The 68,607-nt window shown below is 62.5% G+C and overlaps 2 protein-coding genes across 2 annotated transcripts; one reads left to right on the top strand and one right to left on the bottom strand.

Moving 5' to 3' along the window:
• Positions 1 to 3,416: 3,416 nt before the first annotated feature.
• LAMB3 (laminin subunit beta 3) lies at positions 3,417 to 17,924 on the top strand. Its single transcript, XM_056125817.1, has 23 exons — positions 3,417 to 3,521; positions 4,369 to 4,422; positions 4,732 to 4,886; positions 8,198 to 8,312; positions 8,431 to 8,504; positions 8,717 to 8,908; positions 9,545 to 9,608; positions 9,712 to 9,905; positions 10,177 to 10,297; positions 10,664 to 10,852; positions 11,026 to 11,181; positions 11,310 to 11,506; positions 11,640 to 11,751; positions 12,067 to 12,445; positions 13,516 to 13,676; positions 13,828 to 14,048; positions 14,281 to 14,478; positions 14,872 to 15,016; positions 15,581 to 15,788; positions 15,946 to 16,087; positions 16,208 to 16,384; positions 16,710 to 16,863; positions 17,721 to 17,924. The coding sequence occupies exons 2-23, from the start codon at positions 4,383 to 4,385 to the stop codon at positions 17,855 to 17,857; spliced, it is 3,531 nt and encodes a 1,176-aa protein (XP_055981792.1). The 5' UTR covers positions 3,417 to 3,521; positions 4,369 to 4,382; the 3' UTR covers positions 17,858 to 17,924.
• Positions 17,925 to 19,439: 1,515 nt separating this feature from the next.
• On the bottom strand, positions 19,440 to 25,923 carry CAMK1G (calcium/calmodulin dependent protein kinase IG). The gene is made up of 12 exons (XM_056125479.1): positions 25,809 to 25,923; positions 24,564 to 24,693; positions 24,315 to 24,443; positions 23,608 to 23,682; positions 23,399 to 23,537; positions 23,069 to 23,192; positions 22,625 to 22,700; positions 21,878 to 21,990; positions 21,478 to 21,556; positions 20,694 to 20,781; positions 19,754 to 20,214; positions 19,440 to 19,538 (listed from the first exon to the last, which is right to left on the bottom strand). The coding sequence occupies exons 1-12, from the start codon at positions 25,858 to 25,860 to the stop codon at positions 19,454 to 19,456; spliced, it is 1,551 nt and encodes a 516-aa protein (XP_055981454.1). The 5' UTR covers positions 25,861 to 25,923; the 3' UTR covers positions 19,440 to 19,453.
• Positions 25,924 to 68,607: the final 42,684 nt, after the last annotated feature.

Below are 68,607 nucleotides of genomic sequence, written 5' to 3' on the forward strand. Positions count from 1 at the left end.
ATCCAAAGTCCCACAGTCACACAGTCCTACAGACCCACAGTCTCACAGACCCACAGACCAAGAAACCCAGAGTCACACAGTGCTGAAGTCCCCACAGACCCACAGTCCCACAGTCCCACAGTCCTACAGACCCACAGACCCACAGTTTCACAGTCTTACAGACCCACTGACCCACAGTCCCACAGTCCCAGAGACCCACAGTCCCAAAGTTCCAGAGACCCAGAGTCCCACAGTCACACAGTCCTACAGACCCATAGTCCTACAGACCCACAGTTCCACAGTCCTACAGACCCACAGACCCAAAGTCCCACAGTCACACACAGTCCCCACAGACCCACAGTTTCACAGTCTTACAGACCCACTGACCCACAGTCCCACAGACCCACAGTCCCAAAGTCCCAGAGATCCAAAGTCCCACAAACCCAAAGACCCACACTTCCATAGTCCCACAGTCCTACAGACCCACAGACCCACAGTCCCACAGTCCCACAGACCCACAGTCCCAAAGTCCCAGAGACCCAAAGTCTCACAGTCACACAGTCCCACAGACCCACAGTCCTACAGACCCACAGTCCCACAGTCCTACAGAACCACAGACCCACAGTCCCACAGTCACACAGTCACACAGACCCAGAGTCCCAAAGTCCCAGAGACCCACAGTCCCACAGACCCACATTCCCACAAACCCACAGTCCCACAGTCTCACAGTCCAACAGACCCACAGCTCCAAAGTCCCACAGACACACAGACCCACAGTTCCATATACCTACAGTCTCACAGTCCCACAGAACCAGAGACCCACAGTCCACTTATCCACAGTCCCACATACCCATAGTCTCACAGTGCCACATAACCACAGACCCACAGTCCCACAGTCCCATAATCCACAATCCCGCAGTCCCACAGTCGCACCGTCCCACAGTCCCACAGACCCACAGTGAAAAAGTCCCACATTCCACAATCTCATATACCCACAGTCCTACAGTCCCACAGTCCCACAGACCCACAGACCCTCATCGCCCCCACAGGCCCTTGCAAGTCCCCACAAGCCCCATCCGTCTCCCTAACCTGTCTGGTTTCTTTGGGGAGTGGGGTGAGATGGGGTGGGTCTGCAGCTCTGAGGGGCTGGGTCGAGGCCAGCCTGTGCCTGAGGTTCCTGTCTGACCTCAGACCCCTTCCTGGCACTGCTGTCTGCCCTCTGGGTCCTCCAGAGGTGCAGTAAGTGGACCTGGTTCCCAGAACCTGACCCAGGAGCCCGTGGCTACGGCAGGGTTGCTGAGGTGGTGGCGGGGCGTGGCCAGCCCGTCTGGCCAAGCCGGGTGAAGGTTGGGGATGGGGGAAGGCATGCCAAATGTTTTCTGTTGGAGCCAGTAGACTGTGCTGACACCCTCAGCAGGACAGGGGACACTTGGGTCCCCCGTGAGCGGAGCTGCTGCCTGGGTCTGCTCCTCCCATAGAGCTGTGGGCTCCACTGCTTCTGGGGCCTTCTGGGAAGGGAAATCTGGGTGATGCCTCCCAGTCTGGGGCGTTCCAGATGCTGCCACTGCAGAGGAGGGGGTGGGACGCCTCCTGCTGTGCTCCGGCAGCCTCCAGGGCCCCAGTTTCTACCAGGAGTCTCCAAGCAGGGATCTCAGCTCAGGGTCTGTGGAGGTCCAAGCAGGCGGATGGAGGCCTGAGGAGATGCCCCCCAGGATGGGAGGGCCTGGCAGCCCCAGTTCCCTCACTGGGTCCCCTCCCCGACTGGGGCCCAGAGGCAGGAGCCCCCAAGACTGACAGCAGGTGTGTGTGTGTGTGTGTGTGTGTGTGTGTGTGTGTGTGTGTTTGTGTGTGAGTGTTAGGATCTGCTGTCCCAGCAGCGGGTGAGAGGGGTGGTCCTGCTGCCCCTGCTTTCTGGGCCTTGGGGAGACTCTAACTGACCGTGTCTGCAACGCCACGCCAGCCTGAGTCACGCACACACCCCACTTCTGGGGCCCCCGACAGGACTCAGTGTGCGTCAAGCGCCCAGGATGTGTCCCTGACTCACCAGGAAACCTACAGGGCCCTTGGAGCTGGCACCTGCGGCTGCCACACGCTGGTGTCCTGACCCCCGGTCTCTGAACCCCTGGTACCCTGGTCTCTGGCCCCTTAAGCCTCGGATCCCTTTTCTCTTGATCTCTCTCTGATCCTGAACCCCTGGTCCCCAGGCTCTGGTCCCCTGGTCCTGGTCACGACAGAGCGGTCCGGGATCGGAGGGCAGAGTGGGGGCTCTGCCGAGTACCACCCAGAGGGGGGCCCATGGCTCATCTGCCAGTGTGGCCTCAAACCTAGAGCATCAGAGTGCAGACACTGCCAGGGTGTCAATGCACAACAGGACCATGAGCAGGAGCCCGGGAGATGGGCTCGAGCGAAGGGGTTTGGTGTCTCGAGGGGTGGGGGGCAAGGACTGGGGGCTAGAACACGTGTGGCTGGCGTCTGGAGGGGCGCGGCTGAGGTTCCTAATGAGTCTGGGAGAAACCTGATGGCCCTTGGCTGAGCGCCACAGTCAGTGTCGAGCTGAGGCCTGAGGGGCAGGTGGGCCCAGGGAGGGTGCAGAGCAGGGGGCTCACAGGCCCTGCCCCCCTGCCCACCTCTGTCCCTCCTGCGGGCCCCTCGTGCTCCCATCTGGGTGGGCCCCGGTTGGGTGGGGCGGGGATGCTGCCACACTGCCCTGTGCCCGGTGCTGGGGACGCCAGGGCCAGGAGGGCCAGCCTGGAGCTGGGACTGCCGCAGGGGGGACTTCCCGTTCCCTGAGGGGATTGGGGTGGTGGGCTCAGTCTGGAGTTGGGGACACCCTGGTGGGCACCACTGGGGGTCTCAGGGCCCTGGGGGGACAGCAATTAGAGGTTGATCTCGAGGGACTGTGGTGGGAACAGGCCTTCCCCACGCCCCCGTCCCCCCTCCCCCCAGATCCCCACACTGGCTCCTGAAGGTTCTTCTAGGGGTGCAGTCTCTCTCTGGATCTCTCCAGATTGTTCCGGAAGCCCAGCTCCTTGCCGGGGGTGCTGCCCTCCCCATCTGGCTGCGGTCAGGCCTTCCTCGGGCCCTGCAGACACACATTCCTGCCGGCGGGCGCTGACTCACAGGCCTTCACCTGCCCGCAGCCTCCTGACACCCCCTCCTGCCGCCCGTGGCCTCTTCCTGGTGAGGTGGCCTGGCCCCGCCTGCGCCCACAGGCCTCCACACGAGGGGCTTTCCAGCCCAGACTCCAGCTGTGTCCGCTGGACCTCGCCCTGATCCTCTTTGCTGGGGACCCCCACCCCCACTGCCAGGGCTGGCTCCAGCCTGCAGCTCTGCAGCGCCGGCCCCTCCTGCAGGCTGCCTGAGCTCACCGGGCCGGGCGGTGGGGGGGCATCCTGTCTGGGGTGGGGTGCAGTGGCGCCTTGGGTGTGCCCCTGGATTCCTGGCCCGCCCCGCCTGGGAGACGCCCAGCGGGATCCCAGGTGAGCCGTGCTTAAAGGCAGAGTGGAGCCTGCAGCCCAGGGGAGGAGCCGGGCAGGAGTCAGGTAAGGACCCGGCTGGGGCTACGTCCCGGGGGGCCCGGTCCCAGCCCTCCGCTCTCTCCCCCGGCTTTCCTCGAGTGGACTGCCGCTGAGAGGCAGTTCCCTGGGGGGAGGTGGGTTCAGGTGTGCGGCCAGCACTGCCGGGGCAGGACGGGCAGCAGGCGGGGCACAGACTGCCTACAGGGCTGCGTGTGCCCGTGGGGCAGGGCTGTGGGCCTGGGGTTGAGGAAGCTCAGGCCCGCTGTGCCCTGGCAGTGCACATGGTTGTCTTGGGCAGGGCTCCCCACAGAAGAATGTCTTTCTTCTTATTGTTGTTCGGGGGGTTCTGAGGGATGCCGAGTGGGCCCAGGGCCCTCCTGGAAGCTCAAGCTCAGGGCAGAACCTCGAATCAGGTGTCGAGCTGGGTTCGCAGTGCACAAAGCTCCGGGCCCCTGCTCGGGGCTCTCCAGCCCTGTTTGACTGTTTTGTGACGCTTTGGAGGCCCCCATGGTGTGCAGCAGGCCAGGCTCAGTCGGCCTGGTAGGTCAGTACTTGGCCCTCAGGTGCTGGGGGCTGCTAGGGCCAGTCAGGGGTGCTTGGGGCTCCCCCACTTCTGACACTTGATAACCTGGAGCTGGGTGCGACATCCACGTCACAGTCTCTGGGCTCTCTTGGGGCTGTGGCTAGTCCTAAGAGGGCCCAGGCAGGCCCGTCTCCCTCCCCTGCAGGGCTTCCCCAGTGTCCTGCAGGGATCAGAGGACAGAGCCAGCACAGCCTTTCCGGGGGTCCAGGCAGGGACCCTGGCACCTGCCGGCTGGAGCAGGGTTGGCTCCTGCATGTTTCATGTGACTGGGTCACTCTGTCCTCTTAGGTGATGTCCACCGGATGGAGCTCAGGATGAGGCCGTTTCTCCTGCTGTGCCTGTGTGAGTGTCCCCAGCCCTCCCTGGGGGACAACTGTGCAGCCCCCCAGAGGCACCAGGGGGCCCCCTGTCCCTGCCCGAACTCTGTGGCCACCTTGCCTTTGACGTGAGGTCTAGGCCCCAAGATTGGTAGGCAGGGGTGGAAATCAGTGTGGGGCCATGCCCTAGACCTGCGGACCCCTTTGCGCCCTGGTTCTCAGGGTGCACCCCCAGAACCTGCCATCCTCCCCCCCCCCCCAAGAGGGGTGACGAGGGAGTGATCGGGCCTGGCCCAAGCTCTGAGCTGTGTCCTGACTGGCCCCATGATTCCAGTGCTCCCCAGTGCCCGGGCCACGCAGCAGGCTTGCTCGCGTGGGGCCTGCTACCCACCCGCTGGGGACCTGCTGGTCGGCAGGACGCGCCTCCTCCATGCCTCGTCCACCTGCGGCCTGAGCAAGCCAGAGACCTACTGCACCCGGTACAGCGAGGTACGCCGGGCTCCCGCGAGAGAGCTCACCCCGGGCAGGCCTCTCCTGTACCCGGAGGCACGAGAGCTTCGTGGGTAAGGCTGTGGGACACAGGCCGCCGTGCTGGTTGGGGTCCAGCCTTGGTGCTATGAAGGTGCTGTACCTACTCAGGGTCTGCCCCTCTGCCGGCCGGCCACAAACAAGCTGCTGAAGGTTCCGGATCTCAGCATCGATTTCTGGGCGGCTGTGGGGCCTGAACCTGGGGTGCCTTGGGAGGTGTGTCTGTGTGAGGACCGTGGGAATTTGGGCTCCAGCAAGTCTGGCCGAGTCCTGCCTGGCACTTGGGGCGTTTCACTGCTCAGTGCGGGCAGAAGCCACCGCGGGTCAGCTGCCGGGGCAGGGGCTGGGCTCTGCAACCCTGTCTGCCCCCTAATCCTTACTGACCGTCCTCACCCTCCCTTTCTGGGGGCCTGGCATTCCCAGCCGCTCTAATGACAGCCCTGGGTACACTAGGGTGGAGCTGTGCCCGCTGAGCGGCCCCTGCCTCTGCAGTCGGGCTGATGTGCAGGGGAAGGGCACCGGGGCCCACCTGCCAGCAGGGGGGCGGTGCAAAACACCCAGCTGTGGAGGTTGTGCAGAGCCCCCAAGCAGACCCCGAGGGGCTGCCAGAACGAGAGGGGGCGGCGGGCGAGGTGCGGATGCGGCGGGTGGGCTTCGTGTGGGCATCCCCGGATGGGCCGGGCGTGCGGGAGGTCCGGGCGCCACTGCACGCCCCGCTGGCTGCTAGCCTGCCCGACCCTGGACGCCCCGGCGGGTCTTCAGACCTGGGGCGCCGGCTCGCCGAGGCTCGGGCTGCCCCGGGGAAGGGAGAAGCCCCGCCAAGGGCCGAGCTGTCCCACCACGACAGGACGAGGACGCGCAGGCCGAGGGGGGTGCGTGCGCAGTGCAGGGGGGGTTGCTGGGCCTCTGGGGTCCGCGAGCGGCCTCGGGGGCAGACGTGGGCGACGCGGTCGCACTCGGACCCGGGGCCTGCAGATGAGAGGGGTCTGCGGCCAGTGCCTCGGCCACCTCGGAGCGGGGCGTGCTACGGAGCCGAGCGGACCGAGGGGGACGGAGCGGGGCTGAGCCGAGCCGAACGGGGCCGAGTCTGGCCGAACGGGGCCGAGCGGGGCCGAGCCGAGCCGAACGGGGCCGAGCGGGGCCGAGCGGGGCCGAGCGGGGCGGGGCCGAGCGGGGCTGAGCGGGGCGGGGCTGAGCGGGGCGGGGCGAGGCCGAGCGGGGCGGGGCCGAGCGGGGCGGGGCCGAGTGGGACCGAGCGGGGCGGGGCCGAGCCGAGCCGAGTCGAGCGGGGCCGAGCCGAGCGGGGCCGAGCCGAGCGGGGCCGAGCCGAGCGGGGCCGAGCCGAGCGGGGCCGAGCCGAGCGGGACCGAGCCGAGCGGGGCCGAGCCGAGCCGAGCCGAGCCGAGCCGAGCCGAGCCTCTCCGCGGCCCGGCGGGGAGGGCGCGCTCCGGCCCCGCCTCGGCGCGCTGGCGGGCGCGCGGGCAGCTCTTCTCCCGGGCCTGGCCGGCAGCCACGACCTTGGCCATGGCTCCTGGCTCGACGCGGGCGTCCCGGCGCGCTCACGGAAGTAACGGGCAGCCAGGCCGGCGCCGCCTTCCCGCGTCCCCGCGATTCGCCGGGCGCCGCAGAGCGCTGGCCCCGCTCTGCTCCAGCTGCGCCGCTGCCCGCCCCGCCCCGGGAGGGCCGGAGCTTTGGAAAGCCCCGGGTCGGGGTCGGGAGCAGACTTTGGGGAGTGAGAGCAGGCCCGCCCAGCCTGCCAGAAGGGGCCCTGGGCACCGAGCTCCAGGCTCCTTCCGGCCCGGTACCGGGAGATACTCGGGTACCACCTGAGCGGATGGGCCCCTGCTGACACCACCCGTGTGGCACACACGGCACATCCATACGCATGACCCACACACTACACCCTCCATGCACGCGTGCACATGTATCCGTACACACCACCTACACATTACATACATGTGCACACAAACGCACACTGCAACCACACGGTACACACATAGGCACACCAACACACATACGTTCACACACAATGCACCCACGTGATACATGTACACAACCGACCCACAGGCATTCACATATAATGCACCCACACGGCACACGTGCGCACACAGACTCATGCATCCACATACAATGCACCCACATGGTATACACATGTACATGCTGACTCACCAGCATCCACATACAATGCACACATGGCAAACACGCACACACGGACTCACATGCATCCACATACAATGCACCCTCACGCCACACACCTATGCGCACAGACTCACATGCATTCACATGCGATGTAACCACACAGACTGCACGTGAGGCCACACACGCACACACAACACACAACACACACACGTATCCCCCAGTTCACTCAGGAGGCCAGTCCCTGTGGGTCACTGTGGCCAGGCCCCTGTCGTGCTTCCAGGAACATTTGCCGGAGTGCCGGGTGGCGCAGGCAGAGCCTGGGGCTGGCAGTGCCAGAGCCGGATCTGGAAGCAGAGCCCAGCTGCGGCGTTGCCTAAAGAGGCCACCGCAGTCTGGCACCGAGACAGCTGCAGGATCCCTGTCACAGGCGGGGAGTCAGGAAGCAGCCCTCTTCCGAGTGCTCTTGGCTCGGCCGCTCAGTCACCTGCTGGGAAAGAGTCCAGGACGTGGGGAGAGGGAGCCACACACACGCACGCGCGCACACACACACACACACACACACACAATGAAAGGGAGAGTTAGAGGGACGAAGTAACAGAGACACACAGCTGGAACAAGAGATAGAGACAGGAATAGAGTCACAAGACGGCACATGCGTTCATGCATATGCACACGCAGGCAGCACACTCATGCACTTGGGATCGTGTGTGCAACATGTCTTGTTGTGTGCATGCAGTCACACACACACCTTTCGCAGACACACTTGCATGTGCTATCTGTGCATGCGAGCAATGCAGGTGTGTGCCCTTGCACTCATGTTACCATGGAGGTGTGTGCTGCGTGCACAAGCGTGCTTTGGACCCGTCTGGGGGTGTAGCCTCTCTGTTTCGCTGGGGGTCTCCTTCGCAGACCAGGGCAGGGTGGCTTCTGGGGGGCTGGTCCTCTCCTGGTCCAGGCCCTGGGAAAGAGCTCTGGGTCCCTCCCTCCAGACTGCCCTTGTCCTGCTTATTCTGGGGTCACGGTTGCCCTCTTCGGGTGGGGTTGCTGAGTGGAGCGGGGCCCCCCTCCCCACCCCGGTCCCCCTTCCCTGCGCGCCGCCGACTGGCCCTGCCTGTCTCTCTCTTGCCCCCTAGTGGCAGATGAAATGCTGCAAGTGCGACTCCAGGCTGCCCCACGGCTACAACAGTCACCGCGTGGAGAATGTGGCTGTGTCCTCCGGCCCCGGACGCTGGTGGCAGTCCCAGAATGGTGAGGCCGGCCCCCAGGGTCTCTCGTCCAACGGGTCAGGCGGGCCCTCGGCCCCAGCACCCTGCGGAGGGGCCGAGCCAGGGCGTCCTGAATGTCACCTCTGCCTGTTCCCCCGCAGATGTGAGTCCCGTCTCGCTGCAGCTGGACCTGGGCGAGAAGCTGCAGCTGCATAACATTGGGATGCACTTCAAGGTGACGGCCAGCGGGGGGCGCCCTACCTCTGCACCCGTCCCCGCCCTTCCGCCCCGCTGGCTGGTGTGGGGACCCCTGTGGGGGCGCGCGGGGTGGGGGGGAGGCGCAGAGCCCAGGGTCCTGGAGGTCCGGAATGCAGGGCCACGCTTCCTGCCTCCTTCCTGGGACCGGGCGGGTGCCGCCTGCTCCAGCTCGCCTCCCTCTCCCCGCAGGGGCCGCGGCCAGCTGGGCTGCTGATCGAGCGCTCCTCGGACTTCGGCCGGACGTGGCGGGTGTACCAGTACCTCGCAGCCGACTGTGCCGCCGCCTTTCCGCGAGTGCGCCAGGGCCGGCCGCAGAGCTGGGGCGATGCACGGTGCCAGGCGCTGCCCCCTCTGCCCCCCGGGCGCCCCGACATGGGGCAGGTAGGTGGGTGTGGTCCTTCACACGTCTCCCACCAGATTCCCAAGGGGAGGCAGTGGGGGGGCAGCACCTGGCACCCTGGGAACGAGGGGACGAGCGCCTGTTGGTTCCCGCTCGGGACAGGGCTGCCTGCTTTCAGTGCAGGGCTGCAAAGTCCGGCACGCACAGGCACACGTATATGCACGCACACACGCGTGAACACACGCACACACGTGCACACAAGTACAACACACGTGCATGTACACATGCACTCATGTGTATACACACTACTGCCACGCACATATACCTGCACACATGAACACATAGACACACACGTGCACACAGCACAACTGTGTAGGCGTGTACGTGTGCACACATGCATACACGCTACTGCAACAGATAAGTGCACATGCATGCGTACATATGTGCAACACACAACACCCACATAATGCACACACATACACACATGAGGGCAACACACACGCGTGCAACACAGGCACACACGTGCAACCACACATGCGCACATCACAGCAGTGTCTGTGAACAGGCTCCTCTGGGCTGGGAGCGTGGGCCCACCCACCACCCACAGGCCCTCTTCCGGGGTGAGCCTGGGCCTCCTGGCTGGCTGGTGCCACACTGCGACTCCCTCTCACCCCCAGGTCCAGCTCAACCTCCTGGACTTGGCCGCTGGGATCCCTGTGACACAGAGTCAGAAGCTGCGTGGTGAGTGAGGCCGCCTGCCCACCCGACCGGGGCTCTTGCGAGGTGGCGGGGCTGGGGTGCGGGGGGCGGCCTACCACCCACTGACGCCCTCCTCTGTCCTCAGAGCTGGGTGCCATCACCAACCTGAGGGTGAACTTCACCAAGCTGGCCCCAGCGCCCCAGCACGGCTACCACCCCCCCAGCACCTACTTCGCCCTGTCCCAGCTGCGCCTGCAGGGCACCTGCTTCTGCCACGGCCACGCAGACCGCTGTGCGGCCCCGCCCGCTGCCCCTGCTGGCCCGTCCAGCGCCGTGCAGGTGACAGGCCGGGGGACACGGGGGGCAGGCTGCTGGGGGCGGGGGCAGTGCAGGGTGCTGACACACGGACGGGCCACACAGACGCAGCACAAACACAGCACACAGCACACAGACACACATGGACACTCAGACACACACAGAAACAGACACACACAGCACAGACACACAGACACACACAGAAACACAGACACTGCCCGTGATCCCCAGGACACACAGGCAGCAGCAGCTGGGGGGTGGGAGCTGGGGGACGCCTGACCCGTGGCCCTTGCAGGTGCACGGCGTGTGTGTCTGCCAGCACCACACGGCTGGGCCCCACTGTGAGCGCTGCGCACCTCTGTACAACAATCGGCCCTGGAACCCCGCTGAGGACCGGGACCCCCACGAGTGCCAGAGTGAGTCGAGCCCTGATGCAGGGCTGCCCCTGCCCGCACCTCTGTCCCCGGCCGCCCCGTCTCCGCCTCCTGTGCCCCACCCCCGTCCCGCCACTGCCCTCCCTCCTCCCTCCTCCCTCCTGTCTTCTGTTCCCTGCCCTCCACCCGTGCCCCATCGTCCTCTGTCCCCCGTCTTCCCGCGCGCCTCCCCCAGCCGTGCCCTGGACGCCCCCTGCCTGTGGGGGACTGTTTGTGCTCCCACGTTCGCAGTCCTGCCATGACTCTCGCTGTGGGGGTGGGTCCGGACCCATTGGGGCCCTCTGTGGGAGTGGGGGCCGGGGTCCCCACTGCGGACGGCGGCTGGTCCTCAGCCCCCGCCTCTCGCAGGGTGTGAGTGCCATGGGCATGCAGAGAGCTGTCACTTTGACCCGGATGTGTTCGCTGCCAGCGGCGGCACCGAGGGGGGCGTGTGCGACAACTGTGACCACCACACCGAGGGTCGCCACTGCGAGCGCTGCCAGCTGCACTTCTTCAGGAACCGGCGCCCCGGCGCACCCCCCCAGGAGGCCTGCATCCGTGAGTGGGTGCAGGGAGGGTCGGGGCCGGCACCCGTGGGCGGGCGAGGGACCTGGCACGGGGCAGCCTGGGCTCTGGGTCTCCTCCGTGGGGTGCTGGGGAAGTGTGGCCCCTCACCCGCCCCGCCTGGCAGGGAGCTCAGGCTCTGTCTTTCCTCTCCGCCCCGTCCCCAGCCTGCGAGTGTGACCCCGATGGAGCCGTGCCGGGGGCGCCCTGTGACCCCCTGACAGGCCACTGCGTGTGCAAGGAGCATGTGCAGGGAGAACGCTGCCACCAGTGCCGGCCCGGCTTCACCGGGCTCAGCGGCTCCGACCCGCGCGGCTGCCGGCGTGAGTGGGCTGGGCTGGGGGCCAGGAGGGGCTGCGGGGCCCCGGGCACGGCGCCGGGACAGTGCTGGGGTCTGGCTCCCTGGGCAGGGGCGTGGGGTCCCCTGCTCAGCAGCCCTCCCGCCCTCCAGCCTGTGACTGTGACCCCCTGGGCTCCCGGCGGGATCTGCCGTGTGACGAGGAGAGTGGGCACTGCCTGTGCCTCCCCCACGTGCTGGGCCCCCGCTGTGACCAGTGTGCCCCCAACCACTGGAAGCTGGCCAGCGGCCAGGGCTGTGAGCCATGCGCCTGTGACCCCCAGCACTCCCTGAGCGCCCAGTGCCACCAGGTCAGTGCCCCCCCGGGCCACCGCAGCCAGGCTGGTGCTCTGACTGTGCCCTCACGGGTCCCCACGTGTCCCCTCGCTGCTTCCGGGCCTTCTGGGTTGGTCTGGGCGCTGCTCAGGCGCCCTCCGGCCTCAGTTCACAGGACAGTGTCCCTGTCGCGAGGGCTTTGAGGGCCGGACGTGCAGTGCTGTGGCTGCTCGCCAGTGTCCAGACCGGACCTACGGGGATGTGGCCTCCGGGTGCCGAGGTGGGTGCTCCCCAGTGGGTGCGGGCGGGGCTGCTGGGTAGCTCGTGGTGGGGCCCAAGCTCAGCCACCCCCGGTCCAGGCTGTGGCCCCGCGTCTCTGTGCCCTGTCCCCACATGGCCACTTGCGGTCCGGACCCCCGGAGGTCTTCTCTGGTCCAGCCCGGGCATGGGAGGAGGAGGCTGAGGCCAGGGAGCCGGGATGCTGGAACACACAGTGCCGGCAGCACCTGCCCCCAGGGCGACACGGGCCCTCCCTGTGTTTGGACCTGTGTGTGCCCCGGCCACCCTGACCTAGCCCTGTCTTTTTGTCGCCCAGACTGTCAGTGTGACTTCAGGGCCACCGAGGGCCCTGGGTGTGACAAGGCCTCGGGCCGCTGCTTGTGCCGCCCGGGTGTGACTGGGCCCCGCTGTGACCAATGTGAGCGTGGCCACTGCGACGGCTTCCCGGGCTGCCCGGCCTGCCACCCCTGCTTCCACACCCACGACGCTGAGCTGCAGGCCCAGGCCTGGCGACTCGGTGGCCTCCGCAATGCCACGGCCAGCCTGGGCGCTGGCTCGGGCCCGGGGGACCGTGGCCTGGCCGCCCGCCTCCAGGCTGCCCAGAGCCAGATGGAGCAGCTGCAGATCACGCTGGGCCGCGCCAGCGTCACCGAGCAGGAGGTGACCCAGCTGGCTGGCACCGTCTTCACCCTCAGGTACCCCCGCGTGCCGGGGCTGCGGCTCAGTGCTGCGTCCTGCCAGTGGCCGTGGCTGCCCGGCAGGTGTCAGACAGGTCCCTGGGGAGGGGCCTCGCAGGCCACAGGACACCCTCTGAACTCCACGGCCCGGACCCCCACCCCCCACTCATGGGACTCCACCCAGCAGCCCAGAGGGTGGAGATGAGTCTGCACCCGGCTTTCGGGGGCCTGGGCTGGGCTGGGCCCTAGGCTCAGGGAGTCACGGGATGCAGGGGACAGGCAGTGGGGACGGACAGACAGGGGGACAGACAGTGGGGACGGGACGGACAGAGAGGGAGACAGACAGTGGGGACAGACAGACAGCTGGGATGGACAGATGGGAGGACAGACAGACGGGGAAAGACAGACAGGGGGACAGACAGTGGGGACGACAGTCAGAGGGACAGACAGGGGAACAGACAGGCAGGGGAATGGACAGACAGCTGGGATGGACAGACAGCTGGGACGGACACACAGGGGGACGGACAGATGGGAGGACAGACAGACAGGGGGACAGACAGTGGGGACGGACAGACAGGGGGACAGACAGACAGGGGGACAGACAGATAGCGGGACAGACAGACAGGGGGGATGGACAGATGGGAGGACAGACAGACGGGGAAAGACAGACAGGGGGACAGACAGTGGGGACGACAGTCAGAGGGACAGACAGGGGAACAGACAGGCGGGGGAATGGACAGACAGCTGGGATGGACAGACAGCTGGAACGGACACACAGGGGGACGGACAGATGGGAGGACAGACAGACAGGGGGACAGACAGTGGGGACGGACAGACGGGGACAGACAGACAGGGGGACAGATAGATAGCGGGACAGACAGACAGGGGGGATGGACAGATGGGAGGACAGACAGACTGTGGGACAGACAGCTGGGATGGACAGACAGGGGTACAGACAGACGGGGGCAGACTGGGGCGCAGTGGGCAGGAAGCAGCCCCCAGCCCTCAGGCGAGGCTGAGTCAGTGGGAAGTCAGGGGGCGTCCTTCTGTGTGTGGCTGACGGGGTCCCGGGCCCCCGCCTGTCTCAGGGAGACCCTGCAGGCCCTGCGGCTGGAAGCCCCCCTGGAAGAGGAGAGCCTGGGTCTGCGGGGCCGGCTGGAGGGCCTGGACGGCAGCTTCCACAGCCTCCTCCGCCTCTACCAGGACAAGCGGCAGCAGCTCGAGCGGCTCAGCAGCGGTGACCCCTCCGGTAAGGGACCACCAGCACCTGGTCCGCAGACCCCCCTCGCTTATCTGTCCCCACTGTCTGTCTGTCTGTCCCCCTGTCTGTCTGTGCCTCTGTCTCCCTGTTCCCGCGCCCCCACCTCCCATCTCCCGTGCCCCCTTCCCCTCTCTCCCAGGTGCCCTCCGTGTGCTGGCCGGGGCTCGTGCCCGCTCCGCGCAGGCCGCCGAGCGGGTGGCGGACAGCTCCCTCCAGCTGCTGCGCGTCAGGGACAGCCACCGGGAGGCGGAAGCGCTGCAGAGACGGGCGGGGGGTGCTGCCGGCCCTGGGGGTGCCCAGCTGGCTTCCCTGCAGCTGCAGATGGCGGCCCTGCCCAACCTCACCCCCACCATCAACCAGGTGAGGCCGCAGGTGCCCACCCTGCCTACCCTGTCCTCTTGCTCGCCCTCTCAGTCGCCCTCCTGTGCCCGGGCTTCTGCGGCCACTGGGGTCCAGCCCCCGCCTGACCCCCTCCCTCTGGCCCGCACTGTTGCCAAGGAGACTGGCTGCTGGGCCGGTTGCCAAGGAGACACAGGCTCAGGCCGCAGGCGTGGGGTCGGGCATGGATGCATCCTCGCCCCTCTCCTTGCAGCTCTGTGGGGGCTCGAGGCAGACGGCCTGTACCCCCGGGGCATGCCCCGGCCAGCTCTGTCCCCGGGACAACGGCACAGACTGCGGCTCCCGCTGCCAGGGTGCCCTCCCCAGGGCAGGCAGTGCCTTCAGCTCGGCGACGAAGGTGGCCGCACGGCTGCAGAACCTGGACACTCAGCTCCAGCAGACGCGGCACATGGTGGGTCGGCCCGCGGGTCTGCGGGGGCTAGGTGGGGGCCGTGTGGGCACCGGGAGCACCGGGACGGGATCACGGGGGCATTGTGGGGAGTGGGAGCACCGGGATGGGAGCACAGGGGCCATGTGGGGACCGGGAGCACCGGGATGGGAGCACAGGGGCATTGTGGGGACTGGGAGCACTGGGATGGGAGCATGGGGGCTGTGTGGGGACCGGGAGCACCAGGATGGGAGCACGGGGGCTGTGTGGGGACTGGGAGCACCAGGAAGGGAGCAGGGGGGGCCATGTGGGAATCGGGAGCATCAGGACGGGAGCACAGGGGCATTGTGGGGACTGGGAGCAGGGGGGCATTGTGGGGCTCTGACTGCCCTCATGGCTGACCGGCTCTTGGGACAGATCCGGGCCACCGAGGAGGCTGCCCTGCAGGTGCAGTCAGACGCGCGGCGCCTGGAGACGCAGGTGAGCACCAGCCGTGCGCACATGGAGGAGGACTCCCGGCGAACGCAGCTGCTCATCCAGTGGGTGAGAGACTTCCTCACAGGTACGGTGGCCCGGCCTGGTGCGGCTCTCCCTGTCTCCCGTCCCTGGTGTCTCCCAGCTCCTCCTCACACTCTCACTCCCTTTGCATCCTCGAGATCGTATCCTTGAGTACTCCCTGGTAGTGCTCCCCTAGAGTCCTAATAGTGCTCCCCAGTGAGTTCCCTCCTAGACTCTCCCGGACAGTGCTGAAAGGGCTCCCTCATCAGTGCCGTCCTGGAGGTGCTCTCTGAGGTGGGCGCCCCTCCAGGGGGAAGCTCTTCGGGACAAGCGTCCTTCCCGCCTGGCTGGGGAGGCCGGTGGTGGGCGGAGGGGTGGTGGTCTCACGGGTCCGAACACGGCGTGGCCCTTGAGCAGTGCAGGACTCGGTCCCCGTGCCTGTGGGTGGGCAGGAGGGCTGTGCTGTGGGGGCGGCCTGGGGCAGCGCCTGCTCGGAGCTTCTCACTCCCCTGCTCCGTGCGGCAGCTTCATCCCAAGTGCAGCCCACAGGGGCCCCCTCAGGCCCCCGAGGTCCGCGGGAGGGACGGGGGGTGCGGCCTGGGCTGCCCACCGTGGCTCTGCCTTCCAGACCCCGCCACGGACGCAGGCAGCATCGCGCGGGTGAGCGGGGCCGTGTTGGCTTTGCGGCTGCCACCTGCCCTGACCGCCGTGCGGCAGAAGATGGAGGAGGTGCGGGCCCTGGCGGCCCGGCTCCCCGACGTGGGCCTGGTGCTGGCGCAGACCCAGCGGGACATCGAGCGAGCGCGCAGGCTGCAGGCGGAGGCGGAGCAGGCCAGGTCGCCGCAGGGCCCGGGGTGTGGGGGGCAAACGCGGAGGGGAGGGGAGGGGGCTGCGCCATCGGGGATGGTCCTCATGCCGGGGGCGCAGCGTGGGGCGAGGAGCTGGGGCGGGGGTTCCTGTTGGGTGCTGCCCCTCACGGGCCTTTGCTCCCAGGGGCCGGGCCCAGGCCGTGGAGGGACGGGTGGCGGACGTGCAGGGCAGCCTGCGGCAGGGTGGTGTGGCGCTGCAGGAGGCGCAGGAGAGCATGCGGGGCACCAGCCGCTACCTGGGGCTCCTGCAGGAGCGAGTGGCCGAGGTGAGCGGCTGGGCGGCAGAGGGGGGTGGCGGGCCCCGCGCGGGAGCCGGCCCGTGGCCGCAGGAAGGCCCAGCTCTGGCGGACTGTGGTGCCAGGCTGGTGTCCACGGGCTCTTCCCAGGTCCAGCAGGTGCTGGGTCCAGCGGGACGGCAGGTGACAGGCATGGCGGAGCAGCTGAGAAGCTTCCGGGCACAGCTGGAGGAGCTGGGCCACCAGGCCGGGGAGCAGCGGGCCGGGGCGGCCGGGGCTCAGCAGCTTGCCGCGGAGGCCAGGCAGCGGGCCCTGGACGCCCAGGAGGTAGGGCGGTGGCAGGCCTGTGGGGGTGGGGAGGGCATGTCTGCTCCCCGAGGCGCAGGGCAGCAGGGGAGCTGGCGAGGCGCCTGCCCGGGGCCAGGCAGTGAGGACAGGGCGGGCACCAGTGCCTTCCCGGCCCGGCTCGGCCAGCTCCGCCCCTGCAGGCCCGCGATCTTGTCAGGGCCGGCCTGGGCACAGGCTCAGCGAGGTGGAGCCCAGAGGCAGGGCTGGACCCGAGATTCGCCCAGCTGCCTGCTGCTTTGGGTGAACTTGAGGTTCCTGGCACTTTCGGGCTCGATGCCGGTGACCCCAAGCGCCCCGTGCACAGGGATTCGAGAGGGTCAAGCGCAAGTATGCGGAACTGCAGGAGCGACAGGGCGGGGCCGCCCCACTGGGGGCGCAGGGAAGCCGGATCCTGAGCGTGAAGATGGAGGCTGAGGAGCTCTTCGGGGAGACGGTGGAGATGATGGAGCGGATGCGAGGTGAGGCCGGGCCTCTGGGGCTTTCGGCACGGGACCGAGCAAACGGCTGCGCTGGGCCGTCCTGCTACCCGAGTGTGGGCAGGGAGCACGGGAGACTGCTCTGGGGGTGGCCCCGGCTTGGAATTTGACGTCACAGGGTCCCTAACATCCCGGATCCCTACAGTCCTGAGGTCCTTCACACTTCGGGGTCCCCCACATCCTAGGTCCCCTAGTATCTGGGATCCCTGACATCTCAGAGCCCCTCATATCTGGTATCTCCAATGTTCTGGGGCACCTCTCATCCTGGGGTCCCTAAAGTTTGGGATCCTAAACATCCAGGGTCTCTAACACCCCAGGGTCCTCCATATCCTAGGGTCCCTAATCCCCCGGGGTCCCTAGCATCCTTGGCCCCAGACGCTAGGCCCCTCATGGCTCAGGGGCCCATGCTCTGATGCCCACACCTCTAGGTAGGGTGAGTGTCCGACAAAGTATGCAAGTGACCTGGGGTGATCCTGGGAGGCTGGAGAGTCAGGCAGGACCCAGGACAGGCCTGAGCGGCCACCATGTCCTGACAAGGCAGACATCGGGGTCTGACTCCGCAGGGACATCGTGATGGTGGGGGGGAGAGACCGCTCCCCAGAAGGAAGAGGGCCTCAGGGGACAGGCTCTGCCCCTAGAGGTGACCACAGTGACCCTGCACTGGCCGGCCCACAGGTGCACAGATCCTGTCCTGGACTCTGACTGCCAGGGGAGGACGAGGTTTTCTGAATCTTCCAGAGTCCTGTGGGTCCTGGGGCGGGGACAGGCTCGGGACAGCTCCAGGCGGGGGTGGGGAGACTCGGGGAGTCCCAGCTGCCCGTCTCTTTTGGCCCCGCCAGACATGGAGTCAGAGCTGCTGCGGGGCAGCCAGGCCGTCCTGCGGCGCTCGGCCGACCTGTCGGGGCTGGAGAGGCGTGTGGAGCAGCTCCGGGACCACATCAGCGGGCGCGTCCTCTACTATGCCAGCTGCAAGTGACCACGGGGACGGACGTGCCCGCGACCCCGTGGCCAGTCTCCCAGCCCCCAAGCAAGAGATGCTGTCCCAAAGAAAAGCCCAATAAAGCGCATCTGCTGTCTGTCCACAAGCGGCCCTTTGCGACTGAGTCTGCTTCCCACTGAGAGGCCAGCAGCGGCCTAGGGCCGCCCCTGCTCTGCCCACTGCCTGGTGACCATGTGCCACCCTCCCTCCGTCCTGGGAGGCTGGAGAGTCAGGCAGGACCCAGGGCAGGCCTGAGCGGCCACCACATCCTAACAAGGCAGACTCCGGGGTCTGGCTCTGCAGGGACATCGTGACGGTGGGCGGGAGGGATCAGCTCCAGCCTGGAGGAGTCAGAAGACAAGGAAAGAGCACCAGGGTCTGGCAGGTCTGTGTGCACGTGTGCCTACGTGTGTGAGTGTGTGTGGTTGCACGTTTGTGTACACACACATGTGTGCACATGTCCAGTCCACTCACATGCACTGTCTGTGGGCCATGGACATGCATGTGTCCACCATCTGCGCACGTGTGCAGACACTTCTGTGCAGCTGCACATTCATGTGTTCATGGGTCTGTGCACACACGTCTGTACACACATGAGCCTGTGCCCACACGTGTGTGTATGCGGACATGTGTGCACGTGGCTATGCTTGCATCTGTGCACATGCATCTGCAGGCACACAGATGAATCGGAGCCTTTACGTGTGTCCGCATGCATATATGTGCACGCATCTCTGTGTGCACACACACATCTTTGTGCCTCACAGGCATGTGTTCCTGCGTGCATGGATCTGCAGGAGTGAGCACATGTAGGACGGAGGAAGGGCACAGTCTGCTGCGCTGCCCCTTCTTCCCCGTGACCTCACGTCCTGCACTGCCTCCTGGACGCTGCTCTCCCATTCCTTGCGCTGCGGGCGGCCTGGCTGTCCCAGAGCTGAGAGGGTCAGGCCCAGGGACTGGGGCATGGGCTGTGCTCGCGCCTGCGACCCACAGTGCTGCTGAGGGCACATGGAGCCATCGAGGCTCCAGACGGCCCCAGGACCTCCTGCATGCGAGCCCGGGGCCTCAACCACAGCCAGGTCCCTCGTAGAGAAAATAAGTCCACTTTATTGACTGCAACACTGACTGCTGGAGGCGGAGGGTCTCACCCAGCGGGATGGGGGTGGTCAGGAGCTGGGGTGTCTTCTTGGCAGGAGGTGCTGCTGGGTGGGAGAGGGGGGTGGAGGGTCCCACAGTGCCAGGAGCTGACCTGGGTTGGGGCGGGGTCTGCGGGCAGTGCCCAAGGATGCCGGGCATGAGGCGGGTGGCAGGACGGGGCGGGCCTGGGCAGCGCTGGCTCCGTATGGCTTTGCCAACACCAGGGGCACACCGGGTTAGCCTGTGAGCTCCTCACAGCCAGAGACACTGACCTGGTGGCAGTGGCCTGGGCAGGGCAAGGGCGCAGAGTGGCGGGCTGCGGGCCGGGGCGCTGTGCGCCTTTGGCCCGAGGAGCCCCCCACACCCTCCTGCGAGAACGGAGAAGTGGCTGGTGGCCTGCAGAGGAGGGTCTGGGCAGCCCGGTCCTGGCCCCCTCGCCAGGGCTTGAGAGTCACTGCGTCACATGACCACACATACCCCCGCAGGTCCCACCCTGTAGTGGGCACCGGTCTTCACAGGCGCGGTGACCTCAGGCTTGAAGTTCCTGCAGTGGACACAGCCGTGGGGACCTGGGGGAGGCCTCCCGGGCAGCTCCTGCCTCCCCCCACCCCCCGTCCTGGGGCGCTCGCAGACTCCCCCAGCCCACGGCCCGCCAACGGGCCTCTGCGCGCGGCCGGAGGGTGCCCACCGCCCCCAGATCCGCGCAGTGGCCAGCCCGACCCCCACCCCCCACCCACTCCCGGCGGCCCCGCCACCTACTGTCTCTTGGTCCCCCGCAGGAGCGCGGGCTCCGAGCCGGCCGAGGGGCCTTTGCCGCCCAGGCCCAGGCAGCTGGCGCAGCAGCCGGGGGGCGCCGCGCCGGGGGGCGCCTGCCGCGCGGGCACCAGGCTGCTGCCCACGCGGAGCGCGCCGCTGACCAGGCGGCCCAGCGAGCGGCCGCGCGGGCGGCCCCGGCGCGGGCAGCGCGTCCGGGCCGGGGCCGAGGCCGGGGCCGGGGCCGGGGCCGGGCCGGGGCGGGCGGCGCTGCCGCGGGCCGGGGACGGCGCCCGCGTGACGGAGATCTCGGGGGAGCCGCGGCCCGGCGCGGGGAGGGCGGGGGGTCGCGCGTCCGGCGCGGGGAGGGCGGGGGGCCGCGCGTCCGGCGCGGGGAGCCCCGGGCTGTGCAGGGTCCGCTGCAGCTTCCGCATGTGGTGCACCACGGCCGCCGCGTTGAAGGCTTGCTGGGGGGCAGCGGCTCGGCTCAGGCCGGGACCCTCCGCCTGCGGCCCCGCCCCCGCGAGGCCCAGCCCGCCAGCCCCGCCCCAGCGTGGCCCCGCCCACAACCCCGCCCCGCGGCCCCGCCCGCAGACCACGCCCACTCGCGAGGCCCCGCCCACCAACCCTCGTCACAAGGCCCCGCTCACCAGCCCGCCCTTCGCGAGTCTCTGCCGGCCCCCGCGAGGCCCCGCCCACCCAGCCCCGCCCCCTCCGCGAGGCCCCGCCCCGCGAAGCCCCACCCACGCAGCCCCGCCCCTCTCGAGGCCCCACCCACCCCGCCTCGAGGCTCCGCCCACCAACCCGCCCCTCCGCGAGGCCCCGCCCACCCCAGGCCTGGTTCCAAGTTTCCGCCCACCTCGTCCCCGCCTCCACCACCACGCCCCGCCCACCAGCGCCCTGACCACGCCTCCCACATCCCTAGGCCCCGCCCTCTCCTACCTACCCTCCACTTGCTCTTGGCAAAGTTCTTCTGGATCTGGAGGCTGACGGAGGGGTAGATGTCCCTGAGCAGGGCTGTGTTTCCGTCAATCCTGCGGGGACAAGGGACAGTGGTGCTGGGTACTGGGCAGGTGGTTATCAGGACTTGGCAGCACCCGGGCTCCACTGTGGTGACACCCGAGAGTGGCCAGGAGTCGGGCTAGAGCGGGTGTGGCTGGTCCCACCCTCTGGTCATTCCCCTGAAGTGGACAGAGCAGAAGAGCCTAACGCTTTCAGGGACACAGGCCCTCAGGTCCAGGGCCACTGGGGCCCTTGTCCTCAGCTCAAGACTTTGCCACCACCTGGAAGGAAGCCTTCCCACATGCAAAGCCCACGCACCCCCTCTGCGTTCTCTGAACTCTGTGGGTGTAGGGCCTGCTCGGTGCACAGGACTCAAAGACACGCCAAGGGTGCCCCACCCACGCAGTGAGACAGTGGGAGTTCTGGGGAAAGAGGGGGGTCTGGGGCACAGGCACAGCCCTGGAGCCTGGCTCCCCCCCCCAAGTTGGAGCCAGGGCCCTGCGGGTGTGGAACGTGTCTGGCCCAATTGGGACAGGCCAAGGGCAGGGACCACCCAACCAGCCTCTGTTGGAGAGGACAGGACTGGACGCCTGGGGTGGCAGCTGGACCGTGGGTCAGTCCAGAGGAACTGGAGGCCACAGGGCCACAGAGATGGGAGTGGGGGTCATGGACTTGGAGCCCGGCATGTGCAGGGGGCTAGGGACCGGTCCTGTCCAATGCCTGCGTACCAGGGGTGCCGCAGGGCCTTGTCACACGTGTACCGCTCCTCCGGGTCCTTCTCCAGAAGGTGGCAGATGAAGTCCTTAGCTGCAGGAGCAGCAGAGAAACCCTCGAAACCACAACTCAGAGTCTCACGGAGACGTCAGGAGCCGGGGAGCAGTGTGGCCCAGCCTCCTACGGAAGCCTGCCCGGGAGGGGAGCCGCCAGCGGCCGTCCAGCCTGTCCCCTGTCCCTCTGCAGGCTGCCCCGGGCCTCACTGCCTCCTTCACTTGCTGGGTCTGCTGGATGTCAGTCAGGGCAGGGAATGGTGCTGGGCCTGCCCCGCCAGGGACGCTGGGTGAGCACTGCCCAGCTGAGCCCTCCCCCACGGTTACCCCCTGTGCTCTGGGTTCCCCAGGCCCAACTTGCCTGACTCAGAAATATCATCCCAGAAAGGCGACTCGAACTCGTAGTACCCCTCCTTGATCTTCTCAAAGAGCTTGGATTCCGTTTCCTCGTAGAAAGGGGGGTACCCACACAGCCTGCGGGGACGCCAGTACTGGCCATGTGGGCTGGGTGCTCCCTGCTTCCACGACTGGCCCTGTGGATGTAGGCATGCCGCCCCCACCCCGGCTGCCTCCCTGGCGCTGCTGTGGCTCGCGGGCACCTGTGGCCGAGAGGCCATGGGGGGCCCTGGGAGGGGGCCCTGGAACCTTGAGGGGTGCAGGCTCTGCTGTGGCACCTGCAGCAACACTCGGGCAGGCGGGCCAAGCCACGTGCGGGTGTCGCCCTTCCTTCTACCACGAGCCCCTCTGGCTGCCCGCCTGGCTCAGAGCCGCCTTGCACCTTCCCTTTGCCTTGGCCTTGTTTCCGGGGGCCGGCGGTGCCGTATGTACCAGCTCTGCCTCCCCTCTGGGGCTCTGCCCACAGGGGCTGCACCCCGGCCCCCGGAGCTACCCCACACTCTGCCCCCGCCGAGGGAGCTGTGCACGGGGTGTGGGAGTGGGGCGTGAGCGAGTCTGTCCAAATGCACGTGCTCGAGTGCGGGTGAGTGTGGGCCCGTGGCGGCCACAGGTGGCGTGTGGGGACAGCATGGGTCAGCGTGTGCACGGGGAGGATGTGCTTGCTCTTGGTGCTCACGCACGGGCACTCGGCAGGAGGGCCTGGAGCACTCACAGGATGTAGGTGATGACTCCGATGGACCAGCAGTCCACTGCTTTGCTGTAGGGCTTCTGGGCCAGCACTTCCGGGGCTGCAGGGAGCAGAGTCGTGCAAGGGTGTGGAGGGCCGGGGGCCCCACACCAGGAGACCACGGCCTGCACTTCCCCAGGGGGGCCTGGTCGCGGCTCGCAGGTGCCCAGTGGAGTTCCGGGGACCAAGGTCATGGCTGAAATGCCTAGCTGGGGGCTTCCTCCTGAGGGAGACCGTCTCCCCCAGTTAGGGCGCTGCACCCCACTTCTCCACCCAGCTGCTAGAGGCAGAGTTGGGGGAGAAGGAGGCTGGTGAAGCCGCATCTGCCTGCCTCCCTTGGCCGACCTGGGTGCTGGGGAGAGTCAGGGCAGACAGACCCTATGGCCCAGGTGCAGGTGGACCCACCGCATCCACCCCGGAGCCGCTCACCCACGTAGCCGGGGGTGCCACATGCGGTGGACATGACCCCGCTCTGCTCCATCTTGGACAGGCCGAAGTCCGTGATCATGATCCTGGAGTTCTCCTCGGGGGTGAGGTACAGCAGGTTCTCGGGCTGTGGGAGAGGTCCCTGGGGTGACCGCCAGCCCCCTCCCTGCCTCTCTGGCCCTCCCCGCCGAATGCTGATGCCTCCCCTGCTGGCCAGCCCTGGAGTGGGGGCGCCTGTCTATGTGCTGAGCCGGGAGCTCGTGAGAAGCTGCTGCCTGGCGGTGGGCCCGGAGACATCGAGACCGCGTGCGGGGCCCCGCCAGCCCCACTTGCCTTCAGGTCCCGGTGGACGATGCCATTCTCGTGCAGGTACTGGACGGCAGACAGCACCTGGCGGATCACCAGGCTGGCATCGTGCTCCGTGTACACGCCGCGCTCCAGGATGCGGTCGAAGAGCTCCCCGCCCGAGACCCTGTGGGCACACGCTGCTGGACACTCGCCCGGGACACTGGGTGGGCCTGGGGGCCCCCAGGGACACTCACAGCTGCATGACCAGGTAGTAGTGTGTGGAGCTCTCGTAGATGTCCTCCAGCGTCACGATGTTCTCGTGCTTGATCCTGGGGAAGCACGGGCAGGGACTCACAGCACACGTGCCCCACAGGGCTGGGGTACACAGGGGTAAGCACACAGGGACCCCCGAAACACAGAGCTGGGGTACACAGACACATCCAGACGGCACACAGAGCTGATGTTCTCGGAGACCCCCAGAGCACAGAGCTGGGATGCACAGGGACCCCCGCAGCACACTGAGCACATAGGGACCCCACGAGGCACACAGAGCACACCCCCTTGAGAAGGTGCTGTGCTGGAGGCCTGGGAAGGTTCCTTAAGGTGTCCCGCCCCAGATTCACCGTGGAGAGCCGTGGTTTCTCCACAGACAGAAACTTCTTCCTGCCGTCCTGCCCCTCCCGAGGGCAGCTGGCAGCACTGGGCACTGTCCCCCACGACCCCCAACTCCCTGGACTGCATCGAAGTTGATGCGCCTCCCCCCTCTGGACCCACGGAGGGGTGGGGCATGGGGGCTGAGCTCTGGCAGGCTTCTGCCCTCCTGCAGGGCTGCCCGAGTCCCAAGCCCCAGGGACTCCCAGGGGGACCAGATCGTGGAGGCTGGCGTTCCAGCCCCTCAGCACCGCTGGGGAGCTGAGCTGGGCGTGGCCCCTGCCAGGGACGCGGGGACGGGGCCCCGCACCTCCTCAGCACCGCGATCTCATTCTCCAGGTTGCTGTCACGGAAGGCCGGGGACTTCTTGATGCATTTCAGGGCGAAGAGCTTCCCAGTCACCCGCTGCCTCACCAGGAAGACCTCCGAGAAGGCCCCTCTGTGGGGACAGGGCGCTGGGGAATGCCAGGCCTTCTGGGCCGAGGGGGGGCCGGGGCGGCCCTCCACTTCGGCCCTCGCAGGCCCCCGCCCCGGCCCATGAGGCGCCCCCTTCACTCACGAGCCCAGCACCTCCATGAAGGTGAAGGTCTTGCGGATGTTGGCTGTCTGCTTCTTCCAGGACGCGCTGTCCCCCTCCCTGTCCTCCTGCCACACGGGGGCCTCCTGGGCTGGCCATTCTGGGGGCTCTGCTGGGGGACAGGAGAGCAGGACCAGGTTGAAAGCGGGTGCCAAGTCTGGACGCGGGGGAGGCAGGTGTGGCCAAGCCCGAGGCTCCCGGCCAGGGCTGCCTCCTGCGATCTCTCAGGGACCCCCACGGAGGCCAGGGTGGGAGGGGAGGCCCGTGGCCAGGGCAGAGGTCAAGGCATGGTCTGGGGGAGCCGCACAGGGAAGTTGAGCCCCCATCTCCTGCAGAGGCCCGTGTGTGCCGAGCGCCCGCTGGGGACCCAGCCCAGGACGCAGGGGCAGACTCGCCACCAGCCTGCTCCCCCCAGGCCCAGGGCATGGGGCTGGACCAGCCCTCAGCTCCAGGCAGCTGCGTGGGGGGTGGGAGGCCTCACGGCAGCCTGTCACTGCCCACAGGGTCTCTCCGCCGGGCGCCCCGGCCCGCCCACCCGCAGGGCTGCTCCAGCCCCCGCCCAGGCGGCCAGCAGGCGCTCCAGGCCCAGGACCACGGAGGAGCCTTCCTGGTGCCTGTGGGCTGCTGCAGTCCCCCCCACCCCAGGGCCTGGTGCTGTGAGTCACAGGCTCCGAGGCCGTCCTGCCGCCCACTGCAGCCTGGGGAGACCAGGTGCCACGGGCCCCACCCCCACCCACTCAGTGGCTCATTCAAGGCTCAGCTCCGCCCGCCTCGCTCCTGATGCTGAATGGGAGGCAGACGTGGATGCCGGCTCCTCAGGGGTGCTGCCGGGCACAGCAGCTCAGGGCACCACGGTCCTGGCGGCACTGACGTTACTGGTGCTAAGACGCCGCGTCCCTGCTCACGGCGGTCGCGTCCCTGCTGCTGACCTGTTGGACGTCCCTGTGCTGGGAGGGGGCCCCAGAGTCTCATCCCCATGCTGGGAGGTGGTCCCGGGGCCCAGGGTGGGTGGGAGTCTGCCTGCAGGAAGGAACGCCCTGTGCAGCTGAGGGCAAGGTCGCGGGTCTGTCCAGTGGCCCCAGCCCCCGGGGGTCACCTGTGCCCCAGCAGGGCCCCGCGAGGCAGGACCTCCTTGGCAGCCCCAGCCGTGCCAGCGGAGACACGCAGGGCCGCGCTGGGCACCTGTGCCTGCGCCCACCTGTGGGCGGCTCCAGGAGACCCTCTTACCTGCGTGGGAGTCTTCCTGGCCCCCGGGTGCCTCCTCAGGCTCCACCCTCATGGCCGTCCATAGGGGGCTGCTGGCCTCCTGCTGCCCAGCCAGGCCGCCCGCAGCTCTGCCCGGGGCCTGGCTCGGCCGTGCCAGTCACGCAGCCCTGGCTGGGCTGGTGGGCAGCGGGACCTGCAAGGGAGGGGCGTTTCAGGGACTCCAAGCCCCTCCCACCCGCGGGCAGCGCAAGAGTGGGAACCAGCCCCCTGGCCCCACTGGCCGCTGGCCGGGGTGCAACAGGGCGGTGCAAGCCCCCGAGGTCTGCGGAGGTGGCGGGCAGACAGCACCCCCTCCCCACCCAGCACGCAGGCTCCCAGGAAGCCCCAGACCCGCCTCTGCCTCCACTCACCCTGGCTCTGGGATCTGGGAGCCAGTGGGCACAGACCCTCCTCCTCGCCAGGGGCTGCCAGTGCCCAGTGCGGGGTGGGGGGCCCCTCCGGCTCCCACAGGTCTCAGCCCTGATTCTCCTATCACCGTGCAGGGAATTAAAGGGGAGGCGGCTGGACTTTTCCTCTGCAGACGGTAACCAGGCAGCCTTAAAGGGGAGGCAGCGGCTGCAGCTGGGCGCTGTGTTGCTGTGTCCTTCTCCCCGTTGGGGTCTGGGCTGCGTGTGTGGAGGGAGGGGGAGGGAGAGAGCCACTGGCAGCCCAGCTCCGCGACCGCCTCCGGGGCTTCCCCCTTCCTCTCCCGGGGCCGGAAACCCCCCCCACTGCCCCCTCATGCTGTCCACGTGCACCTCACCTGCGGGTCTCTGCAGTGGGCAGCCCCCAGCTGTCTTGGTCCTTCCTCTCCCCCGCCTGCCCCACCACCAGAGATGCTGCCCCTGCAGGATAAACGTGCGGTCCGGCAACCCCTCTCCCCCCCCCCCCCCCGCCCACATGAAACACTCATTGCCTTCTGGCCACTTGGGCCCATGGCCCCTGGAGACCCACTTTGCACCTGCAGACCCACCCATAGGCAAAACCTTTCCTTGCTTTTTTTTTTTTTTTTTTTTTTGCTTTTTGGATCACACCCAGTGATGCTCAGGGGTTATTCCTGGCTCTGCACTCAGGAATTCCTCCTGGTGGTGCTTAGGGGACCATATGGGATGCCAGGGATCGAACCCAGGTCGGCCGCGTGCAAGGCAAATGCCCTACCCACTGTGCTATCGCTCCAGCCCCTTTCCTTGCTTTTTTTGCCATGAAAACTGTGGTGATTTAACACTCTCAGCAGAAGCCACCTCCTCCAGGGACTCCTCCTTGGCTTCCACACCCCCTCAGCAGTTTCTCCTTCCTCTGTGCTGCTCGCAAGCTTGTGGTCTGCAGCTGGCCTGGGCTGTCCACTGGTGTCTCTCTCGTGCCCCCAGAGTTCTCTTCCTGCCCCTTTCTCTGTGCCCAAGGAGGAGGAGCCCAGTAAGTGATGGAGAGACGGAGCCTCGGGTGACCAGGGTGGTCCCGGATGAGGGTGCGTGCAAGCTCACTCTGACATCTCTCCTCCCATGGATGAAGTGTGTAGGGGCTGATCTGTCCGGGGTGGCTGGGGGTGGCCGGGCGTGGCGGTTCCCCAAGATACCAGCCTTGGAGGCACTCAAGGTCCAAGGAGCAGGTGATGCAATAGCGCCCCCTTCTGGCTAAGATGGGGCACTGCTGCACCCTGGACACCCGTGGACCCTGGTCTTGGGGCCCCCTACCCCGTTTCCTGGACCCTCCCTATTCCCTGGGAGGGGAGGAGTCGTGGTCAGGAGACTGGGCGTATCCATCCCAGGGCCAGTGTCCCACCCGGCTGCCTTCCCTGTCGACGACCCACCTGCTGGTTGTATTGGCCACCACTGACTGCTGGGCCAGGGCACTTGGGGACCGTGCGGGGACGCTGAGTTGAGCCTCGCCTCAGTGCTGGGGTCCCTGCTCAGGACTAGGTCCTCCTCACTACTTCCTGGGGGGTGCTGTGGCGTCAGTGCTGGGGTTTTGCCCCAGGGGTCTCCCCCTGCCCAGATGCGTCTCCCCTCCGGGTGCTTCTCCGTATGCAGCGCAGGGCAGAGCAGGGCCGTGGGAAGGGGGTCTGGCTCTCAGGAGCAGCCCCTGATCTGGGGAGACCCCGTGGGTGGGAAAAGCCCAGCCTGTCCTATCCTGTGGCTGGGAAGCCCGTCTCCTGGGGAGGGCCCCTCGCCACATGCTGCCTCAGTCTCCTCGTGCTCTGCGGGCGGGTGCTGGGAGAGGCGGTCACCCGGACACTCACATCAGACACAGCCCGTCACTCCTCACCCCACACCTCAGCCACCCCCCCTTCGTCATCATCATTCCAGGCCCACGTTCAAGGGGTGGAACAGGTCACCGCCAGCCACCACACACCGCTGAGGTGCACACTCAGGGAAAGGACCTGTGTGCTGTCGTGACGGGACACGCCCTCCACACTGTCTCCTGGCTCACGGCAGGGGCCTAAGCGTCCTCTGAGCTGAGCCGCTCACCAGCTCTTGCAGAAGCAGTGGCGGTGACGTGAGGCCACGGGGCCCGGGACTTGCACTCGGCTCCTGGCCTGGCCGGCGCCCGCCTCTCCCCTCCTCAGGGCCCACGGGAGGTCTCTGTGCCCCAGTGCTGTGGGCTCAGGCCACGCCTGGGAGCTGCACGGTGTCGGGGGCTGTGTGGGAGGCTCAGGAACGGCCCGTGGGGGCTCTCCCTGTCCTCAGATCCCGGGTGTGTGTGGGGGCGCGATTCCATCTAGGAGTTTCTGGGGCTGTGTTAGGGGCAAATCTCTGTCTGGGGGACCTCTTAGCCCAGGCCAGAGCCCCGAGGACCAGGCAGGACCGGGAGCCTCCCCACACCCCAGGTGGGCCTTTGCCCCAAGACCAGCCTGCCTCAGACCCTCTGGGATGTTCTAGAAAGAAGCTGCCAAGATCCGGCCGGCTGGCCACCTCCTCCATGGGCTTCTCAGGCCCGTTCAGCGGCCAGTGCGGGGGGCCTGGCTCTGTCAGCCTGCCCAGAGGTGAGCAGTGCCCTCAAGGCTGCCAGACAGGGAGTGGCCAGCAGGCGGCAGTGCTGCCCAGGCGACCTCCGGACTGGGCCTGGAGCCGGCCCCACTGGGGGTGCCGAGAGAGCGGGGAGCTCTGGTGGGGGGGAGGACAGGGTCCCCTGACACCCATTTCTTCAGGAGGTGGCCTGAGGGTCTGCGCGCAGCGCCCACCCACAGTCCCGGAGCTGGGGAGGGCAGAGGCTGGGCTGGACTGCTTCCTGCCGGACCTCTGTCCGGTTTCCTCCCAGCAACTGCCCGTTCCAGCTGTGCCCCGTTCAGACCCCCGTGCCCATTCCAGCCCGCGTCCCCCACTGGAGATCTGTGTCCTCACTCCAGCGGTGCCCGGTGTCCAGGCCTGGAGTGCAGGTGCAGCAGTGTAGGGGTGTGTGTGGTAGCCCTGTGGGCCTTGTGTGGGGTCTTTTGGCAGCAAGAAGCCGCGGCTTACCTTGGAGGAGAGGAAGTGGGGGTCCCAGTATCTGGGCCCTGCTTTGGGACTCGTGAGCCTGATGCAGACCTGCACACTGGCCACTGTTGTCGACACCCTTCTGGAATTTTCCAGCATGTCCCCAAACACCAACTGGCATTTCAAGGTCCCTCCTGGTGCCCAGGAAGGAAGCGGGCCCCTGTCCTCGGCTTGGGAGTGGAGGGTGGGTGCCAGGCCAGAGGACCATTGGCTGGACCCACCAGAACTGACCGTTCCCTCAGTAGGTGCCTCGGCCTGGAGTGCAGAGACCAGAAATGAACTGGGATCACCAGGTCCTGTCCAACTCAGTCCGTGGGGAGGCTGCGCCCCTCTCACAGAGACGCCCCCGGATCTCGGAGGGGAAGAACCTTCCCGAGGAGGCATGTGCCCCCTCTGCCTGCTTGGTGGGCTCCAGCCCTGCCCACGGGGGCCTGGGAGCAGGACTCTGGGACGGGACGCATCTGAGGGCAGGAGCTTTGTCCAGACCATGGCCACACCCCCTGTAGCCACTGGAGCCAGCCCCAACTGGCCACGGCCCTCAAGGAGGCCCTATGTCTGCCCCAAACCCCGAGAACCACCGTGAGACCCTCCCAAGGGCAGGATGGAGCCGAGAGGGCTGGCACCTGGGAGCACAGCCCGCCCGTGCTGAGCCCGCCAGACCGCACGGCCACTACTCTCCTCCCCGCCTCTGATTCGGTGCCTGCATATCTTCAAACTGAAACGGGAGACTCGCTGATGCCAGGTCAGAATGCTGCCACTAGAATGTTCTTGGCACACAAAACGCTGCTTCCTGCTTCCTCCTTGGCCGCCAGTGAGGTCATCATGCACCCAGCTGTCCGGGAGGGACCAGATGGGCCGCTGGCAACTTTGCTTGCTCTGGGCGCCTGGTGCCCCCTGGACACAATTCAGCGATGACTTCAATGAATAAGTGGCAATGACCCCTGGCCCGGGAGCCGTGGGCTGCGCATCTGCTCTTGAGTGGCCTGGAGATGGGGCTGCACTTTGTCTGTGAGCCATCGGGACTGTGTTGGCCCACTCCTGGGCGGGAGTTTCCCGCGAGAGGCCACCCAGAGCAGGCACAGAGCAGGGCTCGCTGTGATGGAGGGCGCCCGGCCAGGTCCCTGCACACGGGCTGTTTGGCCTGCATGCCCGCCTGCGTGTTTTGCCCACCCACCCCTCCTTGCTCTCTTCCTCCCTCCCTTCTTTTCTAAACTTACAGTTGGGGCCAGGGAAGTAATACAGGGTGGCGGGATGGGCCTCACGCTGCAGGGCCCCCGGAGCTCGGCTGGGGTGACAGAGCTGGCCCTGACTGCACAGCGTCCTTTGGCCCCTGCATGGTCCCACCGGGCCAGTGGGACAGTGACGGAGGGTTGCAGACTGCCCCCTGATCCTGGAGCACTGCTAAGGAGCCTCCTGGCCGCCACCCGCCTCCCGTCCCCAAACCCTCATAGACCTTCAGCCTTGTGAGCTGGGGCTCCTGGGAGGCAGGCGTGCACGTGTCCTTGGTGTGTGGTCACGGGCACCTTGCCCTGCCCTGTGCCTTGCCCCAGCCTCGTCCATGCTTAGGGACATTACCTCCCGGGGTTCCGGAACTCTCCAGAGGGGACTGTCCAGGGGTAGGGCTGACTCCCAGTTAGCCAGGTCTGGCCCATAACCCTGTGCAGAAGGGTTTTGTCCCATTCTGGTCTCCCCGGGGCCCCTGCGGCATGGAGCTGAACAGAGACTCTGCACGGGCCAGGCTGTGAGCCACATAGAGGGTTAGGAGCCAATGAAGTGGAGACTGCAGGTGCCTGGCAGCCCCGGTGGGCCAGGGAGTCCCCATAGCTGCCCTTGTAGCCTGTCCAGGCTCTGCAGGAGAGAGATCCTTTGCCTGCCTGCGGTCTCAGTGCTCACACACAGCCCGGGGGTGTCTTATTTGTCCAGCCCAGGGAGGCCATGTGGCCCCAGTCCCGAAAGAACCCTGGCAGTGCCTGGCTCCGAGCTCGGGGGCTGGCCCCCTCCCTAGTTCAGACGTTCATGTGCATGTCTGCAGCCTCCGTGATCCAAAGCACATCACGGCAATGCCACGGCCAGGGGAGCAGAGATGCACCAAGCTCCCAGGGTCCACCGCCTCAGCCACTCGCGTGTCAGCCTCGTGCTGTGGGGTCGATTCGCGGGATCAGAGGCTCCAGGGTTGAGGTGTGCCCTCCGGGTTCCAGATACTGCAGTGGTCTCCGCTCCGAGTCGCCGTGGTGTCCGCCTCATGGTCAGAGCAGCATGGACACGGGCAGTGTGGCTGACAAGGGGTCACAAGGTGCCAGGCTCCTTCCAAATGCGATGAGGCGAGTGTTGGGGGCCGCGGCCAGAGGGGAGGGGAGAGGCTGGTTTGGCCATAAATATGCTGAGGATACCAGGAAGAGGAACCACTTTTGCTGTTTCTGGGCCACAACACCTGGTGGTGCTCAGGGCTTCCTCCTGGCCCTGTGCTCAGAAATCTCTCCTGGTGGGCTCAGGGGGCTGTGTGGGGTCCCAGGGACCGAGCCCTGCCTCCCCGCTGTGCTGCTGCTTGGCGCGGAGGAGGCCGCCTTTCTAGAGACCCCATTTTCCCGCTTTCCTGGGAAGACTGTTTTCACACGACATACACAAGTGCTGTGAACAACGGAACAGGTAGCACGCTGGCATGGAACCATATTAATCAGCTCACCTCTCTGGGGTTCAGTACCCAAATCAGTGTTTCCCGACTGTTTCCACCGTGGCCCCTCCCGCTCTCCCTTTCTTCCTGTATCAGGTCCATCCTACTAGTTGGTTGGCTACTTTTGTGCTGTGTACCCCCACTTAGGTGGGTGCAAAATCCTTGGAATGTCTGAGGTTGCTGGTTGAGAATCGCTGTTCGAAATCTCATGGTGCCCCACCAATCAAACCAACTTTTTGGCAATGGTACAAGGTTTGGACACACTCCCGGCTTGCTCCACCTCTGCATGGTCCAGCCGGTGCCACTGGGTGTGGCCCCCCCCAAAAAAACTGGTTTTCTTCTTCAGTTTTGTTGAAAGAAAAAGAGATTTTGGAGAGAGCTGGGCTCTGTCCTTGGCCCTGAGTGTCCTCTGTTTTCGTGAGTACCCGAAAGGGGCCCTCACTTCTGAGCATTCTTGGCGGCTCTTGATCACAGACAAGGCTCTTCCGTCCGGTTTCATTCCATTCCTTAGAAAGGGAAGGAGGATGAGAACACCCCCATTTCAGGATGCTTTTCCAAACGCAATAAAAAATGAGATGCTTCTAGAGAGAACAAGGGGGAATGTCCTGCCACAGAGGCAGGGTGGGATGGGGGAAATGGGGGGTGGGAGGGATGCTGGGACCCGTGGTGGTAGAGGATGGGCACTGGTGGAGGGATGGGTACTTGATCATTGTATAACTGAAACCCAAGCACAAAAATTTGCAAGTCTGTAACTGTACCTCATGGTGTTTCACTAATAAAAAAATTTAAAAAAATGAGATGCTTCTACCCTCTAAAGTGCTCAGCTTCAGCTCACTCAACACTTGGGACCGGCCTCTGGCACCTGTGGTCACACCAAGGGAACCTCCACGAGGGCCAGCCTAGCCTGCAGCGCGCCCTCGCCCTCGCCAGGACCGTGCAGCCTGTCCCCCACCCCGCCTTGGTAGTGTCAGCGCACGCAGGGGCTGGGGACGGTGGGGCAGGTGGGAGAGGGATTACTTCCCGTCTTGTAAAATGGATTAGCAAAAGCTGCCAAGATTAAGATCGTGAGGGATATAACATCATCATTTTATGAGAAGTTATAAAAACAGGAATAAATCTCTACGCCTTTGCTCATTACTTAGTTTGCCATTATTCAATGTCGCACGGCTCAGGGTGTCAGTGATTTGTGACGCAGCAGCTGGCCGAGCGTGGCTTCTCGCCCACCGCCCACCGTGTGTGGCCCGGGAGGGGTGTGAGGGATGGCAAGACTCCACAACCACAGGAGTGACTCGGTGAACACTGAGGGACCCTCGGGCCACACGGACAGACGGGCAGGGCTGCTGGGGTGGGTCCCTCCAGCCGCTGGGCTCAGTTTTCTTTCTTTTGATTAACAAGAGGCGTAGGAGGGGGATGAGCTGAGCGTTTCATATGATGAAGGATCCCAAGGATTGATGGCAATTGGAATGTGCATTTCCTTACATTCCATGATAAAGCAGACTCTGGAGTGAATAATGCGTGCGGCATGGGGAGAAATCAGCACGTCTCGCCTGGGGCTTCGGGGACACGGGTCGGCTCGGTGTGGCGAGCGGAAGGGGCGTGTGCAGGGTACTGCGTGTGTGGTGTGGTCTGCGTGACATGTGTGGGGTGTGCAGTATGTATAAGTGCCGTGTGTGTCTGGTGTGCGTGATGTCTGTTTGGCAGGAGACTCCAGGCGCTGCAGAGTTGGGCGCTCAGGCCGGGGTCAGGGAGAGGCCAGGAGGCCAGAGTGGTCAGTCCGGGGACTCGGTTGCAGGGACTGGGGCCGGCCTGGGGCCTGCTGAGCCCACTGTCCTGCCTGAGCCCTCCTGGCCGGCCCCCCACTGCCCGCCTGGCCCAGAGGGAACACGTCCGTTGCTTGTCCAGCCCTCAGCCGCTGTGCTGGCAGATGATTTCTCCTGGGCAGCACTGAGGAAGCAGCCATGCGTGGGAGCCCACTGGGGTACAAGGGGCCCGGCGGCGGGGGAAGGCATGTGGCGGGACACAGCCAGGACCAGCCTGCTGGGGACTTGGCCCCCGACTCCTGCAGGAAGTGAGGCCCAGGACCGTGCAGCCTGTCCCCCACCCAGAGCTCTGGGTAGCGGAGGCCCCACTTCAGGCCACGACACTCCCAGTCTGCTGGACACTGCCCGCGCTCTCCACAGCACCACATGCTCAGTACACGCACACCATGCCCATGCATGCTCGGTGTACACACGTGCTCACACACTCTCAGTCCATGCACACACATAGACCCCCAGCACATGTTCGGTACACACATGCACATGCATGCACACAACACACTCACAAACATGCGCACACAGTACGTGCACACCACATACACATAGCAAACACATACGCATAGTACACCTAGAGAAACATATGCATACAGCATACACACATACAATACACACAGACACACATACACAACACATGCACGCACACACAGAAACAACACTTACATACAGTACACAAACATGCACTCAGCACACACTCATGCACACACATGCATATTGTACATACATGCACACGCTTACAAACAGCACACGCTTGCACACCGACGGCTCACAATGTGCACTCACAGCATACAGACATCCTGGCATTCACACGCACGTGCAGAGTCTCAGCACACACCTCCCGTTTGCAGGTTCGGGGGTCTGTGGCCCACGGAGGAGTGCCTCTCCTCCGCAGACGACCCGCTGCCTGAGTATTCACTCGGCCTGCTCTAATAACCAAGCACCACGGCCCTGGCCTTGACTGCCAGTCTCACTCTCGGGTTAATTAGATATTTCCAAGGAACTGCCAAACGCCTGCTTTGTCCCGGGATTCACCCCTTTCCCTCCCTCTCCCCAAACACTGATTTCTCCCGAGAGTTCTTGTTGTAGAATTAACTGGAGCTAATTATTCCAGGTAATTAAGATCGTTAACCAAAGCAATTTAATTCTTTCTACTTCTCTCTTTCATTTTTGGAGAGACGCTAATGCCTGCCTAGCGTGCGTCAACAAAAGCCTTTTAAAAGGTGAAGTTGGCCGAGCGTGATGTGGACGGAGGACGTGGGACCCTGTGGGATCCGGGAAAGAGACTCGGCAGAGAAACAAGGTCGGCTCAGGGACAGACGGCTTTCTCTGATCAGAGTAGGCCCCGATAGCAGACAGGCAATTTGGGGACAGGAAGACCCCACAGGCCAGGACCGGAGAAGGGGCACAGATCTCTGTGACCTCGGCTCACCCCAGCATCAGCCCCAGCAATGCCCTGGCCCTCCCGCTCCCCCGCCATGACTCTCCACCCTGCAGACCACCCGGAGTGCCCAGAAAGCAGCCCCGAGAGCACCGAAGGAGCTTGGAAAGTCCAGCTGGTGGAGTCCAGCCTGGCCATGCTGATGGCACGGGGAGGCCGGAGAGCGAGGGGCAGCTCTCGCGCCCAGGCCCTCCTGGCTCCCACTGCTAGCAGCGGCCCCTGTGTCTGAAGGCTCGTCCCGCCTCTTCCTTGAACCCCAGCCAGTTTCTCTCTTCTCCAAGGGCCTGTGATCGCACACCCAGAGGGACCTGTTTGCTGCACCAGAGTGGCCGGGCCAGCCAGGGGACCTCATCTTCCAAGTCCCTGTGCGAGGTGAGGGGGTGGGAAGTTCCCGGGGGGCCACTGGGGGGCACCTCCCACCTGGCTTGGAGGAGGGAGGACAGCTTTGCTCTCGGTGGATGAGCCACTCCCACTCCAGCCTGGGTAGAGCCACTTTGGCTCCTGACCAGGGTGGTGGGTGGTGCCCGTGAGCTCTGAGCCCGGTGGGTGGCGTCCCTGAAACTCCTCCTGGGCGCTGGCTCTCTGGGCATGGGGTAAGCATGGGCCCATGGCCACGCCCACAAGGTCATCCTCAGCGGCACAATCTGCTCCTGCCTCCTGCCTGGCATGGCTCAAGCTGAACTGCGTGGGCTCGCCCGCGCCCACTGCCCAGGTCCTGACGCCCACTGCCCAGGCCCCTCAGACCCACTGTCCAGGCCCCTCACACCCGCTGCCTGTGCTCCCTCCAGCCCCCTGCCTGGTGTCCAGGTGGGGAACTGTCACTGTCGACTTGAGGTCACCCTGGGGGATGAGGCCGTGTCTGTGCGCTCAAGCTGGGGAGATCGGCGGCACTCACTGTCGCACCTCAGAGCCTCTCCGCAGTGGGCAGCCACAGGCCTGGTGCGCTGCATAGGGGGTGGGCAGGGTCCCCAGACCCTCAGCTGCTGCAGCGTCCGCAGGCTGGACCCAGTGGGGGCGCTGGACCTTCTGGCAGGGTGGGTCTGAGCGGGAGGAAAGAGCCCTCGGACGGCCACGGGACTTGGAGCTGTGGCAGGGAGTCGCCGGGCTGGGAGGCGCAGGCAGGCTGTGCTGGCCTTTGTGCCAGGGTGTGGGAGAGTCAGGGGCAGCTCCTGGGGGGTGGCCCCTCGGAGTGTCCCAAGGGGTCCAGGTGTGGGCTAAGGGGGGCCTCCAGGCCCAGCCGGGATCTGGAGCTACTGAGCACAGGGGCTGGGCTGGGGTGGCAGCCTGGCCCCCCCACCCCCACCCGTACAGGAGGGGACGCCCAGGACCAAGTCCCTGAAGGTCCGGCTGCAATAAGGAGGCCGGACCACTAGATGGCGACACCACTACCTCCTCTCCCTCCCCTCCCCTCCTCTCCGGCCTCTGGGGCTCGCACCTGCCCCTGCTCACAGACTTGGATGTGCTTGGGCTGACCTGCACCCGCCTGAGAGTTCCTCATGCAGCTTCCCAACAGCCCCAGCTCTCAGGGAAGGTTTGGGGGCCGTCCACACCGGGGGCTCCTGGGAAGATTCGGGGTGCTGTTCCTGGGATGGACACGGGGTGTCCCCAGGCTCTCTCGCCTCCGGCAAAGATGGAAATTTCCCACTGCTGCTCTGCCCAGGGGGTGGACAGGGTGCGTCACGCAGGGCCTGGAGGCGTGTTCGACACGGGATGATGGTGCAGAAGAGAGAGGCCTGACGTCGCCTGTCACAGACTGCCCAGGTGGGGGCAGAGCGTGGCCGCAGGCGCGCACCCAGGACACCTGCAGATGGAGGGGTCCTCTGGGCAGCCAGCCGCTGGCCTCGCGGGGCCCTCTGCGGGACGGCTGCCCCATCCTCCCCCAGTACCTCCTGGAGGGCGTCTCTGACCCCCCCCACCCCCCAGCACAGTGGAGTCAGGCACACATTGCAGGTTTCCGAGGTGTCGCTTGGGGCCCAGGGCCTGTCCAGTGACCACACTGTCACCAGCCAGGGCTCCAGGCTGGGCTCCCGGGAGCTGCCCCTGAGTTGCCCCTCAGAGTCCTGAGAGCCCACCAGGCCAAAAGCTGGGGGAGGCTGGGGAACTGCACCAGACCCCCATAGCAAGCAATCCAGGGGGCGTGTATGTCCACAGAGAAGCATGGGCACGAAACGTGCACATGACACACAGGCTCATGTGTGCACCTTCACGGAATGCTGTGTGTAACACAGCAGTCAACGCACACACATACACACATGTAAACAGACACATGCAGACACACGTGCGGAACACAGGTCCACACTCACTCATGCACACAGATACACAGCATACGCATCACGCATCACACATTACACACGATACACATGTGTACACATGGTCATGGTTGCACCATGATAGTCATGTGTGTGTCGATGCACGCACACACCACGTGTACCCAGATGCTGTGCGGTCACGTGGTGGGCGTGCTTCTGCTGATGAGTCTGGGCTGGCGCTGGGGCCCGCTCCCTGTGCCCGCTGAGGGGGCCGTGGGAGAACGGCCCCTCCGCTGCCCTCGGCTTCTGCAGGGTGGAGAGCACAGGCTGCTCCCCTCGGGGCTTCCTTCCCTGTTGGAGCCTGTGGGGGCGGGAGGACAGTGTCCGAAAGGGCTGGACAGGCTGCCCAGCGCCTCTGTGCGTGGGGGGGGAGGCTGAGACAGCACTGAGACCCGCTGCAGGCGCCAGACTCCTCTGTCCCCCCAGGAAACGAATCTCCCGTCTCCAGAACATCGGCGTACAAGAGTTATTAAAAAAATCTATCACAAAACAATCACGTTAACTGCGAATCCCTATTCACCGCTCCATCTGATAGGTAAATTACGGAACTTGTGATTTATGTAACTCATTACCAGCGAGCCGCGGTGCCCAGCTCCGGCGAGTCTCTGGATCATTACGGGCGCGCCGCTGTCCCGGGAGCCAGACCTAGTAGCACGCGGCAAGGGCAACGCAGTCAGCAAGACGTCACCAGCGTGCCTGTGTGTGTCGTGCACGTGTGCGTGTGCGCGCAGGTGTGGAGCCACGTAGTGTGTGCATGTGTATGTGTGTGCATGCATGTCCACACAGTGTGTGCATGTGTGTGCATTTGCAGGTATGCATATCCACGGAATGTCATGCACATGGGTGACCAGGTACATACCGTGTGTGTGTGCATGTCCGTGCAGCATGCACACATGTGCGTATGCATGTGCATGTGTGTCCATATGGCATGCGTGTGCATGCATGTCCACATATGTCCACACTGAGTATGCATGTCTGTTCACATGCGTGTGTGTGCATGTCCATACAGCACGTATATAGTGCGTGTCCACGCAGCATGTGTGTGCAGGGCCTGCAACATGCAACATGCAGCTCGAGGAGGGGATTCCCCTGATGCCTGGGGCCCCTGGGCTCCTTCTGTGGGGTCAGGGTGAGGGCTGTAGGGGTGGGCGGGGGCTGGTGCTCTGAGTGGGCTTGGGGACCGTTCTCTTGTGGCCTCTGTGGCCAGGGGACTTCCTGCTCCTCCTGGGGGGGTCCGTTGAGGGGGGTCTCCCCAAGGTGGCCCACCAGCTTCTGGGTCTCTGTTAGCAGAGGCCGCCCTGGGCCTCTCTGCAAGGGGAGAGCGGTGTGGCTCCCCCCCAGCCTTCCTGCCACAGCCTGAGGGGGGCGGGAAGGGCACGTGGGAACCCACAGGGGCAGGGGGAGCCGCTCAGGCTCTCCCCAGGGCACAGGCCTCGGGGGCAGACAGAGCTCTCCCCAGCACCCAGCCTGCCGGCAGTCCAGAGGGGCTGGGCCTGGGTGGGCCCCGCCCCCGCCCCCCGCCGCCCGGCTGGCTCTGTTCTCGCCTCTCTCAGGCAACCCAGACAAGCAGACAAGCTGCTCTTAGTTGTTCCGCTGAAGAAGATGTTGAGATGCTCCTAATTGTCAAATGCAATTAAGTGTAGCAACATGTCAAGGTAAATTAACGAGGAGCAGTGCTGGGGGTGGGTGCCAGGTGTGGGGGTGGCGGGCGGGTCGATGGTTCTCAGGGGAGCGTGGCCCCACCTCCTGCACTGTGGAGACCGCACCATCCGCCTGGAGCCTGAAGAGGGGTGCAGCGGGGGGCACCCGGGGCCTCGTGCTGACCTGGACGGGGACCCTGGGGCGCCCACAGCACAGGCCCCCGGTCTCAGCCACGGTCCTGCTGCGCTGTCCCCTCACCAAGTCACTGGGCATCACTGGGCAGGGGTCGGAGGGAGGGGCAAGGCAGGGTGGGGTAGGGCTGCCCAATGCTGTCCAGGGCGCAGGCTCTGCTCCCCCGTGCCACCCCATGCATGTGTCTTCCTTTTTGCTCACGGGCTCGGACCCCCTCTTCTCCTGCTGCCCACGACCCCTGCCCTCACCTGGCCCTGTGACTTGCAGGATGGGCACTGCCCAGGTGGGGGCCCTGTTCTCTCGGGGCTGGTCTTGGCACGGGGATGGTGGGTGCAGCATCTGTCCGACAGTCTGCTGAGGCTGGTCGCGGTGCCTGGTGACCTGCCTTCATCTTGGAGCCAAACACGCTGGCTGGGTGACAGCAGGCCTGAGACCAGCCTCTCAGTGCCAGCGTCAGGATGGCCTGGGGCATGGCCCAGGGCGAGAAGGCCCAGTGGGAGGGAGTGGCCGGCCGAGAGGACCGTGGGGCTGCTGTCCCTGTCCCGCACCTGTGCGACACGGTCTCAGGGCCGCGGGGGAGTGAGACCTCCATCTCCCAGGAATAGGGCCGGTCACTCAGCTGTCCCTAGTGAGGGGACATGGGGTCCGGCAGCTACTCTCCAGAGCCACACACAGACCCCGGCATATTCACGGCCTGACTGTCCCCAGCACGGCTGGGACATAGGTCTGGCCGGCCGGGGCCTGGAGGGAATGACCAGGCGGGAGTCAGGCATGGAGGGTCAGGGCTGCACCCGGCCACTCCCGACACCCCCGCCTCTCATGCTGCAGGGCACTGCTGAGCTGTACAGGGGCGCATGGGACTCTCCCTCCCCGTGTCCCCCCATGTCCCTCCTGTGTCCCCCCGTGTCCCTCTCTCCCTATGCACTCTCTCCCTCAGCCACTCGCTGTCCGTCGGTGCCCGCCTGCCCCCCAACGCTCTGCAGAAACAGGTCAGAGGTGTGTGTGGGTGCTGTGACCGGGCCTGGTGGGGGTGGGGGGTGGGCGCTCTGCTCCCTGCCTCAGTGACGGGTCCCTGGAAGCCTCTGTTGGGTTGTCTCCTGAGTTGGGGGCTAGAGCGTGGCGAGGCCCACCCAGGAGGGCTCCCTGCCCTCTGTCACCCTCAGCCCACCTTGGCCCCTGCTGCCACTCACCCCCAGCCCCCTCTGCCACCCAACCCCTGGCCCGCTGGGGCTCTTCGCCCCTCCCGAAGCCCCACGGGAGTAGGAGGGGACTGGGACTCCATTCACGGGCCCTGGGAGGCCCCACTGGAGTCCGGCCTGAGGGGCCTCTGAGCCCAGGACCCCTCCCCCTCCCCAGCCACACTGCCATCCTCTGCATCTGCTCCTCCTCGGGAAAGAGGGCATTTGGAGCCTGGGGACCGGGACTTGAACCGTTCCAGAAGAAACACGTTCTCCAGGCAGGGAGCAGCCCTGAGAGGGCTGTGGGGGCCAGGGTGGGGGCGTGGGTCCTGCGAGGAGGGGGAGCAGCTTGGTGTGGGCGTGGTCCAGGGTGCTGGCGCCCGCGTGCCGCCCACGTGCCCTTCACCATCCAGGGGCCCCGTGCCAGCAGCCTTTTTCTCCCGAACTGGGGTCACAGAGCTGGGCCGCCATGCATTATTGATAGGGTTGTAATTCGCTTCTCTGGGCTTGTGTCTACACTGCATGCCATTAGCACCAAATATTAAATTACCCGAGGGTGCATGTATTTGTCTATTCTGCTTTGGTTCAGTGGTATTTGCCTTTCTCCTCAATAAAAGCTCGTGAATGAAGCGAGCAGAGCAATATTATTCTGTTGTTGCCGTTGCAGGGAATTTTGATGAAATCATTTTCTCTGTTGATTCCGCCTCTGCCGGGCCGGTGTGCGGCACAAACAGCGGGGGCTGGGCAGGAAGACGGATGGGGCGGGCCCAGCCCCGCACGCTGCGCACGGCCAGCACAGGCCCTCGCCGAGGTGCGGACCAGCCGTCAGCCCCGAGGCGGGCAGCGAGGCCCAGAGCTCCCGGCTCTGTGTGGAGAGGCCTCGGGGCCTGGGGTGGGACCCCGACTTCCGGGGCAGTTCTTTGTGGTCACACACGCGCACATGAGTTGTCAGGACATCCCCATGTGCGCACACCTCACACACTCGTGGCACTCACACAAATCCACGTGTGTATCTGTTGCACATGCAGATACCCCGCACTCACACCTGCACACACCACACACACGCAGACGTGCCCGTCTCTATACCTGTGCCGGCACACGTCACCCGTTCCAGCACATCTACGTAGATCTGTGCACACGCGATGCGGCGCCCACTGCACATCCGTCCAGACACACACAGATACACCCCCTTGCGCCAGGCACGCAGGCCAGCTGGAGCCCGGCCCTACCCTGTGCTGACTCAGCCACTGGTCAGCGGCCTCCCCAGCCCCTAGCTGTTGGGCTTCAGGATAGAGAGGGAGTGGGGGTGGGGGTCTGTTTGTGGGAGACGCTTCTCCTGAGTCTTGGGGCCCGAGGGCCTGATTCCTCAGGCATGGAGAGAGGGCGTGACTCCAGAGTTCTGGCTGGGTGGGTCTCGGACCCAGGGCCTGAGGGCTGGGCCTTGGCTCACAGAGCTGGAACCTTCCTGACCCTCCCCATCTCCCGTGAGAGGGTGGACTGGGGCCTGGGGCTCTGCTGCCTGGGACACTAGGCCCAGAAACTGGACCATGACTCCTCTGCCTGCCTGTGTCTGTCTGTATGTAATGTCTGTGCCTGTCTGTGCCGGCATCTGTCTGTCTGTGTCTGTGTCTGTGTCTGCCTGTCTGCGTGTGTGCCTGTCTGTGTTTGTCTGTCTGTGTGTCTCTCTGTGTGTGTGTGTGTGTGTGTCTATCTGTATCCGCCTGTCTGTGTCCGTCTGTCTGTGTGTGTGTCTGTGTCTGTTTGTGTGTCTCTGTGTGTGTCTATCTGTGTCTGTCTGTCTGTGTCTGTGTCTGGTCTGCCTGTCTGTGTGTGTGTCTGTGTGTGTGTGTGTGTGTTTCTCTGTGTCTGTCTGTCTCTGTGTGTGTCTATCTGCGTCTGTCTGTCTGTGTCTGTCTGGGCCTGGCCGTGGGCTCCCACTCCTCACTGCCAACTGACTGGGTTCCCAGAGGCCTCCCAGAGCTGAGGTGCTGGCTGGATCCCGGCATCTTCCCGACGGTCAAGGTGTGGTTTTCCTCCTCTGGGGACTCCTTCCTCCCTTGCCGGCAGAGACGGAGATGGTGTGGTGGGACCCAGCTGGGGGTTGTCTGGGCCCCCAGAGAGGACTCCCAGTGTGTGGCTGATAAATGCACATCTGCCATCTGTGTGTCCGGGGGGTGCCTGGGGACCTGGTGGGCAGGTCGCAGCCTCTGCATCCGTGCTGCCGCTTTGTGTGCTTCATACAGAGAAGTCCATGAACATGCCAATACCTGAGCTCCTGTGGGCTCCCGGCCCCAGCACGGGGACCCTGCGCCCTCTCCTGTGGTGACGCCCCACAGGAGGGGGTGGGGAGTGAGGCCCGTGGACAGTCCTGCGTTCCAGCAACCCACAGGCAAACGCTGCCCAGGGCCGCCTCGGCCGTGTCTCCAGATCTGCCCCAGCTCACCTGCCGAGCCCTGCTGTCCATGTCCAGCGTCCGCCGTCCGCTCCACGCCTCCTGCTCTTCACTCCACTGAAATCTGGTTGCGCAGAGACAGACTCCGGTGGAATGAAGGACAGGAGCCACGTGGATGGGTCCCCTCTGTGTGCTGGGGCATCAAGGCCCAGCGTCCAGCTCGGCGGCGGGACCGATGCCCCAAGTCAGCCGTGCCTGCAGCTCCACGAGGGGACGGGCAGGAAGCCGTGTGTGCGTGTAGCGAGGGTCCCCGGCCGTAGGGGGGTCCTGTCTGGAGAAGTCGGGGTTCTGAGAGGAGCGTGAGGAGCGGGAGTGCGGGAGGCGGGTGGGTGGGAACAGAGATGCCGCCGGCTCTGGCACCGTCTGTCCCGGAGTGTCCGCTACTCAGCAGCGCTCCTCCGACCAAGAGGCCTGGAAAGAGACCATGGACATGGCAGGCACGCGTGGGGGCGGGGGACCGTGACCCGGGCTGTGCTGGGCACGCGTGGGGGCGGGGTGAGCTCACCTGGCAGGAAGGGGTGGAGCCCGCAGCCCCAGGCAGGCCCGCTCCTCTGCTCAGACTTGCCTGAGCCCACAGAGCTGCTTGGCGCCACGAGGGGCCGCGAGGGGGAGGGCAGCAGGCAGGTCCGGGCACCGCGGCACCGTTTCTTCCAGGACTTGTCTGGACCCGAAAGTGCGGCGGCTTCTGCGACATGGCCCCTCCCTGCAGCGGGGCTTGGCTCTGAACAAGGCCTGGGGGTCCCGCCTGCCTGCCCAAGCCAGAGCCCTGCCAGCGGGGCCGGGGTCCCCAGCCTCTTCCTGGCCAGGGGGACCTCAACTGGACAAGGCAGGCCTTGGACACACCATGTTCCACCGAGCTGGGGCCTGGCCGCTCCCCCAGGACCTGCAAGCACCCCCACCCCCCACCCCCACCCACTTCTTCCAGCCCAGAGCCTCATGCCTGCTCAGTGGCCAGCACTGGGTCCATGTGGGAGCAGCATGGCCCGGCCGCTTCCTGCCCATGCGCAGGGTTGAGGCAAGCCTCCGCCCGAGGCGCCCTGGGCCCTGCAGAGTGAGCTCCCCCAAGGGAGGGGCCTCAGGGACCGAGAACGCCTCAAAGGCCCTGTGTCTGAGGGCTCTGATATGAGCCCCCTGCACCGAAGGACGGGAGACAGAGCCGGGTGCTGCACGGGTGTCCCCAGGCTCGGTCCAGGAGCCAGTGACTTCAGCAAACTGTTCCTCTCCCGGCCTCTATCCTCCCATGGGGCTGGCTCTGGGGTTCAGCCCGGGGCTGGGGACTCACCTGGAGGGCAGGAGGTTTCTGTCCTGCAGCCCTGGGCCGGACTTGTGTGTTCCACAGCGTCTTCCTGAGAGAACTCGGAGCAGAGGGAGAGAGACGAGGGGTGAGGGGACAGGGCCCTGGCAGTCGTGAAGTGCGGAAGGTCCCGTGAAGTCACCCCTTGGAGCCACGCCGGTCCGGCTCCTGGCCCCGGAGCAAGCGTAGAAAACTGGGCTGGAAGCAGGGAGCTGCTCCTCTCTATTTATGGGCTCAGCCCAGACTCTGCTTACCTGCTCCGCGGGGCCAATGGGAGCAGCCGGCTGTGGCCCCGCCCCCAGAGCCTGCCTGGGCCGGCCAGGCCGCCCTGCAGTGCCCCTTGGGCTGCCAGCACCTGAGGGCTGAGGGTCCCGGGGTGGGGTGGGGGGCTGCCGGGTCCTGCGGTGGCCTGGAAGAGGCCACGAATGCACATGCGGTGCACACATGAAAACACAGGTCTTCATGCCTCTAACATGGGCACAAGCATAGACTGTCGATTCATACGGAACACATGCATGACGATAGATGCCTGCACCCATGTGCAGCAACGCAAGTGTGTCGCAGCATGCATGCAGGTATACACATGTTCTCGAGCACAGCCACGTGTATTCACGTGTAGCACGTGCATGGTTGTAGATGCATGGATTCACATGTAACGTGCACACAGTGTAGATTCATGTGTTCAGTTATAACACACACAGGTAGTGCATGTTTCATGTGTAACACGTGCATGAGTGTAGGAGCACGTCTTCATGTGTCACGTAGTCAAGAGTGTACATGTATGTCTTCGAGTTCAACACCTGCATCGCTGCAGATGTACGTGCTCGTGCGAAACATGGACATAAGTGTCGGTCCGTGCATGCAGGTGTACACACGTGCTGGAGAGCAGATGCAGGGGCCAGTGTGCAACACCGGCACTAGCGTAGATGCAGACTCATGTGCGTCCACATACATGCTCACAGGCACACAGTACCCAGGCATGTCGGTATGTACGTGTGGCCACGTGGATGTTTACTGTGCTCACAGGCGGGTGTGTCTACATGTGTTTATGTGTAGGTGGGTACCTGAGTGAGCCCGCATCGTGTCAGGACCCATGTGGATGGTCACACTATGCTGCGTGCTGCACAGATGCCTGTGGGCCTTGCTGCATATGTCTTTGCTGCACGTGGGTTGTGTGTACGTGTGTGTGTGCATGTCTGGGGATCTGAAAATCCAGGGCAGCTGAGGAGACCTGCTCTGAGGGGCGCAGAGAGTGGGTGGGGCAGGAGGGCACAGGGCCCACAAGGACGGAGCGTCAGAGACTCAGGTCTTCTGGGCCATGCCTGGCTCCCAGTCACTGCCGCCTCCGACTTGAAGAGCCCAGGGGGACGCAGCGTCTCTGTAGGACAGCAGTGGGCAGCATTGGTGCCGTCCGGAAGGCCCTGGGTGTCAGTGCTGACCATCTGACCCTGAGCGTCAGAGCCAACCCCCAGCCCTGGGTGTGTGCCCAGCCCTGCCCCAGGGACCCACCCTGAGGTGCAGTTCCAAGAAGAGTCCTGGGCCAGCAACCGGGAAGGACTGGACACTTGGCTCTGCCACCTGAGCTCACAATGCACACACACGCACACACACACACACGGTTCACACACAGTAACACAGCGAACACATGATGCATACACAGTGCACACATGCACACACATAGCACATACACAGCAATACAGTGCACACACAGCAGCAGAGCACACACAAGCAACGCAGCACATATACATGCATCTCACAGCACACACAAACACACAGTGCACATGTGGGCACATGCCACGACGTACGTACATCTCACACAGGAGCACATGATGCATACGTGTGATCTAATGAACACAAATACACAGCACACACCCCCATGGCCCACATGAGCACATGGGTACACACACCAGAGCACACTGGCAGCCTCATGCACGCACACACGTAAGTATGCACATGCTGGGTCCTGACCCTGAGGCCTGGGTCTGGTCCTGTCGGGTCTCAGTGGCCCTTCCCTGACACCTTCTATCTCCTGGTGGTGCGACTCTTTGTCCCCAGAATCCTGATGTGGGGACACATGGCAGGAAGGGACATAAAACCAAGCCCAAGAGCAAGCTTCAGGGACCCCCCCAAAGGGAGCCGGAACCCCAAAAGGAACAGGAACCCCCAAGAGGAACAGAGACCCCCCAAAGGAAGCAGGGACCCCAAAAGGAGTAGGGCCCCCAAAGGGAATGCTCAGTGCGGTCTGCTGGAACGTGAACTGCCCGCCCCACCGTCATGTCCTGGGCTCTGGTCCTCAGTGGAGGACGGACCAGGGCCCGGGTCTGAAAGGCCATGCCTTCCCATGCCTCAGGCCAGAAAGGCTCTCGGATGGGCCCTCGGCGACACCCTTGGGCTGCACGCTGCCTCCTTGCTTTGGGCTTCCTTGGATGATGCTGCCTCAGGGTGTGCTTACCTCTGCACCCTCTACAGCTGGGACTGTCCCTCCCTGCTCCTCCGGGCCACACCCTGGGCCTGGGCCCTCCTTCCTCCTCCTGCTGGAGGCTGGGGCTGAGGGGTGGCCCTCAGACCGGGGTGGGGTGGAGGTGGGGCAGCGGCAGGCCACAGTAATCCTCCCCTCTGGAACGGAGTGAAGACAGGAGCACTCCATCTCCCGGGGAGCGGGAAGTGACACAGCTGGCAGAGCTTGCTGCGGGCCTGGCTGGCACCAGCCGCCTCTGCACCCTGTTCCGAGAGACACCAGACTCTGCTGAAGGGAGTGGGAGGCTGGCGGGAGCGGGCAGGCTCTCGTGGAAGAGAACCAGGGAGCCGGGAGGGTGGCTGGGTGGCTGCTGCCTCAGCACTGGAGAAAGGGCCGCGCGTGCGTGCGCGTGTTGTGTGTGTGTGTGTGTGTGTGTGTGTGTGTGTGTGTGTGTGTGTGTCTGCATGCAGGTGTACGTGTCTGCACGGGCACCTGTGTTTTGTGTCGACCTTCGGAGGTGCGTACACACCTGTTAGCTAGCGTGTGCGTGTGTGGACTCCGGTGTGGGTGCACATGCAGAAGCACGTGTGGCTCCAGTCAGCACTGGGGGCTGCAGCCCAGGAGCCACGAGGAGCAATGGGAGGCTTGTAGCTTGCAGGGGGGAGGCCTGTCTGCCTGCTGGTGCACGTGTGTGGGGTGTCTGCCCCCTTTCTGAGGGTGGGTGTGACACCGTGTGTGTGTGTGTGTGTGGAGACCATGTGTTGGGGACACTGTATGGAGACACTGTGTGAGAGGGACGCTGTGTGAGGGGACACCGTGTGTGGGAGATACCCTGGGAGGGGAACATTGTGTGAGGGGGACACTTTGTGGGGGACACTGTCTGAGGGGGACACTATGTGATGGGACACTGTGCGACACTATGATGGGGACAGTCTGGGAGACACTGTGGGGGATGTGTAGGGCACTGTGAGGCGACACTTTGAGGGCCACTCTGTGAGGGGGTACTCTGAGGGGTCACTGTGTGGCGGTCACCGTGGGGGGTCACTGTGGGGGACACTGTGGGGTCACTGTGGGGGTCACTGTGGGGTCACTGTAGGGTCATTGTGAGGGGTCACTGTGAGGGGTCACTGTGTGAGGGTCCCTGTGTGAGGGTCACTGTGGGGGACACTGTGGGGGCCCGTCTGCACGTGCTGCAGGGCGGGTGTGGATCTGTGCGTTGTGAGCAGGGGTCGCTGGCACACCTGCCTGTGGAGGCCCAGGTCCTGCTCCTGTCGGGTGACAGAGGAGCAAGGCATCTCCGGTCACACCCACAGGTGTTAGAGGAGCGCCAGAGACCCACCCCAGGCCCTGCCCGATACGGCCTGAGCCAGGACCCCCGCCCAGCCCCTCGGGTGCCGCGGCCCTGGCCGCTGCCTGCTGGGCCTTCGCTGACCCTCACGGCCACTTTCTCCCGTCGACATCGTCCCCCCGGCCAGTGCCATCCCCCTGCCCAGGTCGGCTGTGCCTCGGACAGTCCTCGTGTCCCTGAGGGCTGCTCCCGCCCTCCCAGCCTCTAGCAGACACAGGGCTGGTGACCCTGCGGCTCCTTCCTTGCCGTCCCCGACCGGACCCCCTGGGCCTGGGCCTGGCTTCCCGCTGCCTCGCTCCTGCCCCTCCGAGAGCAGCCCCCACTCCTGCTGGGCCGTGAGACTGCCCCTCCCCCAGAGCTGCCCCGGCATGCCCACCCGGAGGTGCGAGTGGAGCAGCGCCTTGGCTCACGCCCCGCCCTGCAGACAGGAATCCTGGTCTTGCAGGCACACGCCTGCCCCTCCTCTGCGGAGACTCCTGTAAAAGGCTCGTTCTGCGGGAGCCGCGCTGCCCTGACTTGCCTGCATGGAGGGCAGAGCCGCCAAAGCACCAGCCCAGGGCTGCCGGCTGCCCTCCACCGAGGGAGTCGGGCCCTTGACTGTGTGGCACTGGGTGTGGCTTCGAGGGTCCGGTGCAGGGGTGGGGGGCCCCGACCCTCCACTCCACCTCCTTGCTGACTCTTCCCCCCACCCAAGTGCTCCCCACAAGACCGCACCTACAGAGGGAGTTTCCTGGGGACCCCTGGAGGCAGACAAAGGAATGCAGTCCTTGGGCGTGACACTGCCAGGTGTGGGGTGGGGTCAGGCTCTGTCCCCTGAACGGAGACCACCGAGGACCTTTCACCGGCCCTCCAAGGCTCTCTGGGGTGCCGCTCTGGGGGTCCCCTTTCCTGCCCTGTCGAGGAAGGGTGGGGTGCGGAGGGGTCTCTTCCCACGACAAGCCCCTACTCATGGGACCCGGCCTCTGTCTGGAGGGCTCACCCCCAGCGAAGCTCAGGCCTTGCTCCTGGCTTTGAACTCAGAAATTGGTCAGCTGTGCTGGAATTCCTTTTGGCTCTGAGGGCTGTTTAACGTCCTCCCAACCTCCCCCAGACCTTGTGTGTTCCTTTCCTCCAACGTCTGTCCCCCGACCTGGCCAGCCTGCGGTGCTGAGAGGACCTTACGAGTGCTGGGACGGGACCCAGCCGGCCGCATGACGGCCTCTCTCCCATCCCTCCCGCAGCTCCTTCCTCGGGAATCCGTCCTGGTGATGACGGCTCCCTAAGTCCTCGGGGCTTTCATGGGGTGCTTCCCTGGGAGGCTGGAGAAACGCGCCTGCGTTGTGCCATCTAGGTCGTCAGACCGGCAGGGTGCTGAGCCTGGCGCCTGTCCCGACTCCGTGCGCAACCCTGGCTTGCTCCTCCGATGTCTTCCCTGGGAAGACCCATCTCCATCCTCTGTCCCCTGCTGCAGCCGCCTGGGTGCTGGGACTGCCCCAGCTGCGACCACGGCCCCCGGGGGCACCCTCCCACTCGGCCGGGGGCTCTGTGGATCCTCGTCCAACTGTCCCTTCTGCCAGGATGCCACCCCTCCCGGCTGCTCCCCTGTGTCCTGGGTGCAGCGCCAGCATGGAGTGGCCTCCAGGTGAGGTCCGGCTTGTGCAGGGCCCTGGAGCTGCTCTGTGCCCAGTGCTGGGCAGAGGTAGGCCCGCCTGCCTCAGCTCCCTGCCTGTCCCTGCCTGCCTCTGTGCAGCCCAGACCTGGCCGCCAGCCCTGGCTTCCCCGGGCAGGGTCAGGGGTAGGAGTGGGCAGGCCGAGATCCACCCGGCAGGCATGACGGCACTTGCCCCGCCGGCCTCACTGTGCCTATTGTTCCCGGGACGAGCCCCCGCACGGTCTCGCTGAGCCGGAGACGGCTGGCTGGGGGGTCCCTGCTCCCAGTGGGGGCTGAGCTGTTTTCTCAGGCGGCCACCCGGCTGTGGGCAGCCAGCGTGGACAGGCTGCTAAGGGCCAGGAGAAATGCAGTCTCCCCAGCGGGCCCACGCTGACAGGCAGCAGTGCAGGTGTGGGCATGGCTCTCGTCGGCTCAGGGCATCGTCCTCGGCACCGTGGTGGGGAGAAAGGCCGGGAGAGCCCCGACTCAGACCAGCGGCCCTCTGCCTGGGCTCTGTCCTCCCCGGCCAGCCGCTCCTGCTGCCTGTCACGGGGAGCCAAGCAGAACGCATGTCTCTGGCTGCGCGGACAACCGCCAGCTAACGCGCTGCAAGTGAGGGCTGAGAGCACAGCAGGGGCTTTGGGGGAGGGCCAGCGGCCAGTGCCCAGGTCGGGGCGGAGTGGGGATCCGGGCCAGACCGAGGTGGCCAGGGGCGGCGTATGCGAACCAGGGGCACAAGGATCCCAGCCCTCGTGCCTGGCATGACAGGTGAAGCGTCCTCAGAGTACAGGAGCTAGAAACGTTGCATCTGCTGGCGTGGGTTCTGCTGGGAGCAGCAGCGCCGCACACTCAGTGCTCACTGAACCAGACTCACAGCTCAGTGCTCACCCCAGAAAGACACAACTCAGTGACATGCTTTCCGTGACATGCTTGTAGCAGTGCTGGCCCTGCAGGTGCTGCCCCCATTCTGAGGCACCCCCCCCCTGGCTCCTTCAGGGACCCCGGGAGAAGTTGGTGGCGGGGCCAGCACAGAGAGGGATTCCCAGGGATTCCTGGGGGCCGTGGAAGCCAGCGTGTGTGTGTGTGTGGGGGGGGGGGGGAGTAGACAGCAGCTGCCCTGTGACGCTCGCTCCTTGTGGCCTGTTCCTGCCTGTTGTGGGTCCCTGTAGCCTGTCGGGCCCTCGAGGACCCACGTGCTGGTCACTCTCCTCTGCAGGTGGGTGAGGACCTGCACTCAGGCCCAGGACTTGCCTGGGCAGACCCCAAGAGGCGCGGGGTAGGGCCCCGTATTTCACCCCCTGGGGGACTGGAGAGGGTCCCCGACCCCCTGACTCACGCGGAGTCCTGTGGACTCGGGAGAAGTTCCCTCAGCCCCGGAGTGGGGCTGCGGCGGTGCCGGGTGCGCAGGGGTGGGAGACTGCACCCAGCCCTGTGGCTGCCCCGCCCTAGAGCCGGGAAGCCGGGAAGCCGGGGGCCGCAGCAGGCGCAGACAAGCCCAGCGCAGGGGTGCGGCTTTGTCCGCGCTGGGCTGAGTCTGAGCTCTGGCACGTGCGGCCCTGTGAACGCGGCTGGGTGGACCCTGCCTGGGGCCAGAGCACGGCGGGTGTGAGCACGAGCCTCTCTGGCCTGCTTGGCTGAGTGTTGCCGGGGGGTCCCCAAACCTCCGAACCTGTAGCAAAGAAAATGGGCCTGGGAGGAAAGCGAAGCCGGTGGGGACGGAAGGCGCGTACTCGGCCGGCCCGGGAGGTGACGCCGCAGCCCCTGCGAGCCCTGGTGCTTGAGGGGGCTTGGGGGCCCCTGCCGTGCGGGAACCATCCACTGCGAAGCACAGTCCCAGGTGCCCCGGCATCGGGTTTCAGAGAAAACTGTCGTTTCAGGGGTCCCCAGGGGGGCCCAGGTCCCACCACAGAGGGTGCTGCGCCCTGGGCAGGGTGCCCCACCCGCCTTCAGTCCCTGGCTGCGCCCTTGGGGCAGCCTCATTCTTTCCACCCTGAGGGTGACGTCAGCACCGCTGCTGGCCTCCCGGGCGTTTCAGGACTGGGGCCCGAGCACCTGGACTGCCCTGGGTTCCCGAAAAGGGTGCTGGGGGGCATGGAGGTTATGTTCTGGGAGAAAAACAAACACCCGGTGATTGAACACTGGAGTCCGCCTGCTGGAAGCAGTTGCTGGGCTCAGAGCACGCTCCCACCCCTCCCCGGCCAGGCAGACACAGGCCCCTCGCTTTATGACTCGGGAAGGGGGCGACGGGCGCACCAGCCGTTCATTTCAATATGCGCTTGCGCAAAGATGGGACCTCACTCATTTTCTCACCCACTGAGAAATCCGATCCAAAAAGCATTTGTCACAACTTTTGCTTGACGAATCGTGAAGTTCCCCCACATCCCAGGCCCCTGCAACGGGAGCCCTGGGGTCAGGTGCTGAGAGACCGAGAGACCGGGCAGGTGCGGCCGCCACTCCCTCCTTCCCACTGTGGGACGCTCCCTGCTGGGAAGACCAAACAGGGTCCAAGACTTCACTTTCCTGCTCTCTCTGCGGGTCCTGGAACGGCACAGATGCTCCCGGGCGTGGGGGCTCACGGCCTCCGGCTCTGCCTCAGCCCCCAGAGACCAGCCTCGAGGCGCTGCCCACAAACCGGCAGCCTTGTCGACGTGCCCCTCCCCCCCCCGCCCAGGCTCTTGGGGTAGAAGGTGGTGGCGTGTGAACACATGTGTACCCACCTCTTCTGTGCTCCAGACTAGCGCTCACCAGGCCCTGAGCCCTTGTGGGTGCGCTGCCCCGCCCTCCACTCTGGTGGACACTGGGTCACTGCTCGCTGGGCAGACGCCCTGGGTCTGTGATTCCTGCGATGGCAGAGGTGTGTGTGTGGCAGTGACATCTGTAGGATCCCGGGGGTGCGGGCTTTGGGAGGTCAGGGGAGTCTGGAGAAACCAGGGTCAGCGGCAAGTGTGCTCTGATGGGGGCTTGTCAGCACAGCTGTGAGCCCAGCAGGGCTGCAGGCTGGGGCGGGGGAGAGCAGAAAGGGACTGTGGGAGCGTGTGGGAGTGTGTGTGTGAAGCGTGTGGGAGTGTGTGTGTGGAGCATGTGGGAGTGTGTGTGTGGAGTGTGTGGGAGTGTGTGTGTGTGTGGAGCGTGTGGGAGTGTGTGTGTGTGGAGTGTGTATGTGGAGTGCGTGGGAGTGTGTGTGTGGAGTACGTGGGAGTGTGTGGAGTGTGTGCGAGTGTGTGTGTGGGAGCGTGTGTGCACATGTGTGCCGTGTGGGAGCATGCAGGGCAGTGCCTGGGACTCTGGCCCAAAGCTCATCCCTTCCCTGGCCCTGTGGGTGACTGAGCGACCTGGGAAAGGCCCCTCCAAGTCTCTCTGGCCTCCCAGAGCTGCGTCTCAGGAGACACCTTCCGAGGACGTTGCTTCTCGCCTCTCCCGCACATGGTCTGTCCCCGCTGTCCTTCTGTCTCCCTTCACTCAGCATCGCGGTCTTTGTCCAGCTAGATTCCCTCCCATGGAAATGGCCGGGTCCTTTGGGAGCCAGAGCGGAAGCCTGCAGTGCCCTGCTCTGCGAGTGTTTGAAAGAGCCCCGTGGGGCAGGGACGGGCGTTGCCCCTTCAGGCAAAGGGAATTGTGGGTTTTGTAGGCTCCTTAGCCAAGTCCTCACTGCCCTGGAGGAGTGTTTGATGAGCTGGGCTTGGGCTGTGATTTCCTATGCACATATTTTCTCTGGCTAAGTCGTTATGTGGATTCCACACCTCTGATGACCACTCCCGACCATCTAACCCGTTCAATTGTCTCTGATCAGAACAGGCAGAGCAGCCGTTTGATGGACGGGGTCAGCCTGCGTCTCCCCCTCAGAAGTCAAGAGGTGCCTTTCGTATCAGTGCACACGGTGGATGGATGGGTGTCAGAACACTGTATGACTGACACCCAAAGCAGCTTTGTAAGGGTCTAGCTCACAGTGATTCAGTAAAAAAAGTTAAAAAAAGAGGTGTCTTTTGGATGGAGCCCCAGTACTGATCTCATCCGAGCTTGCTCCGATGAGTGGAGCAGAGGGCCTCTAAGCCTGGGAATGTGCCCAGGGCGGGGGCTGGTCCCTGGCCTGTTCCTCTTCTGGGAGCCACTGCCTGACACCAAATGTACCCTGAGCCCCCACTCAGGTCCTGGAAGTCCCAAGCAGCAGTGTGTTAGAACACTGGGGTCCTGAACTTTTGGGGGTCCTGGGCCCCCAACACAGTTGGGCATGTCCCTGTGAAAGCAGATAAAGCAAGTCCCAGAGACAGTCCCTTTTTTCCTTTTCTTTTTTAATTGAATCGCCATGAGATACAGTTACAAAGCTTTCATGATTGAGTTTCAGTAAGAAAATGATCGATCACCCATCCGTCCACCGGGGCATATTTTCCACCACCAATGTCCCAGTATCCCTCCCAATCCCCCCCACCCCCACCCCCTGCCTCCATGGCAGACAAGTTTCCTCTTACTCTCTCTCTACTTTTGGGCATTATGGTTTGCAATGCAGATACTGAGGGGTCATGATGTTTGGTCCTTTATCTACTTTCAACACATATCCCATCCCAAGAAATTCCTCCAACCATCACTGACTTAGTGATCCTTCTTCTATCCCAGCTCTCTTTTACCCCAGGTCAAGAGGCAAGCTTCCAACCATGGAGCAATTTTCCTGGCCCTTGTCTCTACCGTCCTTGGTGTTAGTCTCATATTACAATATTTTATAATCCACAAAGGAGTGCAGTCATTTGATGTCTGTCCCTCTCTATCTGACTCATTTCACTTAGCTTAATACTCCGGTTCCAGCCACAGCCATACTTAAGACCACTGTCCACACGTTCGGACAAGCCTCACGCATGAAGGAACCGGCAGAGGAACCCAGGTGTGAGGGACCCGGGGTGTAGATCTCCAAGCCTGCTCGGATTGGGACTGGGGGCTCCTCCACCCAGATCCCCCATCTTCCAGTAGGTAGGCGTTACACCCACCAACTGCCCCCGGCGCCGTGTAATCCCATCAACAGCCAAGACCCAGAGACTATAAAACTCTGCTCCCAGAAGAGTCTCCTGCCTCTGCATCTGGCTGTCCTCATCGGGGCCCCTTGGAGGAGGGTGGGCTGAGTTTTCCTCCCCAACCTGAGCAGAGACTATAAAACCCTGCTCCCTCCTCCTTATTATCTAGTTCTTATTCTGGAGAACCTGGCAGGCTACCAAAAATATCCTGCCCACACGGCAGAGTCTGGCAAACTCCCTGTGGCATATTCAATATGCCAAGAACCAGTAACAATGATGGATCTCATTCTCCTGACCCTGAAAGAGCCTCGAATGTGGGACTTTTTAAAATCTCAGAGCTAGGATGAAGGAGACATTACTGGGGTCCGCTCGAGGCAATCGATGAACAACAGGATGACAGTGATACAGTGATACTTTTCATGTCCATCCACTTACAAGCAAATTTTATGTCTTCATCTCTCCTAACAGATGCATAGTATTCCACTGTGTCAATGTACCATGGTTTCTTTAATCAGTCGTCTGTTCTCGGGTACTTGAGTTGTTTCCAGATTCTGGCTGTCTTGAACAGTGCTGTAATGAACATACAGGTGCAGATGTCATTTCTACTCTGCTTTTTTGCGCCCCCGGGATATATTTCCAGAAGTGGTATTGCTGGGTCATATGGAAGCTCAATTTTTAGTTTTTTGAGGAATGCTCATATTGTTTTCCAGAAAGGCTGGACTAGTCGTTATTCCCACCAATAATGAAAGAGAGTCCTTTTCTCCCCACATCTGTGCCAGCACTGGTTGTTCTTGTTCTTTTTGATGTGTGCCACTTTCTGTGGTATAAGATATCCCATTGTTGTTTTGATTTGCATCTCCCTGATGATTAGTGATGTAGAGCATTTTTTCATGTGTCTTTTGACCATTTGTATTTTTTTTTTGAGAAGTTTCTGTTCATTTCTTCTCACTTTTTGATGGGTTTGAAGGTTTTTTTCTTGTACAGTTTTACTAAAGTCTTGTATATCCTGGATATTAACCCCTTATCTGATGGTTATTGGGTAAATATTTTTTTCCTATTCAGCAGGCTCTATCTGTATTTTGGTCACTGTTTCTTCTTTTTTTCTTTTTCTTTTTTTTTCTTTTTCTGAGCCACACCCGGTGATGCACAGGGGTTACTCCTGGCTCTGTACTCAGAAATTACTCCTGGCAGTGCTCAGGGGACCATATGGGATGCTGGGAATTGAACCTGGGTGGGCCGCATGCAAGGCAAATGCCCTACCCGCTGTGCTATTGCACCAGCTCCAGGTCACTGTTTCTTTTGAGGTGCAGAAACTTCTTAGTTTAATGTAGGCCCATTTGTTTATGCTTGTGTCCACTTGCTTGGTCAGTTGTATTTCATTATTAAAGATGCCTTTAGCTTCATTTATATGGAGGGTTCTGCCTACATTTCCTCCTTATGGATTCAGGTTTGATATTGAGATATTTAATCTACTTTGATCAAACTTTTGTGCCTGGCATTAGACAGGGGCCAGAGTTCATATTTTTGCAGATAGCTGTCCAGTTTTCCAAGCACCACTTGTTGAAGAGGCTTACTTGCTCCACTCCACATTTCTTGCTCCTTTGTCAAAGATTAAGTGCTGATATATTTGGGAGTCTGTGACAGAATATTCAACTCTTTTCCATTGGTCCGAGGGTCTGTTTCTAGTCCAATACCATGCTGTTTTAATTACTACTGCTTTGTAGTACAGTTTGAAGTTGGGAAGGTGATGCCACCCATCTTCTTTTTCTCAAGGATTGCTTTAGCTATTTGTAGATATTTATTGTTCCATATGAATTTCAGGAGTGTTTTGTCCATTTCTCTAAAGAATGTCATGGGTATCCTTATGGGGACCACATTGAATTTGTATAATGCTTTGGGGAGTATTGCTATTTTGACAATGTAAATTCTTCCAATCCATGAGCAGGGGATGTGTTTCCATTTCCTAGTGTCCTCTTTTATTTCTTGAAGTAGTGTTTTGTAATTTTCTTTATGAAAGTCCTTCATCTCTTTAGTTAAGCTGATTCCAAGGTATTTGATTTTCTTTTCTTTCTTTATTTATTTATTGAATCACCGTGAGAACAGTCACGAAGTCTTTCAGTTCAAGTCTTGGTCGGTCATGCAATGATCAAACACCTGTCCCTTCACCAGTGCAAATTTTCCACTACTAAGAATTCCAATATACCCCCCTCCCACCCACCCCCCACCTGTGTGGCAGATTTCCACTTTACTCTCTCTCTCTCTCTCTCTCTCTCTATGTTGATCATGTTCAATATTACGGCAAAAGACCCACCACTGTTATTTGGAATTTTTCCCAACATTTAGACCTGCCACAAAGATATCATTAGAAAATTTGTTTTCTAATATTGATTATGAAGAGCATATGATGTTGTGTGGCCACAATAGTGGCCACGCAAATTTGGAATTCTAATATTTTATAAGGGCTGGAGCGATAGCACAGCGGTAGGGCATTCGCCTTACACGCGGCCAACATGGCCGACCCGAGTTCGATTCCTCCGCCCCTCTCGGAGAGCCCGGCAAGCTACCGAGAGTATTCGATATGCCAGACACAGTAACAGCAAAGTCTCCAATGGAGATGTTACTGGGTCCGCTCGAGCAAATCGACGATCAACGGGAGGGCCTTTACCTTTAATATTTTATAATAAACCTAGAGGAATTACTGCCATAAGCCCCTGGGTTCTGAAATTAGTATGTGTGCCTCTGGGTTCATGGTCGGTCAGAAGCTGGAGGAGGCATTTGAGGGTGGTAACCTGGACCATTGTCATGGTGGGGAGTAGGGCCGATTCCACCCCCCATCCCATGAAATCCCACATGCTTCGTCAATGCAGTTACATACCTGGCTGTTCATTAGGTTCTAAAAAATTCAGGACACCATGTCGCCGCAGAGGGGGACAGGCAGAGGGACAGACACCCTCCCCTCCCAGGGTGGCATAGCACCATAGTTAAATGCACAGTCCAGATGCATTTCGGTTGGGCATTATCTTTGCTCGGATTTTCCCACCACCATTCAAGCCTGATTTTCAGGGACAAATGCTAGATCATTTACTTTCCATTGATCACTTTGCATATCAGGAAATGTCACATGGCTTACGCCAGAAAATAGTCCTGGTACCCGCATGCCAGAGCTATGCTTGTAGAAGCTCATGGTCACTGGGATTCCATCTGGAGAAGACGGGAGACAGCACCTACCCCATCTGGGACCTCCCGGTGATATTGGCTCTGTATGGGGCCCAGAGAATTCTCCAGGAGCTGTGGGGACCAAGAGCCAGTTTTCTTCTTCGCTGTTGTGTGCTATAAGATGGTCGGTACTAGATTTTCTGAGGCCTTATTTTGAATGGGATTTAAAAAAAATGTCTCTTTCTTCTCTTTCATTATTTGTATATAGGAAAGCCATGAACTTTTGGGTGTTGATTTTGCAGCCTATTGTTTCTATAGGGCTATACAAACCACATCATATTCAATCGATGGTTTTGCCTGACCGATGTTGCTGTTGTCCCAAAATTCCAAACGGGATCAGACCACCAAATCTTGTGCAAAATTCTACTTCACCGAGCGGGCAGAAAGGGCTGCAAAGTTTAAGAAGAAAACTCCCAATGACCACCAACTGGGAGCTCTTTGGTACTATTGTGGCAACATCGGAAGATGCTGTCATTGACAATATTGATGAGAAATACGATCAACTGGTTCAGCACCTCCATGATTGTGCGAGGAATGCCAAGAGAGAGATAGCCACACACAGAAAAAAAAACAAAACAAACAAACAAAAAAACCCGCCTGTTTTCGAAAACTCTCGAGCTTATTTGTCAATGTGGCTTGGCGCAAGCCTCAGGCAACTGCAAGCAAACGTCCGTGCTCACAAAGCAGTGCAGAGAAGCAATAAAGGAAGACCTGAAAGAGAGAAGAGCAGCAGTGCTGGTAGATGCAGCAGAAGCTGGGAAAAGCATTCGCAATGCCTGCCTGTCCTTCGTCAACTACCAGACCAAGATGACTGCCCTCCGACATCCTGATGATCTATCACATCTTCCAGAAGGGCAATGGAGAAGATTACCCATGACTTCTACTTGGATCTCTTCGATAGCCACGTCCACCTGCCTACATACCAAATTCTGCAGGATGAATATGTCATTCCCAATGTTCTCCCTTCCGAAATCTGACATGCTATTTCGTTGTTAAAGAAACAAGCAGCACCTGGCCCAGACAAGGTCAGACCTGAACACATGAAGAATCTGCCATCGGTACTCATCAATACACTGGCTCGGCTCTTCACACGCTACCTGTCTGAATGCAAGGTGGAAAACCAGCAGGACTGTACTACTGTACAAGAAGGGAGACATCCACGACATTGGCAACTATTGCCCAATCTGCCTATTGTCTGTCATCTACAAGTTGTTCACTCGAGTCATCCTGAATAGGATTGGCGGAACACTAGATGAAGGACAACCATGCGAGCAAGCTGGGTTCCACAAAGGATTCAGCATGATCCACCATATCCACATGATAACCATGCTCGTTGAGGTTTCTCTGGAGTTCAAGATGCCGCTCTGTCTAACATTCATTGATTTAAAGAAGGACTTTGATTCTGTTGAGACGGAAGCAGTCATTGAAGCCCTAGCCAATCAGGGCATGCAAACTCAATACATCAAGATCCTCCGTGAGCTGTATTACGGATTCACTGCCAGGATCTCACCATTCTACAAGGAAGTGATCATCGACGTCAAGAGAGGGGTTCTGCAGGGTGATACCATTTCACCAAAACTCTTCAGTGCCACCCTAGAGAATGTCATGTGACGACTGGAATGGGAAGGAATGGGAGTGAAGATAGATGGTCAGCAACTACAGCACTTCCATTTTGCTGATGACATCGTTCTAATAACACCAAACTTTAGCCAAGTGGCACAAATGCTGACTGACTTTGACTGTGAGTGTGGAAAGGTAGGACTACAGCTGAATCTCACGAAGACAATGTTTATGAGAAATGGTCTCGCCCTGACATTCTATTCACTCTCAGTGCAACGAACATTTCCAAATGCAACAGTTATGTGTACCTAGGTAGAGAAGTCAACATGACGAATGACCTGGCACCGGAGTTGCGCAGGAGGAAGAGAGTGGCTTGGAACACCTTCAAGAGTGTCGAAGAAATAGCTAAGAGGACGAAGAACCTCCGGCTCCAGGCACATCTCTTTGATTCCACTGTTCTTCCTGCATTAACATATGCCTCAGAGACCTGGGCCCTACGCAAATAGGATGAGAATGTTATTTGGGTCTCCCAAAGAGGAATTGGAAGAGCTATGCTTGGAGTATCATGTTTCACTCAAATGAGAGAAAGAATCCAGAGTTCTGACCTCTGTCAACGATCAAGAATCAGGGACGCTGTCTCGTTTGCCAAGGCGTCGAAAATCAGATGGGCTGGACACATACTGAGATTTGGAGATGACCGCTGGACTAGAGCCGTTACTGACTGGATTCCACGGGACATCAAAAGACGGCGTGGCTGCCCACCTACGAGATGGTCAGACTTCTTCATCAAGACCCTGAACGATCGGTTTGAGGCTCTTTGTGTTCCTAGAACAAACCTACGCCATTGGGCTACACTAGCACGCGACAGGGACAAATGGAGACGTTATTGGTGCCCGCTTGAGCAAATCGATAAGTAATGGGACGTCAAGTGATCAAGTGATAAAACTATACAAACCTATTGTTTCTAGGAGCTTTTTTGTAGAGTCTTTAGGATTTTCTAAGTATAGCATCATGTCATCCATAAATAGTGATAGCTTGACTGCTTCCTTTCCTATCTGTATACCCTTGATATCTTTTTCTTTCCTAATTGCTATGGCAAGAACCTCCAGTACTATATTGAATAGAAGTGGTGAGAACCTTGTCTCATCCCTGATCTTAGCAGGAAGGCTTTTAGTTTCTCTCCATTGAGAGTAACACTCGCTGCGGGCTTGTGGAAGATGGCTTTGACTATACTGAGGAAAGCTCCTTCAATTCCTGTTTTGTTTAAGAGCTTTTTATCATGAATGGGTACTGGATCTTGTCAAATGCTTTCTATGCATCTATTAATATGATTAAATGGTTTTATCTTTTCTTTTATTCATATGTTATATTATGCTGATTGACTTGCGAGGATGAAACCATCCTTGCATCCCCAGAATAAATCCTACTTGGTAATGGTGTATGATCTTTTTGATGAGTTGTTGGATTCTGTTTGCTAGGATTTTGTTGAGACTTTTGCATCTGTGTTCATCAGGGATATTGGCCTGTAATTCTATTTCTTTGTGGTATCTCTGTCTGCTTTTGGTATCAGGATGATATTTGCCTCATAGAAATTGTTTGGAAGTGTTTCTGATTCTCAAATTTCCTGGAATAGCTTGAAAAGGATTGGGAGTAAGTCTTCTTTAAATATTTGGATGGATTCACTAGTAAATCCATCTGGGCCAGGACTTTTGTTTTTGGGGAGAATTTTTATTACCATTTCAATTTCCTTGATAGTGATAGATCTGTTCAGGTATTCCAAGTCATCTTGGTTTAGCCTTGGGAGATTATAGGCATCCTGGAATTTATCCATTTCCTAGAGGTTTTCTTGTTTTGTGGCATAAAGATCTCAAAGTAATATCTGAAGAACTTTTGACTTTCTGTAGTTTCTGATAATTTGTGATTGTTTATTAGGGTTTTCTCTCTCTTTGTTAGTCTCGCTAGGGGTTTATCGATTTGTTTATGTTCTCAAAGAAGCAGCTCTTGGTTTCATTGATCTTTCGTATTGTTTTCTTGGGCTTCCATCTCATTCTCATTAATTTCTGCTCTAAGTTTTATTATTTCCTTCATCCTTCCTGCTTTGGGTTCCTTCCGTTGGTCATTTTCCAAGATCTTAAGCTGTGAGGGTAGGTTACTTATGTGGCTTGTTCTTCTTTTCTGAGGAATGCTTGTAGAGCTATAAACTTTCCTCTTAACACAGCTTTTGCCGTGCCCCATAAGTTCTGGTAACTCGTGTCTTCATTATTGTTTGTTTCCAGGAATCTTTTGATTTCCTCTCTAAGCCACTGGTTGTTTAGTAGTGAGTTATTTAATTTCCAGGAGTTTGATTTGTGTTTCTATGTGTAATTCACTTCTATTTTTAGTGCATCATGGCCTGAAAAGATCATTGATACAATCTTATCTTCTTCATTTTATGGATGTATGTTTTGTGGCTCAGCATGTGGTCTATCTTGGAGAATGTCCCATGTGCACTTGAGAAGAATGTGTATTCAGCTCTTTTGGAATGAAGTGTCATATATATATATATATATGTATATAAACTAAGCCCCTTTCTTTCACTTCTTCCCTCAGATAAATGATGTTCTTGCTTAGCTTGAGTCTGGTTGAGCTATCAAGAGGTGATAAAACGGTGTTGAAATTTCCAACTGGTACTGTGTTGCTGTCAATATCTCTCTTCAAGTCTGAGTAGTTGTTTTAAGTATTTTGCTGGTCCCTCATTAGGAACGGGCTGGAGCGATAGCACAGTGGGTAGGGTGTTCGCCTTACACGCGGCCAACATGGCCGACCCGAGTTCGATTCCTCCGCCCCTCTCGGAGAGCCCGGCAAGCTACCGAGAGTATTCGATATGCCAGACACAGTAACAACAAAGTCTCCAATGGAGACGTTACTGGGCCCGCTCGAGCAAATCGACGATCAACGGGAGGGCCTTTACCTTTACCTCATTAGGAACACATACATTCAGGTGTGTGAGTTTTTCCTGGTTTAGCCATCCCTGCCCCCTCCTGCTGCCTGCCCTTGTGTCAGACTTGAGCAGCACAGGTGTTCTGGAATGTTCTCCAGGTGGAGGCGGTCTGGGCACAGAGGAGCAGGAGATGGGCTCTAGGAAGTGACCTTCACTGGACATATGTGGGGCTATGGCCAGCTGCCACTCGAGATCTTTTTCTGCAACACCAAAGCCTCGTCACTCTTCGTGTGTTCCTCTGGCCACTGCGGGACAGGAGGGGCTTGGGGGCTTTCCCGGTCCCTGCCCAGGACCCAGAGGGACCCAGAGGCCCTTCCCAGCCCAGCGCCTGCAGCCCGGCCCCCGCCGAGCCCCGGCCACCCTCTCAGCAGCCATAAAGGAGTAGGCCGCAGAGAGGATGGCCAGCCCTTCAGCCCCTGCAAGACCCTCTCTGCTGGCACGTGGGCCCCCCGTCCCCTGACTCTGGGTGAGGAGACAAACTCTCGATCATGCCTCTACTCCCCTGTTGCCTGGTGAATGGACTGAGGTGTGTCGGGCGGAGCCAGGGCAGAACCCACCTCAGTTCATTTCTAGGAAACCCCTCTTCCGGCTCGCCAGGACGACCTCCATGTCAGGGTCTCAGTGCACGGCTGGGCCCCAGGCCCCCTCTAGAGCACCCTCCCCTCCCTCCGCCCCCTCCCCCCGCCCTCTCCCTCCTTCTTTGCTCCCCCTCTCCACTTCCCATCCCCTCTGCCTCCTTTGCCTCCCTCCCCTTGGCACCTCCTTCTCCTGCTCCCCAGTATTCTGACTCCCACCCCCCTGGTAGGCAGAGAGCTGAGTGGAGGAGGAGGCTGAGGGAGGAGGGAGTTTCCCAGAACCCAGCTGGGGCTCTGCTGAGGGTGGGGGAGGCGGTGGGGGCTCCGGGCTCCTCTGGGAAGTGCCCTGTGCTGCGGGAGGGTGAGTGTCGCCCTGCAGCAGACCCTCCCTCTGGCCCTCTGTGTGCCCTGAGCCGGGCTGCCTAGATGGGGTCCCATGGCCTGTGGCAGGGTACGTGTGGGCCACAGCAGCAGTGTGTGTGGCCTGTGGCAGTGGCTTCGTGGCATCCTGTGTCCTGTGATGATGGCGCCGGTGTGAGCTGGTGAGCAGGACAGTTGTACGTGGTGAATGAGGGCCGAGCCTGCAGAGCTGGGCTTCCTCTGTGCCGCGGGCTGTGTCTGTGAGAGGTGCAGTACTCTGTGTATGTGTGTGTGTGTGTGTGGTGTGTGGGGCTGTGTGGGGGGCCTGGCAGCTCAGCTCCTCCCCGTTTACCGCTGTGAGCGTGGCTCGTGAGCCTCTGAACGCCCTGTCTCTTCTGCCAGCCTGCTAACGGGCTCAGCTGTAGGACGGAGCAGGGGCAAAGCTGCAGGAGGGATTGTGTCTCGTGGGCCGGGACCCCGACCTCTGCGCGCTGCCTCTCAGAATTCCCTTGAGTAGCTGACGGCAGTGGGGTCTTGGGCCCTCCTCCTGGCTCTGGAACATGGCTCTGAGCTGGGGTGACTCACGGAGCAGGAGCCTGGGCCCCACGTGACTGGGGTGCAGGGGCACTTCGGGAAGGGTGCTCTGGGAGGGCACCACCCGCTGCCCTCCGTCCCCTGTGCACGTGACCCACAGCACCGCCCCCTGGGGTGCCTGCAGCCTCGGGCATAACCTGGGTGCGCAGGCCTGTTCCCTCAGAGGGCCCAGAGAGATGCCCAGGCCAGGGTCCAGCTCTTGCTGTCCCTAGAGTCCCCTGTCCCCTGGCCTCGGGTCAAGGTCCAGGATGGACTGGAAGGCTCAGGAGCTTCCTGAGCACACCTCGACCCTGGGGGAGGGGCAGGCACCGCCTCTGACCCCTCTCCTGACCCCTGCTCTCCCCCCCCGCCCCCCCCCCCCCCCCCCGTGCCCCTCTCCTGTTCTCCGCACCTCTGCTCCCGCTCCTGTTCCCCGTGTGACCTTCTGGGTCAAGCTCGCACAGGCTGCAGTCCCCTGGCCAAATCTGGAAGCTTCTGCTGCACGTCCTCGCCTGAGCCAGGACAAACGCGCCACTGCACTATTAGACACCTTGGTAAGGAGCAGGGACGGTGCTTAAGTGTAGGATTGCTGCCTTGGGCTTGCTCGCCCCCGCTCTTCAGTCAGCTCCGGATGGCTGTCTGTGGGCGGAAGGAGACAGTGCTGCCGAGCTCTGGGGCCTGCAGGGGTCACTCTGTTGCCTGGCCCCAGAGCGGGGGAAGGGAAGGACCAGGCCCAAGGGTGTCAGCAGCCACCCACGAGTCCCACGCACGGCGTGTTCGGGCAGCCGCGGGCTCTGACTTGGAATCTGGAACCTCAGGTCAGTGGCTGGCCAGTCCGGGGTCGCAGCTTGAGGCTCGTCTGGGAGCCTCCAGGCCGTCCTCCCGGAACCAACGTTTGCTCCGCATGCTTCAGTCTGGAGGGGGAGACAGGTGCAGACCCCTGGGTGCAGGGCGCAGGCTGGAATGTCTGGGGGCTGTGCAGACTCGCCTGGCTGCAGGCGTGCGCACAAGCCGCGGCTCGCTCTGGGCCGTCTGCGTGCTGTCTGGGCGCTCCTCCCGCTGCTGGGTCAGGCATCCGGGCTCTGACCCTCCCCAGGGCATGTCTGCAGCTCCTGCCGAAGGACCCCCACAGTGCACGGGGCCTCACTTTTGAGACCCAAGTCACCGCTCTTCTGCTCCCCACCCCTGCCAGGGCTCCCATGGGGGCTACATCTGAGTGCAGGGCTTGTCTCTGGGAGGCGACCCTGGAGGGTGGTCCCCTCGGCTCCCCGGCAGCCTCAGGGAGGGGGAACATGGGATTCGCTGGATTGGTGGGCTTCTGGCTCAGCGTGTGGCTCACTGGAACCCTCTTCTGCAGCTCACCCTGTCGTGCCTTCCTCTGCCATCAAGGGCACAGAGCCCCCGAGACTGGTCCCCCTGTCTCCACGGCAGGAGCCCACAGCCTGTCTTCATCCTGCCTCTGTCTGGCTGGAGGCCCGTCTCTGTCCAGGGCTCCCCTCGCCAGGGTGTGCGGCGAGGGCACGGGCGGGAGCTGCCTCACACCTCGGTGCTCATTATCAGCATAATGATCCCAAGTGTTGGATTTAATTATTTGGAATTAGAATAAAAAAGAGACACCCTGTAATTACCATGGAATCTCTCTGGAGACATTTCTAATCATTAAGCACTTTTCAGATCTCGTCTGCGAGTAATTAGAAATCACTGCTCGGATCCTGAGACCCAGGCAGGCTCCGGCGCTGCGGTCTCGGGGGCCCCCACGAACAGCTTCCTGGAGCCCAGCACCCCCGTCGGCTGCTGGCCCCTGGCAGGGCTGGGAGCGGGTGAGCCGTGCCGAGAAGGGCCCAGACCGTCTGGGCCGCTGCGGCGGGCTGGCAGCGTCTGCTTTGACGAGAACCGACGTCTGTTCTCTGATGGTTCTGGCGCAGACGAGCGTCCATATGCCACCCTGTCTGCTGGGCTGAGTGAAGGTTGGCAGGAGCTGAGGGAGGGCTTGGCAGAGAAGGTGCCAGCAGGGGCTCGGCTCTGGGGTGGGGGGTCTGAGGCACCCCAGAGGCCTACTGGGGGCGGGTGGGGAAGGTTGGGGGTCCGGAGGTGTCCCCGAATTGGAGGGAGCCTGCACCCCTCAGGCACAGCCCCAGAGGAGGGTGCGGGCAGTGGGGGGAGATGCCCTCCCTAGTGTCTGGGGCAGCTCGACACTGGGTGCTGTGGACGTGGCCTTGAGGAGCTCTAGATACAGTGCTCACCTGTACCATCACATGGGGAGCCCCCCACTCACGGGGCGCCTTCTGGGCCAGCGGGGGGGCACACAGGGGCAGTTCCTGGCCCGGCTTTATCCTGGGACCCCAGACAGGCAGACGGGCTGCAGCCACAGAAGCAGAGGCAGAGCTGGAGTCTCTCTCCTACCCCCACCCCTGGCCCCGGAGGTGGGGCCCGTCTCAGCTGGGCGGGGCTCCCAGGTGCCGCGCCCCGTGTCAGGTGCCCCCACATGGGCGAGGCCCTCCTGCTGCCCACGTCGGGCAGACCCTCTCTGGAGTGCCTGCCCATGGGCATCTCTGTCCCCGAGGGCCTGTGCTCTCCGCCTGCCCCTGCGTGTCCCACGCTGGGCTGACAGGTGTTCTCTCTGTGGCATTGGCTCTGGGCCCGGATCCCAGCTGAGTTCTGCAGTGTCCGGCGCTGTGCGCTGACCAGGAGACAGAGAGGGTTCGTTTGAAGTCTCGTCCCTCTGGCTTGGTGCTGGGACAGAAGACAGTGGAACCACCGTGCCACACTCACTGACCCAAGGGGTCCAGGAAGCAGGCGGGACACTCCCTCTGGGGGGACACGCGTTCGTAGCGCTGGCTGGAAGGAGGCCCAGCAGGTGCCTGGCTGGAGCTCGCTCCTGGCCTGACGAGCTTCGCCAAGGGCCCCATCCCGCCCTGCACCAGAGCCCCACCACATGTCTCAGGACAGGACAGAAGCAAAAACACTTCTTATAAAACAAAGGCAACCTTGTGTGCCAGTCTGGAGGACCAAGGCTGCTGTGAGCCTCCCGCAGGGAACAGTGTCTTGAAGGCCTGGACCCAGGGTGGCTGAGCCCCTCCAGGTCACCGTGCGTGGCTCCTCCCCTAGCCTCCGGGAGCTCTGCAGGTGCTGGGTCTGCACACCCCCGGACTCACGTGTCAGGGATCCTAGTACCCTAATTCGCACTCAGCCTAGAAGATGAAGACCAGCACTGCCCCCAGAACTACCATGGGTTCTTAGAACCAGCACTATCGCCCCAGAACCACCATTGGACCTTAGGACCAACATTACCACCCTAGAACCAGCACTGTGCCCCAGAACCAAACCACCATAGCCCCCTCAGAACACTCCAGGACTCCAGCAGGAGGTGGGCTCTTCCCTCAGGGGACATTCAGGCTTTGTCTTTGTCCCGGGCTCCACCTGACTGGGCAGCTTGAGAGCTGGGCAGAGGACCCCGGGCAGCTGGGAAGTGCAGCAGGGGGCAGAGTGGAGGCCCCCCTTGAGCTGAGCCGAGGGACAGGCATGCCCTCCTTCCCCACCCAGGGCCTGGGGCGACTGTCCTGGCTGCCTGGTTCTGAGATTCTGGGGTTCTGAGACACGCTGCCTGGGCCCCAACGCTGACTGCTTGGATCTCTAGGAGGGTGGGGTCGTGTGGGACTAGCCCAGGCACGAGCCTGTGCTTTCACATAATGGAGTTCCTGTATAACGGGGTTCCTATATAATGGGATCCCTGTATAGTGAGGGCCCTGTATGATAGGGCCCCTGCATAAGGGGGTCCCTGTATAACAGGGTCCCCTATGGAATGGGGTCTTTGTCGATGGGGTTCCTGTATAATGTGGTCCCTGTGTAATGGGCCCCTGTAGAATGGACTCCCTGCATAGTGGGGTCCCTATGTAATGGAGCCCCTGTACAATGTCTCCTTCAATAACGGGTTCCTGTATAATGGAATTTCCTTTATAATGGGGTCCCACAGAGCCCACAAAAACAAGGTCCACTACATAAGGGGGTCTTGTGGGCACACGGTGGCTGATTGGGACCAGAGCAAGACGTACTGACTCTGGCATGGTGTTCCAGGGGGGTGGGAGGGAGGTGGGCCCTGCAGCTCACCTCCAGAGCTGGGGCCCACAGCTGGGAGCGAGAAGGGCAGGCTGGGCTGGAACCATCCGGAAGAGTGGTGCTCACGGCTGTCTGGCGCCTCCTGGTGGGGCGAGGAATGTTGCCCCCAACCCTGTGACAAAGGCTCTGTGAGCGGAGGCCCGCTCCCGGGTCCAGGTGGCTGTGTAGTGTGGGGAGCGGGACTGTGGGACTCTCCTCCCCACAAAGCCAAGGGTGGGCCCTTCGGGGTCTCAGACTCCGGGCCCAAGTGGGGGTCTGGGGGAGCAGGGTCTCTTGGACTCTGGACATAGGCGGGTCGGCCCTGGAGGGCTCTGCTGTGAGTGGCTGAGTGCATGAACGGGATGGGGGTGAGGACAAGGCTGGTTCCTCTGGACTGGGGACCTGGGAGCCCAGCACGGGTGCGGCTTCGGGGGCCAGTGAGGGGAAGGGGAGGGGCTTCCTGCCTCTGCCGCGGGTGCACCTCGGAGAGTGCGGTGGCCCCAGAGAAGGCCTGGGGGTCCCTAGGT

This window comes from Sorex fumeus, unplaced genomic scaffold, assembly GCF_029834395.1.
Source record: "Sorex fumeus unplaced genomic scaffold, SorFum_2.1 ptg000006l, whole genome shotgun sequence".
In the NCBI taxonomy this organism is placed as follows: Eukaryota; Metazoa; Chordata; class Mammalia; order Eulipotyphla; family Soricidae; genus Sorex; species Sorex fumeus.

Coding starts and splice junctions, on each gene's coding strand:
- LAMB3 (XM_056125817.1), top strand. CDS start 4,383: ATGGAGCTCAGGATGAGGCCGTTTCTCCTGCTGTGCCTGT. Junction 15,789..15,945: donor GCGGAGGCGGAGCAGGCCAG/GTCGCCGCAGGG, acceptor CTTTGCTCCCAG/GGGCCGGGCCCAGGCCGTGG. Junction 16,385..16,709: donor GGGCCCTGGACGCCCAGGAG/GTAGGGCGGTGG, acceptor CCCCGTGCACAG/GGATTCGAGAGGGTCAAGCG.
- CAMK1G (XM_056125479.1), bottom strand. CDS start 25,860: ATGAGGGTGGAGCCTGAGGAGGCACCCGGGGGCCAGGAAGACTCCCAC. Junction 24,694..25,808: donor CCAGGAAGACTCCCACGCAG/GTAAGAGGGTCT, acceptor CCTGTCCCCCAG/CAGAGCCCCCAGAATGGCCA. Junction 19,539..19,753: donor CTGCGGGGGACCAAGAGACA/GTAGGTGGCGGG, acceptor TGTCCACTGCAG/GAACTTCAAGCCTGAGGTCA.